General features: G+C 34.2%; 1 protein-coding gene across 3 annotated transcripts; it reads right to left on the bottom strand.

The window, feature by feature from the left end:
- Positions 1–44,814: 44,814 nt before the first annotated feature.
- On the bottom strand, positions 44,815–69,847 carry LOC128202752 (eukaryotic translation initiation factor 4 gamma 3-like). 3 transcript variants are annotated; one of them, XM_052903866.1, is made up of 18 exons: positions 68,899–69,847; positions 61,657–61,842; positions 60,910–61,095; positions 60,131–60,334; positions 59,179–59,361; positions 58,355–58,492; positions 57,450–57,509; positions 56,755–56,901; positions 54,663–54,730; positions 54,175–54,331; positions 53,768–53,872; positions 53,095–53,230; positions 52,221–52,354; positions 52,007–52,086; positions 49,382–49,520; positions 47,849–48,071; positions 45,994–46,140; positions 44,815–45,759 (listed from the first exon to the last, which is right to left on the bottom strand). In XM_052903866.1, exons 1-18 carry the CDS (start codon positions 69,433–69,435, stop codon positions 45,611–45,613), a joined length of 2,979 nt encoding a protein of 992 aa, XP_052759826.1. In that variant the 5' UTR covers positions 69,436–69,847; the 3' UTR covers positions 44,815–45,610. The 3 variants fall into 3 exon arrangements, with proteins under 3 accessions (XP_052759826.1, XP_052759827.1, XP_052759828.1); XM_052903867.1 differs by having other exon boundaries at positions 49,394–49,520; XM_052903868.1 differs by lacking the exon at positions 58,355–58,492.
- Between the last annotated feature and the right edge of the window lie 2,242 nt (positions 69,848–72,089).

Here is a 72,089-nt window from a genome sequence, read left to right as displayed (position 1 = left end):
TTCTTAAATAGAAAATAAGAATCACTCTCAATATTTCTTGTTTTTAAAAAGGATACTGAAAAAAATCAGGCTTACTGAAATAAAATTAATCCATGTGTTCCCATAACCACCGTATCAGAAATGTTTTTCCCTACATCTAACCGTTCGAAAGTACAAAAATAGTTTACTGTAACCTACCCCGGCTCTACAAGTATCCAGTTCCTTCCCTATAGTGGTAAGTAGCTTACACAAACACTCTAAACTCTCAGGGTCCTCAGGTTCTAATAATTCGGACACACAATTATGCATTATGTTTTCAGTCAACATTTTTAACTTGAATAATTCTCCTATGAATCTGAAATATACGCAAGGAAAGCAGTTTTAAAAACAGGGGTATAATTAGTTATAAAATACCATGTAAAACCTTCATAAACCAGAAATATGAAATGATGAGAGACTGACTTCAACGGTCTCTCGCAGTAGTAGTCTAATACGCTCAGACAGACAACAACGCACTCCTTGACCCCACTATATTTAATGTAAATCCGCCATCTTGGACGGAGTAGAAAATGAGGGAATTTTCAGAGGCGCTCGGGCGTAACATTATTGATCCTGCGGCTCCGACGTGACGCTTCTGGGCCCAACCGGTCGGTTGCGGTCAGCTTAGCAGACGACTTTAAACCGCCAGAGTCCATATGTTTGTTTTACATAACCCGCATCGTTTAAACGAGTCAATCAGTTTGATTCATTTTCACTGATCCGTCATACCGGTAGCAGACGACAGTGTTTAAATCCGCCATTATCATATAGCGGGATAACAGTTCGTTGTAAAAACTGGTTAGCAGACGGCCTTGTTTAAACCCGAAATGTGAAAGATTTACATTTTGTAACTCGTATAGCAGTTAACCTGCTTAGTATAATCATAAACCTCAATATTTAACTATTTTGTTTTAAGTATCAAACTGATACATACATTAGAATTGTTAGATGTAGAGGTATTTTATATCTTACCTAATGTTTCCTAGAGAACTCCGTTGTGCCTCTGCTTCTTCATTATATAATTCTCGTTTTAATCGTTTCTTTTTACTTTCCTGTAATGGTGAAAAGTATTTAAAAGAACTAAGCCATACCAGAGTGAAGCGAATCGAGCAGCAACGCTTTATGTTTTTTCATGATGTTTTCTCAGTCGAAGTTTTTTTTTTACAACGCCGAGTAAACTAGAAATTACTCTTTATCAATTTGTCTCGTTTGGACGAAGCTACGCGAGATTGTTGTCTTGTGTTGTCAGGTAAAACGGTGGAAACAATTTGTCCGGTATCATTACAATAAACCAAGTTTTTTAGTTATAATAATTCTACGATGAAAAGGTTTTGACAATACATTCACACATTTTCTCCAAAAAAGAAACAAAATATATATACCAATTTCAAATTATTTTCTTCGCCTCTCGGAAGACAAACATAACATCATATCTCTAAAGAAGCGCATTTTGTCCATTGCTTGATTCTTCTCCGTTTATTTTAGTTTGAATGCAACAGCGAATTTTTTCCATTTATAGTCTCGACACAAATACTGTATTATGACTCCTAAATTGGCATTTGATTACTTATCCGTGTAAATAACATGTGGCTCAAGAATATCGCCATAGAGCGTCCAACGTTACTTACATCTTCACATTTAGCGAATTCCTCACGTTTGGTAGCAAAGCCGGGATTTGATGGTTTGCCAAATTCACGTTGACATCGCGTCAACAACACTGCTCGGAAGTTAACCATCTCCCCTAGTTTTGAGTTGGACTTGACTTTAAACTAAAATCGGATTTTTATTATTAAGACTTATTTGTTGAAATATCTTTTTTCTCTCTTTTAAATGAAATGCTTTGTAAAGGCTGAGAGTTGTCTAGTCGTGCTATGTGTACGCCTTTCACTGCAGATGTAGTGGGCTTGATTCCTGCCAGATTAACATTATATTTGCCTTTAAAAAAGGATTCCCCACTGGTTTCTTCCAAGGAAATAAACTCAAGAGTGATTCATATCAGCTTGTATATGTTTTCACAATCGAGTTAAATAAGTGTATACCGCACATTTAAGGTAGGAAAGTTCACGGAAAGATTTTCAGGTATACATAATTATTAACGAGAAACATAATCATACTTGTTTACACAATTAATTGAATACTTTATTGGAATCAATGAAAACCACTAATATCAAAATAACTAAATTTATGTGACATAAATTGTCTCATTATGTGTGGAAAACTGTGTTTCGGTTTACACATAGTACATAGAGTTGTGAGTCAGTTTATGATCGTGTTTCCATAACATCCATGCATACTTTAGATAATATAGAGTGCATTCATGCTTACCATTGAAAGACATCTACACATGTTGGCGTAGGCTACACATAAGATAGGTTCACTTATGGCCTGAAAATTAAACTATACAAGTTTATTTTCATACGATTAAAAAGGTTGCATTTACTCACCTTCTAAAATTATAATACAAACAAGAAAAAATCGAAACTTCTTACAACATTTTAATTGGCTTGTGTATGTTGAATAGTCTGCCATTGAATAATTGCTTAACTTCATTGTCACTTTCCTAGTTGCAAAAGTTTTGTTGTAAACTGTTCTACATGGCACTACAATTTTAAAAATATACTATAATACGATTATTATTTTGCAGAAAGAACGGAAAAAAAAGTTTTTCTATCATTCAATAAAAATAGGTTTCTTGGTCTGAATCTAGACTCTGAGATGAGACTGTTCTGTATCTAAGGCCCAACGTCTCAAGTCTTAGACTCAGACTCAGACATGGGTTTTGTATATGTTCCAATGTATCCTAAATCACTAATTATACATAAGCTAATCGTATATACCTTTATATCTCATCTGATATAATATATATAATATAATTTAAAGTCATAAATGAAACTAATATCTGTACAAAACATAGAAATTGCGATCAATAGCTGACCAAACTTTTGCTTTCACATTCATGATGGGTAGTTTTATTTTAAAATTATTTCGAATATTGTGAAACAAACGAACCTTCTCAAAAACAAGATCAATGACTCCTTTCAGTTTATCCTCTGTGTCAATCTTCAATTTCTGCATCTGTGATACGAGTACCTGGAACATTTGCGGTGTCAGCTTGTTTAGAATGCTTCGTGTCTTCTTGTACAGGTCCTAAAATGAACGAGTATTTATTAATATTGATGTGTTACATCAAGCATTTTACAATGTCTGCCTAATTAGTTTGTTTCGAAAAGGTTTGTGTGTATTTGAAAAAAGGGCCAAAAACTGTGAAATATTATGAGACCCAACCCTGCCGACGGTATGCGCCAGAGGGCATGATATTTATCACTCCAACGACGTTTCATCGAGATCCATCTTTGGCGTTTTATGATGAAGTTCGCTCAGTTATCTAATTGAAAACTGTCCTGTAGAGAAAATATCAACGGGTCATATTTGTAACAACAATAGTCCAAGTGAACCAAAGTAGAACCGTTAAAGAGTCAGCCTAGCACTGTCTTCTTTAAAAAGGTGTGTATGTATTCGAAACAAAAACGGCCATAACTATGTTAACAAACCGATTCTAACCCTTCAATGGTAGGTATCACTAGGCTTGATATCTATCACTCCTGTGACGTTTCATCCTGATCCGGCCAGGTCTTTTATCGATTAACCATAAGCAAGAATTACTATGCAAACATTATTGTAAAAAACAAGGAACCTTAACTGTTTAAAAAAAGTGTGTCTGGGTGAACCCATTTAAAAGTGTTGATGGCTTGATGGCAATCACTCAAGTGAATATTCAGTCAGACTCGACCTGGACATTTGAAGATGAAGCGCGCACAAGAATCTCTGTATGCACTATATTGTAAACAAACAAAGGGCCATTACTTTGTGGTAAATATTTCTGGCAATACCTCACCATAGCATGCACCACTTTCTTTGCACCTTACATTTGTATGAAGTTTAATTTATATCTGGCCAAGGGTTTCTGGGATGAAGCGCACATTATGTCTTCAGACAGACGGACGGACAGGTATTCGGAACGGAAATAGAGTATATATGAAATGAATTGGCTAAATAACTTTATCCAAACTAATTTTACTTGACAACTTTCATTTCAAGCTAAATTCGATGACATGTATTACCTCTGTGGCAGCGTCGTTTTCCTCCACTTCCTGCTGGCTGGTACCAGGCTTTAGCCGTCTTGGTTTCCAGGGCTCATCCGCTTTGTGTAGCTCATTTTCGGTCACTCTAAACGGCTGGTTGATTTGGCAGGACAGCGGTCCAGACTTGTTACTTCGACTCAGCTGGTAATGTATGCCCCGGGACTGGAGAACAATACAACAAACATGGACCGAAATGTAATCCAATTTAAGTCTTAACAAGAAAGACATTATGCTTCTCTGTAAAGAAACTCCTTATATTTAATTTTAATTTATTATACACGTTAATATACGACTTGTATTGAAATATATACTTTTGAAACGGAAATTGAAATAATTACAACCATATAAGTATTTTTAAGGTAGCATATGCCTTAAGAAACTCTTCAATTTTAAGGCTTTAGTCTATGTTGTTAAGCATAGGACTACAACTATTTTGAGGGCATCATGGGAAGCATTTTTTTTTCTTTTCTTTTTATATAACCTAACATTTTTTTAACAAAGTGTATACCGTATTTTCATTAAAAAGTAATTAATTTTACTTCTACAAATAGATATTTGCTTCGTTGAATATTTTCGTTCTTGCACGGCTGAAATAGGTGTTTGGAAATTTGAAACGCGTATTTGTTTTGCATAATGTCTAAATGAAGGTTAAGGCTTATTATAAGTAAGTTAAAGGTCATAAATGTTTCAAGAACTTGTTAATTTTGCCTATAAACGTCAAAGTTCAACTTTCTATGCGTCAAAACTGTGTGTTAAAATTGTAATTACTTATGGCTATTTCAGTACAGTTTGGTTATATTTGTTGATGATGTGATCAATCGTGTATTATTTCTGAAAAATATTTTGGTACTCTGATACCAAAGTATTACCAAAATGTTACCAAAAAAAAAAGAAATAAAGTATTTTTCTTGTCTAGGGTGATGTCGTTTTAACAAAAACTCTAAAATAGGGGCAGGGTAATTTAAATTTAAATAAAATTGTTATTTGATGGTATCTTTTTTTAATTTTATTTTTTTGAAAGAAGGCAATGATACACATTAATAAGTATTCATTGACAAGCTGATCATATTTTAAAAAGATGCCTTTCAGGGGTTGCGACCTAAATAAGAACATACACATTGCAGTAACATCACTTCTTTGGCATGATTTTGAATTTTCTTTATGTCCTAAATTGTCTAAATTTCAAAAGGCGCAGGTAGTGGAAAAAATGGAATACAAAAGAGTGTATACTTATGTGTTATGTTTAAACCGATTTAGAAATTATCTATACTGTGTGTTTTACCTGCAACAGCTCGTTATTGCGTTCTTCATGTACATGTATTGTGTGTGTTATCTCATCACTTCCGGTGGTAATATCTTCCACAATGCCTAAAACATCTTCCGTTGAATTCATATTTTGAATGATATCTCTTTTCTGAAACTCGTACATTGGAACCCTAGCCTTTCTTGAAGCTTTATTTAGAGTTTGTTTAAGCGAAACTATTTCTGGTTCTAAGTTCTCAGTTGCTACATAAAGAGTACTCTTTAGATGTTTCTGTACTATGGAATCAATTTGTTGCTGTTTTATTAACGCTGTTTCTTTTACCTGCAAGCATGTTTTAAGTTGTGCCGTTAATATGCCATTATTTTTCGAATGGCATTGTGTTATCTCATTTTCTACTTTTCTTTGTAATTTATCAAAATAATCGTCAATGTCTTTTCTGAAGTCCCGAACAGCTTTGAAATTCTCTTCTTTGGCTGAATTGTTATTATCTCTGCTGACACTTAGATCCTTTTCTAGATTTTGTGCGTCCATCAATACATTCTTTAGCCCATGCACAACTTCATTCAAACGGTGTGTATTCGGATAGGAAACCTCAACGAGATCTACTAATTGCTTTTCACAACTCAGGTGATATTTCTTTAAGCATTGTCCACAAATGACCGCCACGTGCTTTCTGCAAAATAACGACGTTTTCTCGTTCTTGTGGTGTTCGCAGATCTGTTCGTGAATGTCTAAATTTCCAATCGATGCCACGTCTGCATCGGCACTTTTTTTCGCAGTGACACCTTTTTCTGTAGCGTGGTGTTTGAATGCCTTTGCTTTTGTATGAATTCGATAACATGTTTCACATAAATATCCTTTACAATCATAACAAAATCCAACGATGTTACTCCTTTCTGATTCGGAAATACAAAAATCACAATGTTGAGTGCTGCCCATAATTTCTTTATTTCAATTGTTATATTACTATGTCACAAAATATGAATGGGTTCATTTCTTTTACACACATTTCAATTTGTGAATTATTTATAGATATTGCTGATAACGCTAGTTGTTATCATGCTCATGTATTGATAAAACTTGAAACTAGACCATAAGCCCCTTAAACAGGGTTATCAATGATAAAGACGGTTAAGTGATCTCCACGAAGCTCGCAGTGGTATTTTGCAAAAATATAGATAATGTACATTTTGTCAAAACTATTATATGTAAATGATAATTGAGTAACTTCATTTAAGTGAAAACAAAAATTGAGAAAATGTTTAAAAAATCATACATATTTAGCAAAATACATCAAATTCAAAACTTGACATGAAAGATAAAGTTGACGAATTGAACTTTAATGTCTGGCTAGATAAGAGTTCAAAATTATGTATTATTTAAGGTATAAGGGAACGAAAACGAGTATAGTTTATTTTTAACGACATTTCTTTTCATTCATTAAAACATGTACACACAACACGCACACATTATACTTTTATTATGTTTTTACTGATATCATGAGATGATCGCAAATATAATTATATGTATCACACGCTTAACTGAACATTTTATGTGAAGTGACTGAATCTGTAACCAATGTAAATTGAACTTTCATTCGCAGGCAGTCACCTTTTCGTGAGAATATATTGGAGTCAAATCATGCAGATACCAATACGCGAAAAGAAAAGCATGCGTACATGCGGTCATACTACTCATGTCGGAAAATAAAATTGTAAACCACTTATGTTATAAAATAATATTTTTGAACGTTAAAGAAATGAGTTTATGGTGAAAACTTAACGTAAATTATAATATATGATGACACTTAATGATATCAGAAATAAAAAATACATCGTTCTTTAATTCTGAACATGTTATTTTGGACTTAGCTTCATCGGGTAAATGCTTTCTTTCAGTTGTCATTCGGTGCCATAGGAAGACGAAAATATTGATAAACATTGACTTTAAACAGATAAGTTATGCTGGTCAGCATGTTTGTACTATATTTTCTTTGCTACATATATCATTGTAACACGATACAGTAATAATCGATACGACTATCATGTTATAAACACTCAAACCCAATACTTTTTATTTCCTGCAGAAGTGCTGTTTGCAAACATGGTAAACAAACGCTTTTAAAAGGTCAGAATTTATGGGTAAAGACGTGTCGAATGGAAAACGTATAGTGACCTATTGTTTCATGTACTGTATCCATTACAAATATAAACATTTAAGCCGGTAGACGGAAGATCTCAATAATCATCAAATGATCGCTTCACAGAAGAAGTACTAAAAGAGAGGTCAAGCCCATTGGGTGGAAGGAATTGCTTAGTACCGTCGGAATTCCTCTGATGCATCAAGCTATGTTTTCTGGTTTAGAAAATATGATTAGAATATGGTGGTTTAGGAAATGCACGAAAACTGTAATATGTGATGGGGGATGGTCTTGAGAAAAACTGTGAAAGCAAAGTAAGACTGAAAAGCCCTCATACAATGAACTCAGATCATCAGATACAGGGACAACTAAACATCCTTGAGAAAGGTTGGTATGCTGTCTTGGAGGACAAACTCCTATGATATGTTTAGTGAAAGAACACATCGTCATGTTGACTACGGAATGCTACGGTTTCTTAATTGGAAGCAATCTACCCCTTTCCAAAATATGAGACTTCTACAAGCATCCGCAACTCTTGTTCACCATTGGTGAGCGTTGTATACAATTTTAGTTGTGAATTTATAATGTTTAACATATAATATATAAATATATATTTTAAAATATGTTAACATTCAAGCAACAAAAACTATAATTCCGTTGGTTTTACACTGGTCTATGAAGATTGACTGTTAACTGCATTGTTTGACAAAATTACAATGTTGCGTTTTTGAATATTTCAAGTAAGAAAATTTGCTATTAAAATGCTGACCTTTCATAAAAAGTTAATTGTTGAGGTTGTCTTACCCAAAAAAGAAACAAGCAATACAGCATTTACAGAATACGTCGAGCACATGGATAGGTTATATTTGATCCAAACCACTACATAACTACTAAATGTTCATGTATACTTTTACTCGGAAAAGAAATCCTATGTTTCCTCATCACTAAACCTAAACAAGTTATAAGTTTTCAGTTGAAAAAACATTTGAGCGGAAAGATACCTTTGGTAGAAGGTCAAAAAAGTGTGACAAGGTATGTTGTTTAAGGTAAAAGTTGTTAAGGAATAGATAAACAGGTTTCAGGTACTTAAATTATCCAAAACTGTTACAGCAATCCGAAGTTCCAAGGAACAGTACGTACCAGTACCAACACCAGCCTCCAGACAAATGAGTCCAGATAACAAGATAACGGAATTGTAAAGGAAACAAATTCACCAACTCATAATAACGCCGCAGGTATATTATATCTTTGTTGTACTTCATTTTCAAATTATCCAAGAATTTTATGTATAAGGAATGCTGAAATAATTTAAAACAACTTCATATTATTAATTCGTATTAATTCGTATTGACACCATGTAATGCGTGTGGGATATTTTTATTGACAGAAATAGGAGACCAACCCAAAAAAAAAATAAAAAATAAAAAAACAAGTCCTCTCTTCCACCCGGCATATTACAAACCGAACTTTTATGCTGGCAGGTCTTATATTGAGCCCGGTATGTTTTTAAGATAAGTTAAAAAGATATTTCATTTAGTATAGTTTCTGTTTTACTAGTGTAGCCTTTTCTGTTTTTGGGCCTGAGTTACACGTTTTATCTAAAAGCAAAGACGAAAGCCTTACACCATGTTTTCTATCAATCATGTACAATAAGACAATGTTCATAACGTATTCATGAATATTATGAAAGATAATTGGGATATGTCATATTGTATAAGTTCAATCTATTGTAATTTTGTTAAGAATGATTTGTTTGATTTGTTGTATTAATTTCATTGAAACTAAAACAGTTATTTTGTTTTTCATTATTTTAAGTTGTTTTTTTATAAGAACATGTATAACTGTTGTATTATTGCTTTTTGTGTAAGCAATATTTTGGAAACATAACTATAAATTGTCTTTTTTAAATGGCCTTGCTGTGTATATTGATGACTATTTCCTAAATGCATTTAAATAAAATAGGTAAACAATCAATATTCAATCAATATTCATTTCAATTCCAGGTTCACCGAACATCTAGAAGGACTAGGAGGGTGCCTTCCAAACTGTTGGATTAAACATTGTTTTGGTAAAATTTATGTCATACTTCATATAGTCATGAAATGTTTTTCTGTCGTGTCACTGATATTTAAATCCAAACTGTAAATCATCAAATTAAGATTGTCCTTACTTTGTAAGGGCTTGAATGTTTGAATAACACAGACAAAAGGAAATATTTGTTTTAATCTAAATATATGTTTCTGTTTATCATGTTAGTAAGTACTGCTACCATAGTGTTGATTGTATTAAGGCCATTGTTGTTGTCTTGTTTTTTTTGTTTCTGTTGTCTAAAAAACACCGAGAAATGAATATAAAAGAGGGCACAGCAATGAACACTGACGCTTATGGGGCAGATTCTTTGTTAAAAAAACACTATATTATGTAATAATATATAAATATTGCATGGCTTCCAGTGTGACAGTACATATTGTCAACATGAGGGAAATACTGTTACCCAAACACAGTTACATTTATATATATATATATATATATATATATATATATATATATATATATATATATTAATAAAAAAACATCATAACATAACTTTCAAGTTTAATCATTTTTATTCTGTAATAGTTTCTGTAACAATAAATCTGAAAATGTAACAAAATACACAATATGTATTGATAATAACAGAATGTACAACAAATCAGCATATCCACTGACATAATTTTTAAAACAAAATATCATTTAAACATTAACCAAATTTAATAAGAAAAGTTAAAGCTGCACTCTCACAGATTGACTGTTTTGACAATTATTTTGTCTTTGAATGAGCCAATTTATGCGTAAATGAATTGAAACCAATGATATAAGATTGCTGATGAAAGCTCAGATTAAAGTTTTTCATATTTTCAAAATTGATGTTTTATGGCTAAAAGTTCTACTGAAGCTTTAAGAAAAATGTAATTTTAGACGGTTTTCCAAACAACTGAGGTTTCATCTATTGTTGGTTATCTTATATCACTGCATTGAAGGCATTACTACATGTACCAAAACAGCTGATTCTACAAAAAGGTCAAAACTGTCACTTTGTGAGAGTGCAGTTTTAATTCCTGTTTTCACAGAGTATATGGTATTTATGTGAACTTAGTGATTTAATAATACACAACAGTCAACAGTGGAAACACCAAACCACAAAAATTTGTCCGTTTTGACTGGAAACTAGTTGAAACTGTTTCAAGTTCCCATTGAAATAATTAGGTCAACACTGACAGGCTTATCTTCCATGGAAATGAAAATGAACATTGCAGTTGCTCATTTGAGGCGTTACATTATAGTATGCCTGTTCACCACCCATATAAGGGATGTTTATTATCTGAGGCGATCCAGGAATGATATGTGCAACATTCGTGCTGTGGTCGACACTTACATTAGTGGTTACAAATGATTGATCCAGAACACCACGGGTTGTCATGTCAGCTTCTGATGTAGGAATGGGTCGGCTTACTTCTGAAAAGTCATTTTCAGCTGAAAATATTTGATCAAGATCATGCGCTGACAATTCGGGAATAATATCTGACGTCATGGGAGCATTTTGTTCTGCGCCAAGAAATGCATTGCTTAGCGCATCCGACATCTCGCGCTTTGTACCCTCAGTCAGCCTGGATGCATAGCTTTTGATAGATGTTTCTAATTTGTGGCCGATTGCTCTGATTATCTGCCGTGTCTCGAATCCTGCCTTATCAAGTGCGGAAATGGATGTCGCCCTTATACAGTGGTTTGCGACATAGCTGCAGTTGTCGATATCTGACTCATCATATTACCAAGTAAGTTCCTCTCCAGCGGACTTTTACAAAACCAACAGTCATCGGTTGTGTTGAAACTGTCACGTGGCCGCTGCCATAGGTCATCGAGGTCTGGATGAAGTCTACTCATATACCGTTTGAAGTTCTTCACTGGACACATATCATCACAATCATGGTCGGGCATACATTCTTGCCTCACCGATTGTGTCATCAGGTGTTGAATCAATACTGAAAATTCAAACACATATTGTCAGACGAAAACATGTGTAAGGCCTCACGAATACCATTTTACTTTGACAAAATGTAATATATATATTTCAGTGACGTCATGGCTTAATGAGTTACTGAAGTTGACGACATTTCGTCAACTTTGTCTTTAATACTTGAACATTTATATCGAACAAATTGTTCATTTCATTTACAGATTCTAATTTGATTTATAAATAAAAATAGTTATTTTCTCACCCAAGGTTTTTGTCAGCCTCGTCCATAATCTAGCGAACATATTCTCGTCCGGAAGAATCCACCTCCACCGCAAATGTAGTCTTCTTCATCTCCCTGAGGTTTTCCTGTCCTCGTCGACAAAGATGATACATGATGTCAAACCAAACCTAGCATATAAAATAAATATTGTACTGTCAGGGCAAGTTTTTAATAAATGTTCCAGAACAGGGCTATAGGAAAAAAGTTCTGAAGTGAATACGCTGCCCGAAAAGCTTCGTTCTGCAGTTAACGAACCAGCAATGACATGACTTGCAAGTAGGAAATTACAGGTTTGATTCCCATGCTTGGTATTATTCGGCTAACTTATAGCTCAAACAACAACTTTCCTTTTCAATACAAAGTTTTGAAAAAAGTCATAGGGTATTTGACAACCATTTTACTTGATCCTACCTTATTTTGTAACCCGCATGGTGTGTTAACATTGAAGGCAACATTGGCAGGGTCCATTAGCTTCTTCATATCATGGTGTGCAATCTTGGGTTTGTGAACTACCGACCCTTTTCCTTTCTTCTGAAGATCTGTTAATTTCGCCTTGAAGGTTTTAATTGCTGTCACAAAGTCGTTGTCCGTCGAAATATCGATACGTCATTTCTCTTTCAGGTACTTTGATAGGCTATACTTCACAGAGTACATAGTTGATTTCTTCAACTCTTCGCCTTTTACTGTACGAATAGATGCAAAGAACATCCGTAGATGATTATTGAGAGCGTATTTCGGCATCTCTTCGAAGTTGGCGTTTTCTGCCCCCAAATAAGTCCTGAACAATTTGACACTTCTGTTAACAATCCGCTTTGTATTGCTAGAGTCCTTAGCATCGTTTAGAGTACACAAATCCTCTGCAGAAACTGACACAAACTGTTTGTTTACACTAGCTGACATTATTCTGCAAATGTCGTTTGGAAATATTGCAAACACTGGAAGGTACCAGATTTACAACACATTTTAATAAGCGCTTACCACCTCAGACTTGGGAAACCCCACATGCCTATTTTTAGACGCGCGTGCTATGTGACAGTAATAATGTCAACCGGTCAAAACGGTACTGTCAGTGTGACAGTAAGAAATTGCCCATGATGGGTATATGAGAAATTAACATGGGCAGGTCACGTGAGGTATAATAACAATCTTTATTAGTTGGTGTTGAAGAAATATGTGCATTGATTTTTAAGCATGTCTCTTTTGTTTCAAAATTATTATTGGTAAATAATTTCAAGAGTTGGTATGCATATATTTAAATAATATTGGATTTCAATGATTTTTTTATGGTGAAATTTGATTCATTTTTTGTACTTTCACATTGATTCGTAGAGGGCCGCTATGCGACATATATGCAGAACAATCTGTTAGATTTTTGATTGTGGTTTGGAGGGCATTCATATCCATCAGGAATACGTAAGTTGCCAGGAGGTGGAGAATACCACCAGTGTTTCTAAGCAGCTTTCAGTGTCACTAAGGTCTTAATGTTTGCCTGGAACGTTTGACTACCAATATCTGTCAACCGTAGAGGAGTTTCTGGAAGAATGTTAGCACACATTTTACAATGAATATGCAATATTAAGTGATTACATAATTAGTGATTTTGCAACGTTTAAATGTGGGGCACCTGAGAAATGACCATTATTTCTTTCGTTTGTATAGGTTTAGTGATGAAAAACATAGGGTAATACTTCTATAGATGTTTAATGACATGTCAGTGTCATTCAAAACTATTGAGCGTACACATAATTGCATTGTATAGTTACTAAAATAGCAGATTAAATTAGATTAGTTCACTTAATTTCATAAAAAAACACAACTTCAATTATTGAAGCATAATCTGTAAATCCAAGCAGTTTTGTTTTCTCCTCAAATGTTGATTGTCATAGACAAATGAATCCTTTATATAAAGCATTTGTTTGCTTGTTTATAGACATACTTTTAATTATATTTATAGTACTCAAAATGAAAAAGAAAACCATTACACAAAAAGATGAAGGGTAGTGTTTAACCCTTTTTTAATTTAAATGCAAAATATTGCATACCAATGTATCAAAATAATTTGCATACTTTATTGTACAATTGTTTACTCTTACTCAGTACTGTAATAAGTGTGATGTTTAGTAAAGACTGATAAACAAGGAAACTAAAAATATAACATTTTACTTTTGAATAATCCCCTAGTTTAAAAATTACTGTACATTCAGACCTGAAGCAGCTTTTGCTTTAGTTCTTGCTGTGTTTTTCTTTTTCACAGACTAAAATGTATGTTCTGAATTAAATTCATTGATATCACAAAATTCTTTTGCGGTTCATATTGTCAGTTAGAATAATTTCAAGTGTTATATTTGTCATTATTTTATTGTTGATTAATGCAAGTACAATATTTGATGTATATTTCTTACCTGTACTTCAGGAACCATTTTTACATTAAATTATTAAAATTATTACAATCACAAGTAAAATGAAAACGATTGTTGTTTGATACGTGTATCATGTTTAGACATTTCAGGATTAAAATACAACATCAGATAGCATTGAACAAATATACGGACGCAACCAATACTGAAAATTAAGAACACAAAATAACCTTAAATTTAATAATGATACAAAAAAACACACTAAGCCATGAAGGTCAAAAAAACATTTCGAAACCAATTTCATCGCAGATTATCTGTTTTATGGTGCCAAGATAACATTAACCTCGGCAAAGACATCATTTATCACAATACAAGCCTAGAATGATCAATACTTGCTAGTATTACATCAATTGACATATTAAAAAGATTATATTTTCGGTGTTTCAGCTAATCCAGATAATCCAATTTAAATATACTACATAATGGTTTCTCAGTTAAAAGTGTGTATATTCAGCATGGGAAAGTCACCCTGAATAATATACATTCATATAACGACGCCTTTTCAAAATTAACTGGGATTTACCTGGTAGACTAACCCAGTACATTTCGTATTGGAAAACTACGCGAAAACTGCGATATATACATGTGTCGTAAGCGATGTGATACACAAGTAAGTAGAATTCAATGCGTTGTACCAACTTTATGTAAGTGTTTGACAATTTTCTTTATTTCTTGCAAACCAATCATCTGGTGTCTAGTCCCTTTAATTTTATCTTACAACATTGAAATTAAGGGCAGATCGAGTTCTTGTGTATGCGCCTGTGTTGATATATTTTTCGTTGTTTTTCACAAGAAGCATTTACAAAAAAAATATTATGGGACATAATTGGTACGTTTTATGCATACTCATAAATGAGAACAAAAAATACACAACCTAAATACCATGTCCAGTTATTATTTTAAAAAAATAAGCAAAATAACATCGTTCCGAATTATATGAAATTAAAACTTACTTTTATAATCATGAAGCTTTAATATTTAACACATTTTCCTTACATTATACAGAGATTTTGTACTACACACAGTCGCAATATATTGTTTCGGCCTGATTTAAAACTCTTACTAATTTTGTTATGAACGAAAACATGCCGTAAAGACACTAATATTTAGTTTAATCAACATTGCAAATTTCTTACTCAGTTATTTTTTTCTCAATCTATAAAGGATACACAAAACACAATTATTTACACCAATATCACAATTAGTTTTTAAATAACTTTTTAGAATAAAGTACTTTAAGTTTCCAACTTCTGTTGATTATACTGTCTAACATCATATTAAACAACTATTATTTGCGATACCTTTCGAAGCATTATGACAAAGAGGGCTTGTGGCGAGGAAAACTCTTTTTTATATTGAGTAATCTCCAGCAATCAGCCCATGACGGTAGTTACAGGCCTCAGTCCCAACCCGCGCTAGAAAGGTGCCATATATTCTTTCAACGTTTCGAGCCAAGACCTTTTGCTTAGAATGTGCAAAACTAGTTTTCAACCTATCGTTTGACCTCATTTAGTACCAATACCTTTTCTAGGCTTTTCTCATTGCTAGTCCCACTGGAGGAAAACATAGAAGAACTGCGGGAAACAAACATCTGACTTTATGCTCACACGTGTCAAATGCATTAGTTAGTTGAAACAATTTTGCATTAAGCCTCTCAGTTTAGAAATATTCATCCACAGGACTGACATTAACTGCATACTATAATAAACCAATCATCTTACCATTGCGAAGCAACAACAATCAATTAACAACAGCAAATGTGTTAAATGTTTTGCAGAGGCATTGTAAAACTACTGATCATATATAACATCTAAACAATTATATTTAGCAGAAATACACAATATCCACATTTCAACAACATAGTGCTAAAAAAGCATGTGGAAATAGATTTTACAAGTGTACAAAACACTTATTATGCAATTAAATTAGGTATATTCATTCAATTAAGTCACCTGTCGAGTATAAATCTTACTTCCAGTATTACATGTACATATTAAAATTATATCGATGAATGAAGAATCATTCGCAGTTTTCTATTACATCGTGGTAGAATATCTTATTGTCCCCCATCCAGGTACATAACATGTACTTGTCATACCAGCGCGATTCCCAAAAGTCCTCTACATGCAGCAAGAAGTGGATAATGAATATATTAATAGTTCAAGCAAATTCATCATGATGTACTATATCCTTCTAAATTACAATCTAGTAATTTTACATTTCAACATGTCTTAGTGATTAATCAAGTCAAATCATATACCATGACAATTATTTAGCTTTTTGTAAGTATGTTAATCACGCACCGTATCTTGAATTTACCCGATATATTTTCTTTAAATGAATATTTGAATCAACAAAACTAAGCTCAATCTCTTGATGTATAATCATGCCGGTGAAAATATTCACTGTTTGTTCTTATCCTTAGCTTTGAGCAACCCTCAACTTTCTTCTTCGGTCTCTTTAAGCCATTGGAAAAACTGTACATCTTGTTTAAGGGCCGTCCTATTTCCCTCCGGTTCGTCATCGCTCTCTTCCCACTCAATGAAAGCATCCTCGTTAATTATATCCTCGTCATAAAGGACGTCGAAGAAACACTGGAGTACCCCATGATATAATAGAAAATAATATGCTTGAATATCGTATGATGAAACATGGAAGACAACATCACTCATTGCTTAATGCTCAAGAGGTTGTTGGGACTGAAAAACAGTCTGAGAAACTTGAAGAGTAAGAGGAAGGAAAATTTAAGAGGAGGCTTTAATAGTACGTGGCAGTGTATGATAGCAAGACAATCATGTGGAACGAGCTTTATTTATAGCTCTTTTGTATCCAGCTTTAACTATAGGAGTTTAATGGACCATGTTCATACCCTGTGGGTGTTCAAGCTTGGCAACAAGCAACTGCAGAGCAAAGAGTGCCTGGAGTTCGAACACCGGCTTGTGGTCGAGGTACTTCTGCAGCAGGTCGTTACGTATGATGATATCCTTTGGTTCTAGTTTCTCCTTGCCCTTTTCACCTAGAAAAGAGATTCATGTTAATAATTGAAAATGCCCTAAAACCGGTGTATGTCAGCCCCGATTTATTGTTTTTAAGGTTAATTTGCAAGTTTGTTAAACCAATGTATCTTTTCAATCAAAGTTTAGGTGCGTTTGTCTATCAATTGCTATAACAGTAAAGAACATTCAAAATTTACGCGATGTAGGGATGTTCGTAAAAAAGATACAGTGATATGGGCAAGCTGTCAACTACCAATCTGTCGTGTCTGCCCATATATGTTTGCTCATGAAGAGTGATTATACCACAAACTATACAATGTTTATATACTCATGTGTTCGATCACAATAATTATCTTATGTGTACTGTAGGTTTGTTAATAAGATAAAAATGAACAACAGTCTGCTGATTCAGATTTGTTTTTACTGCTCCCCTTTAAGACAATGTAATAAACATGCTCGCTACAACATTTTCAATACGGTATTACCTCAATGTTTTTGTTATATAAATCCTATAAAATGTAGGTTTGTTGGTACAAGATGTTGACCAAAGTATATGCCAGCCTCTAGCTTCCGATTGGGGGTGGAGAGGGGGATGTTCCGTCCACCATTCTCTGTATGTTGACATTAAATGGTTTTCTTTTTTATCCAGTGGTAAAATTATTGTAGTGTACATGAAAGGTAGGCTACATATTCATAAACAGCGCCATTATAATGGCAACAGCTATACCAAGTTTAATTTCAGTATCTCAAACGGTTTTAGCGCTGTTGCAAATGCAAAGTAGTCTTTGTACATTACCCAGACATGTTTTCATGGAAAAACAGACAATCTTAAAATGGGTTAATATTAGCTGTTCACTCTCTTAAAATCTTGAATTGCATTTAATATATTTCTGTTTTACGCTTATATTTAAATATTGATGGTAGGCAAGTTATGCCATTAATCTTAAATATTGTGTTTTTCATAATGTATAAAGAATTACAGTCAACCTTTTATGGCACTTTGACACACAGCAGTCATAAGCATCCGTATAAACTGGGACTTTGTAGTGGTCAACTCATCAACATTAGACTCGATCCAGTTGTAAATTGTCTCATTATCCTCCCGCCGCACAACGATTAGATCGTGGAGTCGGTCTGCGATTTCTGTCATTGGAATATCAGGGGTAGGTGTGCTGTGTCCATCTTTCGTGATATCAAAATCCTACAGATGAGAGTAATTGCTATTAGTATTGATCACACAAATAAAGAGTCTAAGAGGTAAGGTTACTCCGTAAAAATCATCATTTGTTAATTATTCGTATTATGTGTATTTTTATGTACATTTTTATCAGTATGCGGTGGATACTCTTACATCTTACACTTATTTTATGAAACAACTTTTATTGAGGTGTAACACATAGACAAATTTTATCAACAAAACACGTTTGGTGAGAGAGGCTTTCAGAACCGATATGATTGCAAAACATGAAAATGATCATATCCATACAGCCACAACGACAGAGCATTACCTTAAAACTGGTAAAAACTTCTCGAAATGTCAAAAGTGTTACAGAAAATACACATAAATATTTCACTTTGTGAAATTTCGGATTTTCGTCCAAAGTGTTATTTTATTAAGTTTTATTTATATTTGTTTAATTTCAATGGGAATTGATGTTTATTAAGTGTTGAAGGAACAGCCCAGAAAATGTCAAACAAATAGGGTTACATCTGGAAAATGTGTGATCGTAAAACGTAAAACAGAATATATGTTAGACTTTACATACATTACCATGTATCTGCACGGAGATTACAATTTGAATGTCTTTAATTCCTACTTGGCCTGACGGAATTTCCCATTCAAGTTGTATGTATAACACAAAAAATCATAATTCGTCTATATGATTTTGTATCTTAAAAGATATCAACTGCTTGCATATGTATGCATGGAATAACTGGTCTCATGGAATAAATTCGATTTATATGCATTCAATCATCAAATTAGTATATATAATTTAAGATAATACAAATGGTTTAAGTGGAATGGAAGCACCATATATCATATTCAGATGAATGAATTATTTTCCTAAAAAGTGACAATAATGTCAAATGACCTAAAATAAAAAATAACGTTATTTTAGAATATCGTCATTTTATATTTCTTATATATAAAAATAAATGTAACTTTTGAAAGATTATAAATGAGAGTTTCGGGTGTTTCGTACTATAAATAATCTAATTAAAAAAATGAACAGAATATCACTTTTGACACAATTAGTACGTCATTTCAAAAACATGTTTACCAAGTTTAATAAAGAAAACTCGCGCCAAGTTAAGTTTCTATCAATTCAGAAATTTCGGTTTGAATGATCACTCATGTTATAACCTCATTTAACGTTTCCTGCGAGAGTCTGGTTCTGAGTCTTGGTGGTCTCCCAAACCCTCCCCTGTCATGTCCTTCTCCAATCATGGGGCTTTTGCGCGGGATTCGCCGACCAAAGTATTCCTCGGACCTACCCAATATTGACAAACGGTGAATACAGTGGAAAAGCTTTAAGAGTAGATTTTGCAAAGGGCTTGAAAGGGCTACGAATAAAAGAATTAATCGACTTACATAATCCACATTCGCGGTTTCTTGAACAAATATTTTATACTTTCTTGCGTTATGTCAATATCCGGTTTATTTGTGCTCTTTTCACTCTTTCTGCTGTCAACGCAACAAAATTAATGCCTTACCCTATATCCATATAAGTTTCATTAATTAAACTGCATAGCAAATTTGTTCTCGAACGGAGTGACAAACGACGTTTAGGGTAAAGAAAACATTAAATGGTGTACATATTTCACGAACATGACTTATAATGTATATCATGTGTTTCCGGTCGTGATAGAAAATTTTGGCCAGAGGGCATGCGCGTAAGTCGGTGATGAGGCTTGCCGAGTTACCGGTCAAGCAGTGTGCAAGACGGTCGATTTGTTTTATCCCGACAGGAATCACATGATTGATATATTTACATGCATACCATACTTCTGAATTTATTTTAATCTTATTTAAAAAAAAATACTATAAAAGCGCGTGCGACGTTTATTACAGACAATATTTACGCGTAGTAATTGCTGTTCACGTAAACTTTGTCCTCTACAAATCGCGTTTATGACGATAATTATTTTATTTTATTTAAAAGTCTTGTATACTTATATATTTACTCGCGTTTTATACAAATAAAAAAGTACTTTAGAATAACCATACAATTGTTGCGCATGACTCATCTTGCATGGATTTGCCAGGTGAAAGTTCAAAGCATGGCTAATTACACCGGAAATGCTTTTCCGGTGTGCAAAAAAAAGTTAATCCTATGTATCGTCCCACAAAAGTGGTTAGTGAAATATTGTCCCTCGACTTAGTGTTAAGGAATACAAAAGCACCCAACCATAGTGATTTGGAAATAAATTGGCTACCATCCAAAGTGGTTGGGTAAGAACGTAGCACCCCTCCATAGTTGTTAGGGTATAAAAAACACTACCATAGTTGTTGAGTTATAAAAAATACCAACCCACCATAGTTGTTGATAAAAAATAGCACTCTACCGTGGTTGTTGAGGTAAAAAATGTACCCCCCCCCACAGTTGTTGATGTATAGAAATAGCACCCAGCAATTTTTGTTGATGTTTAAAAGTAGCACCCTTCCATAGTACTGTTTAGGTATTAAAATAGCACCCTTCCATAGTAGTTAAGGTATAAAAAAGCACACTTCCATAGTAGTTGAGGTATAAAAATAGCACACTTCCATAGTAGTTGAGGTATAAAAATAGCACACTTCCATAGTAGTTGAGGTATAAAATTAGCACCTACAATAGTTGTTGAGGTATTAAAATAGCACTCTACCACAGTAGTTGGGATATAAACATGGCACTCATAATAATGGTTGAGGTATAAAAATAGCACCTTACTAAAGTTGTTGCGGTATAAAAATAGGAACACACCATAGTTGTTGAGGTGTAAAAATAGCTCCCTACCATAGTTGTTGAAGTATAAAAATATCACCCAATATTGTTGTTGAGGTATACAAATACCACCCCTTTATAGCTATTTGGTATTTTAATAACAGCCATTACCATAGTGAGGCTGTAATAATTAACAATCCTAAAAGTGAAGCCTTACTGGGTGGAATTTTCAGCCTTCAAGCGTTCTTGTTTCTGTGAGAGCTGGGCGTTGAAGTTTGGGGGTCTCCCAAAATCGCCACTGCCACTGCCACGCCCAACCCCACCCCTTCCACGCCTTTTAATCCATGCGGGTTGCTTGCACGGGTTTTGCCTATCAATGTGTTCCCCAGATGCTGAGAACCTGAGAGTTAAGTGGAAAATCTTGTAATAAATTATCATTTAGGCTAGAATATACAAAATATTGACATGCAAAAACCAGCTGTTTAACACTTTGAGATGATGTACATTGTTCGATCTTGACTCGTTTGCATATTTCAATTTCATTGTTTTTGTTTATAATGTGTGCATAAGGGTTTCACCAACACACTCTGCCGGTACACCGGATACCGGACTATTTGGGGCGGTATTCCGGATACCGAGAATATGTACGCCGTATTCATTAAATGTCGCGAATTAATACGATTCTACACGAAAGCGAGCAAACATACTGGCAGTAGTATAAGGACTTGACTATTAAATCATAAATACGGCAACATGCATACGGCATTTATTGGAGGCTGAGTCCCCGAACCCACCACATTTATGTATGTGATCATCTTTGATGTTACCATACTTTTATGTAACCTTGTTTTTAATGTATGATGCAAATCTGAAAACGACAAGGCTGAGCTTAAAGTGCATAATGAAGAACTAAACAATATATATTAGTTAGGCTGTGATCTATTTAGACGTTCTGTGGCATTTTCATATTGACTCACTTGCTTCGCTCGTTTGCCAATTATAGACATTACACATTCTATTCATATTATTGCTGATTAAAAGTAACATTATGTAATATAGGTTATATTTTGCAACGGATTATTGTAAAACGTGGGAATGCAATACCAGAAAATATGATAGTCTGTTTGATTGGACACCTATCACTTTCATCGATTTTTGTATCAAAAGGCGAAAATCATTAGAGGACTTGCATTGTACTCTGTCCACTAACATACTCCATGTTTCTCAAAAGCATATTTTTAATTGTTTGCATTATGCAAAATCTAGTTCAACTGTGGTTTTTTCACGCGGCCATGTAAACCTCTTTTTCCGACGAAAAATATTAAAACACTTGTATTAACTTATGGATGCTCTTCATTTTACATATGCAGTTTGGAATACTATTGAACAATCAATAATCATTTTGGTGTTTGACTTACCCAAAGTATTTAAGTATAAACAAGTGACTGTAGCATTTTGTCAATGGTTGATATACAAACAACCATTTGATAATTCATAAAATATTAAGGAAACAAGTTCAAATTGTTTTTTCTAACCTTTCAGCTGGAGCACGGGATTTTCCAATCTTCATTCTGGCCCTGATAGAGTTGCCCATCATTGAATTCTTACCCGTGCCAGCAAATCTGCCTGCCTTATACCCGTTTTCCTGTAAAATAGCAATCGTTCCATAAAAGGATGTTTTTTTATGATTTGTTTTTGAAAAAAGTAACCATTTTAAGGAATAACATTTCCTGTTCTTTCTAATTATGTTTCTCTCATATAAACGAGCAGAAAACCTCAAAAGTATTTTTGCCCTTCATTATATGGTTGAAGTCCCTGGATGTGTACCTTAGAAATGTTGATGCGTGGTGGGTCTCTAGACAGGTCTACTGAGCTGAGCGCTGTTTGTTTGCCAACCATGTTCAAACCATGTACCTGACTACTCCCACCGACAGCTATCTGACCAAAGGTTGGACTGGAACGATCTTAAAATAGGTTTGATATCCATAATAACGAAGGGTTATCGCTGAAAGGTCGTACCCTATTGCAGATCGGGAAAAATCCAGTGAACTATTGTTCGATGACAAGTCTTCCTATCCCGAGCTCATAACAAAAGCTTTTGACTTTTGACCGGCAAGCCATTCAACGCCTACCGAACTAATCACTGGTCATATCGCTAAAACTATTGATCACTGGTATTTATATGCATGTATATACATGAAGTCAAATTCTTATTTATTAATGTTGTACAGTATTTGCTGATTCTGTTCTCGACAACTATTTCTAAATGGACCGACACATTATGACCTATTCGGTTTAAATTTCGAGATTGAAAAGGCAACTCTTTATAATATGATCACGCCCAGCTCCATCGTGTAAGCTCTGAAGTACAACGTATATATATATATATGTATGTATGTATATAACAAACAGCATCATCAACAGATTAATACAATACGTAACTCGGGTCACACCCATATAAACCTCGTAATTGATATTGCCATCTAAAGAATGCAATATCATTACATGCTTATCAACCGACATACCTCCCTTCTGAAACTTCAATTGTTCTTTGAATTGTTGAGTTGGAAGGGCCTGCTCCTGTCTCTCCTGTATGACTTCCCTGTGAATCTGGTCAATGATAGTGATGTTGATGTTTGACCGTCGCGGTATCCACTTGTTCTGTTGTGTCAAGCATGAGCAAGGGTAATCATGGAATTTGGTGAATTGGGTCGTGTAATAATGCCAGCAACGGGCTTCGAGTAAAACATAAAAACAATTTTAGCAATTACAACACGTTTATTGTAACGGGATCATATATTTCTTATAATGCAATCTTATGTGGATTTTGTTTAGCGCCATTGGTCGTCAGTAACAAGGAATCAATATGTCCTCACTGTATGTCACACAGGGATAACAATTATCATATATGGATTAACTAACAAAAGCTATAAATTATCTCTAGAGTCTGACAAATTATTACAAAAAGAGGCACAAATGGATGTCGACGCATGTCTTGGAGATATTCTCAGTCAAACTTTATATCTATTTCCGTTCAGAGCCCAACATGTTTTTCACAAACAATGTTTCATGATGACTACGCAATGTATATTTCAGAGAGGTTATAGACATTAAAATACACAAAAGATGCTATACTTACTAATCTAATATTTATCATATCCTGAAGCATAAATCTAACTCTTGCAGAGGTAGTTTTTTCGTTAGCTAGTTTGGCTATCTGTTTGAAATACTGATCCATAAGGGGCTGTATAAAATGAAATTATGCGTTGATCTATGTTACGTAAAAGCGTTCACAAAAATACAAGGGCATCATCGGAAAGCTTTATTTATGATTTTAATATTCAATGTCGTTAGATTTGTATATACCAAATATATAGAAACGATGTCAACAAAACTAAACACTTATATTCTAAATGATGACAATAATTAATTTATTGCAAGGCCGTCCCAAAATACAATAATTTTGTCTACTGCAACCTACCTTGGCCTTGTCTGTATCAAGTTCTTTTCCTATAGTGGTTAATAACCCACACACACACGCTAAACTCTCAGGGTCCTTAGCCCGAAGTAATGTGAACACACAATCATGAATTATTCTTTCATTCAACATTTTAACCTTAAATAATTCCCCCATGAACCTTAAATGAAAACGGAAGCTGTTTTAAAAAAGATTTATTACTATTATACATGGCGTACTATGTACCTGTGTTAATAAGCTTTAATATGGAAATCAGCTTCCTTTAATACATGTAATTTGTGTTCGAAATCACATGGATAGCCCTTTATAATTTTTTCGGTTAATTTGAAAAATATGAGATTTAAGTACATTGTTCATTCTGTCCACATTGTTTTGTACATAAATATGTCCACATTTGAATATGTCACATTCTTAAACTTAAAGTGTGTTTAATTTAAACGTGATACATTCAGTTCACTCGTAGTAGAGAAGAGATCCCTTGAAATGCGTATTTTAACACTTTCCTACTATCTTACCTAATATTTCCTAGAGATCTTTGTTTGGTTTTGGCCTCTTCGTAACGGAGTTCTTTTTTTAATTCTTTTATTGTTCTTTTCTGTAATTGAGCAAATTATCACAATAAAAATAACAAGCACGGCTGAAGGTTTATGGTTATTCATTTTCTTTATACAATGACAATGTTTACATGTAACTTGGCGAACAAGATCGCACTGGAGCGCACATCAACGCCATCTTATTGTGTTGTTTTCGGTAGAACAAGAGAAAATCTCGACAGTTATTAAAACAATGATGCGCCTTGCTTATTTGACATTGGTCACTCTTCGTGACCACGAGTTAAAGCCAAGTGGTTTGAGCGCTGACGACGACAACGCTGGTAAAGCTTTGGCAAACACCTCATTACATTTACCTCTTGGTAATAGAAAAGCTTAAAATAAAAATAAACACATTTTAAAATACAATTCTTTACATTATGGCAGACATAAATTATATCCTGTCCTAAAAACAAAAACAATTTCACTTGTTTTGATAATGAAACTGTCGTATTACACTTTTTATAACACAGGTATATGACAGTGATAGTGAGAAAACGAATTGTTTATTTTAGAGTTCAGCTCAATTAAATGGAAATGCAACAGTGACCTTTTTCCGTTCACATTTTTTTCTGACAAAAAAACTGCGAACTGACTTTTACATTGGCATAACGTTACTGATCAGTGTAAATTAGATGTGACAAAATGTGCTAGATCATCCCATTGAACTAATATTTTCGTGTTTGGAGATTTCATTGTGTTTGGTGACAAAGGCGGGATTTGACGAATTGTTCATTTCGAATTCACGTTGACATCGCGTCAACAACACGGCTCTAAAGTTAATAACCTTCCCTTGTTTGGACTGGACTTGAATCTGAAATTTCAAATTCATATAAATATGTCTCAATTGATGATACTGCTTCCCTAATTTGAAATTGCCCGCTTTATTACAGATGAGAGTGGTCTAGTGGTTAAGATATTTATCTCAAAGCGCAGAGGAAATAGGGTTGCTCCTCGCAAGAATAACATGCTCTTCGTCTTTCAAAAGCATACAGTAATGGTTACTAAGGAAACAGATACAGGAGTCATTCTTCACAGTGGAGTTAATGTGTAGACCGCATGGCCTTATTAGGCAAAAAACTTCTTGGAATGTTTTCAATTTATACAAACTTATAACATAAAAATCATACATTTAAAGGAAATATCAACACAGCTATATTATTTTTTTATTGTATTGAGGAAAAATAACTTATATATTCAAACTAATTCAATTTATGTTTTTGAAACCGTGTTTCCTTGTAACAAAGATGCACATATCAATAGATTATAAACGAATCTAGCTTTTGATAACATGTGACGTAGTCCAGCCTACCATTGATAGACATTTACACATGTAGGCGTAGGCCACACTGATGTTAGGTTCACTCATGGCCTGAAAGTAGAAACTACAATTTATTAAAACATTTGCCTTCACCCACCTACAAAGCTTATGAAAACAGATGCACATGTTAACTATGAATTTTGCGAATAATAACGAACCTTCTCATAGACAAGATCAACGACCACCTTCATTTTATCTTCCGTGTCAATCTTTAGGGCCTTCATCTGTGACTCGAATTCCTGAAACTGCTCCGCTGTCAGCCTGTCAAGAAGACATTCTGTCTCCTGGTATAGGTCCTAAAATGAGAGAAGCTAGTGATTATGTAGAGTGATGTGTACATCCTGCGTTTAACAATGTCACTGTTGATCGAGAAATCTTGCAATGACTTCACTACCTTGATATTGAGTCAGCCTGGTATGATTACCCTAAAAATGTTTTTGCTTTGAAAATGGGCCATAACTATGTGAAATATATTTAATTCCAAACATGCTTACGGCAGGCATAACAAGGCTTAAAGAGTATCACCGTTGTGGCATTATAGCAAGATCGGGCCTGAGTTCTTGGAGATGGAATGCACAAGCAGATATGTGACTCACTGTATACTTTCTAGTAAACAAACAAAGGGCCACAAATATGTAGGAAATAATCCCATCAAAATCTCTCACCATGACAGGCACTTTTCTTTATACGAAGTTTCATTTGAATCAGGCAATGGATTTCGGAGATGAAGCGCACACATCATCTTTTCTACAGACAGACGGACGGTAGGACGGACAGTAAGACGGAACGGAATAAAGTAAATAGAAAACATGATTAAGCGAAATGTATATTATTCAAACTGTACCTGAACTTGACAGATATTTACTCTGGACTTAGCATTCAGGGATAATGGCTAACGAGATCAAAATTTATTCTATGGCTTTTGTTACCTCTGCTGCATCGTCGTTTCCCGCCACTTCCTTTTTGCTGGTACCGCGTTTAAAACGTCTTGGTTTCCAGGGCTCCTTAGCTTTGTGTAGTTTTACTTCGGTCGCTCGAGTGGGCTGATTGATTTGACCAGACGGCTGTCCGGACTTGTTTTTTTGGCTCGGCTGGCTGGGCATGCCTCGGGACTAGAAATCATTACAACAACTAAATGCGCATGTTATATCTTCATTATTCATTACACGAACTTTTTTGAGTACTGAATATGCATTGATTTACGACTAAGATTTAAAGGGAAAGGTAAAAAAGGTTATTATTCAAGTAGAGTATATCCCGCGCTTACATCATAGAGAAACTAAAATGGGGGTTTCCCTTCTCAGAATTAACGTTGTTCTTTAATTGATAAATATAAATTAATATTTAATGATTTTTATTTTATTTCGCCATTGCTTTAGTTCAACAATTGAATAGAAATGACCCTAATTGACAATGTATGAGTGGGTTTTTTTAATTTGTTTTTAAGATTTGTAATCGGAAATGAAAATTATAATGTTGTTGTTGTTGTTGTTGTTGTTTGTAGCAGTAGTTGTTGTTGTTGTTGCTGAGGATGATGTTGTTGTGTGTGATGACATGTTTGTTATGAATGCTGCTGGTGTTGTTGTTGAGGGAATATTCATAAAACACTATTAAAGGTTTATATATTTTTGGCATTTACAAAAAAAGACCTGTCAAAGAAGTGATGACTTACCAAACACAGCGCTTGAAAAACTGACTGAGGCAAAATTGAGAAACACATAATAATAAATATTTCAAGATTATGTAAACCCAAGTATATTTGCCACAATATCAATCTCAAATCGTCAGGTATAGCTAAAGTATAAATTTAAAATTGAAGAGCACATTCCAAATTCATACGTGATCGTGTGGTAATGTGTTTTACGAGACTGATTTATATTGTTAAAACTGTAGGACAAGTTATCTCTAGTATATCCTAGCATCAACCAAAACTTCGAAAAATTAAGATGATGATGTTGATTGTAAAGTGTACAATTGTCATGGTGTAGCTTCTTAATCTGTTAGAGAAGTTCGTTCCGCAAACTCCAATATAAATCTAAGACTACATGGCCCGAGTCAGGCTTTAGAACATAGCATGTTTGCAATGTAACGATAGAGTAATTCCCCTGAAACTATAAGAGCTCCACCAACAGACCACCAGCCTTTTCAATGGCAAATAACATAGACCGAAATGGTTTTCGGGCAAGAAAATTACGCAAGGCACAACAACCCTGCGTGTTGGTAATGTGTTATAAATATAAGAGTGTTACATAAAAAATTGTTGGAATAGTTTCTGAAACAAACCGCATACCTAAACAACATACACATCGACAGGCTGACCGTACTGTAATTCCAAATTACCTCCTTTAAACTTTGATTGCCGTGTATACAAACTAGAGCTTTCATGTGAGGGGTTATTATCCACACATGCCGCCTTGATGAAGGAAGGTTTTAAATGACTCTGACACAAATATAAAAACGCCAATCGAATTGTGTGATAATTTTAACGAAATCAATTAGTATATGCCGTAGGATCAATGCGAAACATTACTTTAACACCAGTGGGCCTTTTCGCTTCTTAAACTGTGATAGTGTACTGAAACAGTTGAATAATTAGGTACAAGAAAATATCACTCAATAATGCTTTGGCTGGTGTGAAATGTGTGTGACAGGTACTTCTCTGCCTCATGCTGATGTAACAAAGTGAAACCTTTAAGTCTTTGCAAGTTATTCGTTCCTCAAATAAAAGAGATTAAACTGATGCTCGATGTTTATGATTATTTCAACAAATGCAACACTTATTTGCCAGAAATTCAAAGCAAAACATAAATCTCAGAAGAGTGGGCTTGTTCACTGCTAAACACGTAACATTGAACTGCCACAGTTAATAGAAAATAAGCAAAAAGAAACATCACTCAATAACGTTTTGGCAAGCGGGAACTGGGTTTGAAATGTATTATATCCCTCATGCTGATACTGTGAACGAAGTATCAGAGTTGAACCTCTAAATATTTGAATATTGCGTTCGTTCCACAAACTGCAATAAAGATGAAAGTGAATAATTAATACGCAAGAGCGCATATCTTTAAAACGAGTACGGCCAGGATCATATGAAAAAGAAACCTTACCATCTCTTCTACATATCATGGTTATAGTATATACGTGTGATAACGTAACAAATTTTGATGCAGTTTGCACCACCAACTCACGGACAGCAAATTGTGTAGAATCAATTTCAAGATTTGGGGTAGCCATTGGTCAACACAATACGTCAGAAACTACTACCAACAATCGTAATAGAAGCCTACATCAATTAAATGAATGTTAGAGGATTATTCCAACTCAACCAATATAGCCCAACACGTATGAATCATGGTCAATAAACACTTGAAAGGCAACATTGTGCTTGTAGTAGTTTTACACATGAATGCAATAAGGTGTGATAAACTTTTTCAGAAAGTTATCTCTAAGCTCGGAGAAAAGTCCACGGAAACAGCTTACTCTAAGATGAATAGGTCGTTGCTAACTAAACATTTGCCAACCACTAGAATAATAAAAGTGACAATCCATTATTGTTAGCTTCAGAAAAATCAACATAGCTATTTAGAAGATCAAGTTCAAGCGCGAAAAACTGTTACACGACCTGACGTAACTGGCGAAGAATGGTTAAGACACGAGTAAACTTGTACACATCATTCTTATACCGTGTACACATGATCCCTATTAATTGTCGAAGAAGTTCGCTCCACAACACCCATATAATCCCTTAATATAGCAATAACGGTAATATTAGAGGTATTGAGATTATTGAAGCATTTTACTGTTACTGATAATGTGTACTTCATGGTGGTCATGTGTTCGAAATATCAGATAAATCCCGCTGGAACTGTGCAAGAAGTTTTCTATGCAAATCCTATTATGACAAAGCAGAACTTATTTATTCAAATGGGTCTACAGTTTGAACGAATTAGTTGTAAGGAAAGTGTTAGGCGCTAGTAAATTTTATGGTGATCTTGTGTGTCTCGTCTCAAAACAATACGTCAAAAACTCATAATATACTTCTGCACAAACATTTTGATACGGACCAACCAAGAGACCAACCTTATTTTGACTTCAATACAACCCTCAATAATTGTTTGCGGGGTTATTACAAGAAACCAGCCAAAAATATTCAATTTCCTCGTCAGAATAGACTTAATAAATTATTACAATTGTAGTAAAATGCACCTTACTTTTTTGCACCTTATTGTAGGCTGTATTTGTGTAACTAGATATGGCTTAATGCTTTATTTCTGGTAGGATATGATAAAAATCAGTCGCTAATGTTTGGTACCACATTAAAATTGTTCGTTTTTCTATTTCTATGTATGCATTAATATCAATATCGGAAAAAAATCAGGGAGTATCGGAATGCGAATACATTCTGTATGTGAAAAACTACAGAACCAAGCTCAGTAGCAAAAAGTTCAAACGTAAACCCGGTTTAATGGCACGAGTTAAACGCCAAATAAATAGAACATAAAAACAAATAATCACAAACAAGAAACATGGAAGAACAGCACAAAACTCCACAAACAGCACATACATACATACTATATATAAAAAAACTAGGTATGTTTATAATTGATTGATATTAATTGAGGTACCGCCTTGGAACGGTCAGTAAAATGTAAATTTACTGGGGGTTCAAACCAAGTTATGTGCACAACCTTACTACGCTATTCCGATATATGCACCTTATTAATTGCACGGTAACTTGCTAATGTAATACGGAACAGTCCCTGCATTCGTTGCCCTTGTATTGATATAATACAAAACTAGCGATTCGCAGTAACTACAGCAAGTTATGTTGTTTAACTTACTAACAAATGATATGTTGCTGCATATAAGGAATCTAGCAGCTTAATGTTCATTTTATGTTGCTTAGTGAGAGTGGACATGTTTAACGAGGACAATTAATAAAGTGTAATTAATGAAAGAATGCACAGCGCCCTTTATTTCTTGTATTTGAAAATTCTACTTTGACATATGTTGGGCTTATTTCTTGTTTGTGATTTTATGTTGTATGTCTTTGGCGTTTACCCAGTGCCACTAAACCGGGTCTTTGTTAAAACTTTTGCTACTGAGCTTGTTACTGTAGCTTTTTGCATAAATATTAAAATTATGAATAATTTGTGAAACTTAAAGTATGTTGCTGTCTTCAGCATTATATCTCTTTGATAATTTGCTTTGAGACATTGATATTACTCACATAAGTCTAAGGTATTTCATTTTTTCCGAATCATTTATTATATAAAAACACAATTTGTTGTTTGTTTATAGTATTCATTATCAATTATATATTTCCTGAATGCAGCAATAATAATTTTACTCATGTTGACGATATAGAAAGCTATGAGTTAATTTTACAAATTGAGTTTGAAAATGATACATTTACCGGAAAAAAAGAATTAACTGCTTAACATGAATTCTACACAAGTGTAGTGGGGAGGGGGTGCGTGCGAGTGTATGTGTGTGTTCAGGTGCTCGTGCGTGTGTGCGTGAGTGTTTTATTACAACATCTATATTTGCAATTAATAATATATTATTTCTTTTGCATGATTAAATTCCGCAGGTCTTAAAATGTTCGGTAGTTCGGAAGGCGCTAGCAGAAGAGGGAAATCGATAGTGTATGACTTATTACTAATATGAGTGATTCCGCATAAGAAAATATTTTTATGAATATGACTTACCTGCAAAGACTCTTGGTTACTTGCGACATGTACATGAATAGTTGGCGTAAGCTCATCGCTTCCGGTGTGAATATATTCCACTGAGCCTAATACATTTTCCGTTGATATAAGGCTTTTAATGATTTCACTTTTTTGGAATTCGTACAATGGACCCCTGGTCTTTCTTGAAGCTTTATTTAGAGCATGTTTGAGCATATCTACTTCTGTTCCAAAATTCTCACTTGTTTCATGAAGTGTTGACTTTTCCTGTTCTATGGAATCAATTTGCTGTTGTTTTATCAGCGCTGTTTCTTTAACCTCCAAACATGTCTGGAGCTGTGCCGTAAGAATGGCTTCATTTTGCGAATGACATTTAGATATTTCATTTTCTACTTTTCTTTGTAACCTGTCAAAATAATCGTTAATGCATTTTCTGAAATCAGATACAGCTTTGAAATTCTTCTCTTTTGCTGAATTGTTATCCCCTCTGCTGACAATTACATCCTTTTCTAGACATTGTGCGTCATTTAGTAAATCCTCTAACCCATTCATAACTTCGTTTAAACGTTCAGTATTCGGATAGGACAGCTCCATTATTTTTCTTTAACCAATATCCACATAATACCGTAATGTGCTTTTTGTTTAAAAACGAAGCTTCTTATTATTGTGTCATTACATATCTGTTTATGAATGTCTTACTTTCCAAACGATGCCACATCAATATCAGCACACTTTTTGCAATTAAACCTTTATCTATAGCTTGGTCCATTAATGCCTTTGTTTTTGTATGAGTTTGATAACATGTTGCATATATAAATCCTTTACAATCACTTCAGTATCCAAATATTTTGGCTGGCAATATAATATATAAATATATGTTCATTCTTTCCATTACTATGTGTTAACAACAATTAAAGGGCACACACATTTTGAACGTCATGACTTGAAAGTGTATTACTGATATATATTGTTGATAACGCTAACCCTGTTTGCAATATTTGAGCATTAAAATTTGTACTATTAATAATCATATTGTGATAAAGCTAGCTGTTATCATGTCCATGTTATCAAACTACATGTACTTTCAACTTCAACATGAAGGAGTAAAACCTGGCTATCGATGATAAAATAGTTTAAGGGTTCATATAAAAATTGTCTTATGTATAATTGTATATGATTCATATCTCCTAAATGTACACTGATCGATACCATAGAATATCATACAAACAGCAAATGATACGAATATATATATATATATATATATATATATATATATATATATATATATATATATATATATATATATATATATATATATATATATAGTTGTATATGCTACATTTCCAATAAATGAAACATGATGATACCATATAAAATAACACCTACTGCAAAAATGAGGCAGTCGCATAAGTATGTGCACTCAAATGATTATGTCTGTATTCTATCCGACCGCAATAAGCATTAATTTAAAAACCGAAAATTAAACTGACTTTCGAAATGCTTACCGTATTGAATTTAAAGCGATGTTACTTTAAATAGGTAACACACAGTAGCCATTTTATTCTTATCCAATGAACGTTTACAACTAAGTTGTAAACCAACCAATGAAATATTTGTCTGGTTCGAAGTTTATTCATTTTTAATTTTTATTGTCATCATAACATACAATAAAAATAAATATTGTCATTCTGAATAGTGACAATACCACAACACACTAAGCATAGAGTAACATTAATAACATACAGGCATGGGCATAATTTATACCAAGAAAAAGGCTGGAATTTAAGTTGTTGATTTTACACCCTGTCAACCATGGCAAACAGGTCAAAACATCAACATTTAGTTCGCAGCAAATAAATAAAAACACAATTTGTTGAGGAAGGGAAATGTGAAAACCATAATACGTCCCGCTTTTTAAAACGTATACAAGACGAGAGGTTCAAAACGAAAGCCACTGACATGACAACATACAGAGAAGCTTTCTTTGTTTGGAATGTTGGGCTGTTGCCAAGGTTAAAGTTTTTCACAACGACACGTGGGCTATGGCTATATATATAAAAAACAAATTATAAACAGACAAGCTCAAAGGGAATATATTTTTTTTTGTATTCTTCTAATTTTAATTGCACCAAATATGTTTGTAGCTACCTTTATTTAAATGTTGGAAGGTATCTTATGCTATCAAACGCACGCTTTGAAACGTTATCTTCCCGTCGAACAACGACTTGATCGTGAAGGCGGTCTGCGATTTTTGTCATTTGATGACCAGTGACGAGTGTGGTTGGAGTGCTGTTTGGTGTTCGCCAGACCCAAATAATTGCCATTAATATTGATCGCTCAAATTAAGGCTCTAACAGGTTAATTGACTGCATATTTAACATCGTAAGTAAATCATTGTATTTTAACTATTGCCGTACTTCAAACCTTTTCAACAAATAATTGAACAACCTTTTTGAAAACCTGAAATTAACGATTCAATAATGGTAAGATTGCATCAATATGAATAAATAGGAGTTAGATGCATACTTCTGTCAAAAAGTGGGATTATTTTTATATGTAACAAGTATGCAAGTAGGTCATAAGTCTGTGACCTTGAAATCGGGAGAAAATAGCGGGTTAGATTGATAGAATGTATAGAATAGTAGGCAAAACTGAAATATTCCACTTATTGCCTTAGACCATCCACACTCGGGCACCGAAACTACCCTCATGCAACTGATAGTACGACCCTTTGATTCGACATAATTAGGTAAGATACCATTCTTAGGTTTTGGGGCTTGTAATATTCGTATGTGCTCCTTTTTAAATACGTTTAAATGATATGAGTTTTAAGGGCAAAAGTGGGTAGGGAGGCCAAAAATTAAAACGTACTACAATGGCACTGTTATGTTTACAATTTGTTCAATCCTGCAGTAATGGTTGGAAGTATATAAGCATGCAAACATATGTAAACAACTCCTAATTAAGGTGTTACACAGAGGAATATAATTCAAACGAAATATGTTTGTTGTGAAATCTCATAACACGATATCATTACAATATCTCACCTCCTACAAGAATGACGCTATCTGATTGGCCTAGAGCGGTCACGTGCACGACATGTATAATCCATACCCCCCCCCCCCCCCCCCCCCCCCCTGTAATTTCCAGTATGTTTCATACTACCCCAGTAACTTTCATACTCCGCAAAAGACATAACAAAATGGCGGCCGAAACTTCTCTCTCGGCTTATCTTTCCACTTTTCACTGAAGGGTAGCTAACTTATGCACGTTTTTGAATATCCATTGTATTCAAGCAATCTGTTGTGTGTAAGCGACTGTTTAATTGGGTCAATGGTTACAAAATACTGACTAAAAACGGTTTACAAGCACAACATGTGACGAGTTACTCAAAATAGGTTAAAATTAAATTCAGAAGAGACGCTTCGATGCAACAAGAAATCTGCAAATCTGCTGAGGAGTTACCTTCAAGAAATTGTTAAAACATAAGTGTTAAAAACAGTTAACTCTTGTTGTATTTTTTATTACTACATGTATTGACTGTGATACATCTTTCTTGTACAGTTATAATTTCATGTAACCTTACTAAGAAAATATATATGCTGTCAAACAATGTCATTACTATGTTTACATTGTTATTGTATTTATTCCAAATTAACTTGATTACATAAACTTTTTGTATTTCTTAAAATGTAATTTTGAGACAATATTTAAGCGTCACTGAATATTTTCATAGCAATACATTATATCTTAATATAATCTTATTATTAAAGGTACTCGTTGAGATATATTCGTTACACTGTTAGTAGCTAGTGGGGAGGTTATGTGTTATCACATACCCCCCCCCCTCCAGCTAATACCAGTGTAACTAATAATACATGCAAATGATAATATCCATACACCTACAACGTCGTGAGCACTTAGTCAAAATAAACCCATATTTTTTAAAAGATTTATTGATATGGGACGCTACGAGAGCTCCAGGTCATTTGACAAAATGATATTACCCAAATTGTAAGAAAAAAATATAATAGCGTAAAATATTTATTTTTATTTAATGTGCAAAATCAAATTAGAAAATGTCTTTCTAACAACGTGATATCTGGAAACGATATAAACGATATAAACATATAGCATTGTAATTTTAATGTCTTGAGTTCATATTGCGTTCGATGGTGTTTCCCCAGATTATATATTTTAAACACAATGACAACATAGGTCTACATGAATGATTAATACGCATTCAATCATCAACTTGTTGTATCTTATTGATGACAAAATGGTTAAGGTATAACGTTAAATAAATAAAACACATGGGTTGTTCCGTTTAATTGATCCTTTATCGAGTAAATTTATTCTAAAATAACGATTTCGTCAATAACCTCTAGATTACGTGTCTCGAACCAATCAGAATAATATATAACGTCAATTAATATAGTTGATAGATAGTAAGTCTAATACTTTCGATTTAACGTCACTTATAAATGTGTTATTAAGCTAGCAGCAATATGTAAGGTGGCTTTCAGTAGTTCTCGCATGACAACATCAACTTATCATTTTGAATAAATAGAACATCACATTCGTGGTCAATTCAGATGGAAAAAAAACTCGCCAAAGATCGCTTAAATCAATTCTGATTGAAATTTTTCGTAACCATTAACCACCCATTTAACAACCTCTTTGATTTGTTCCTGTGGATTTCTGGTTCCGGGGTTCAGAAATATCCCAAACCTTCCTCTGTCACGCCTTTCTCGGCCTACGGGGATTGTTTCGAGGATTCGCCGAAAACAGCTGAAAAACAGAATCGACATTAAGGACACACACCTGGTTATCTGTAATTGAATACCACGAGACCAGCGCTGTCCAAGCCTCAAAAGGCACGAGGGTGTAGTTAAGGTCATCTATCAAGTGCTTTTTAAGAGTCTTAGTGTCCACTGAAAAAGCAAAACATGGTTGAGCAAAATAACGAGAATACAGAAGTGAACAGTAATAAAGCCAATTGAATACATTTGCCCTTAAATCTGCCTCAGATTAAATAATCAGGTTCATCAAGCGTCTATAAAATGACATTGTCCAGAACCAATTATGTCTTTATCTCCAGCTTTACTCCGGTTTATTCAATGCAATTTTAAACATATGTACATCAACAAGATAAGATAATAACATACTTTGAGAGAAGGTTCTATACGACTTTGTGTAGCGATAAAACATTTCTAAACAGTCTCTATTCACTGACCTCATTCTTTGGTGTATTTGTGCATTAAAAGGATTTCTCCTTGAGAATGTACTATGATATTATGGTGATTCTAATTTGCCTATAGTAAAGTCTTCAGAAACATTGCCAATATTTGTAAATGGTATAAACACTGCAAAGTGAAATCCGACCCTAAATTAATAGCCTAGGTCAAATATTCATAAACCAAGATCAAACATAACATGAGGGCATAAGGCAAATTCAGACTGTACTTTTAAGCAAGGGCGAGTTGTCAATAGGTCCAGGGTTGGCACTTTCATCTCCAGCATTGTAGTTTTCCCAGCTGTCATAGCCCACATAGCTCTTCCATTGCTTAAACCACTTCGTAGCTAGAACGTACCTGTATATACATTTAACATTTATTTGATGTGCAACATGACATAATTTAAACATCAAGTAAACGGAAAACAATTATAAAAATGGCAATTCAAAAATCCATTATATTACTTATTTATGTAATTGTAAACTGTTTAAAAGATCAAGCTGGCGTGCTTCAGTACGAAAACAAGGTTTTCAAGTTTGCCAATCTGAATATTTGGCAAAGCAACAGAATGGTTTCTTTTATGTGCAATAAAGTAGGATTGACTTCATTCACAAATGTCATGAACTATAATCGTTCTATATGTCGCGAATGAAAATGGTTCGTCTCTCAGGGCGACTGGAATTATCCAAATACACTTTTATAAAGAAATGAAACAATCAAGTTTCCAAATTTATCCAACGATGTTTACTTCTCCATCGACAAAATATGAGTGCCAATACATCAAATTACACAAAAGACAAATTCACACAATGCCAACATGTATATTATAGTAATAAATCATACCTGGAATTATCTAAATACACTTTTATAAAGAAATGAAACAATAAAGTTTCCAAATTTATCCAACGATGTTTACGTCTCCATCGACAAAATATGAGTGCGCTGTGCACGAGGAAAATACCGCCACCAGCTGTGCACGAGGCGAACTACTTTAATAAATATAGAAAGTGAAAGCGAAAATGAAAGTGAAATTAGTATATGAATTAGTGAATGAGAGGAATGACTCAAAGGAATGGAAGAATAGGAAAATGGATTATCACAAGAAAGATGGACTTGGAAAGTACGTGTACTGGATAAACATACATGTAGACATATGAGACTAACACAAACATATAGAGCAGGGCAAATTTACTTGATTCACAAATGTCATGAACTATAATCGTTCTATAGATAAGAATATGTTTCTATTAAGTCAAATAAAACTATGGATAAGGTTTATTTTCATTCACATTATACTAAGTGAGCCGAAAAGCAATGCAAACATTCGTCTCAATACGTTGTATTTGCATTATGTTTTGCACTTATAACAAACGCTAAGGTCATCCCAGTGAGCAAACCGGAAATTGCCCGGTACAGGCATATGTCGTACATGTGGCATATCGGCAAACCACTGCAGGACCAGCATAAGGTATTCAAACATGGCGTTGAAAAGCATGGCAGTTCGCTGTACTTTAACTTTCAACAAAGAAAACACAATTATATATATTACATGTTTTGAAAAGTATGTAAACAAGTTGTTACTTCTATAAATTATATATCTATTTGCCAGTGGGCTGATGTCGTACCGATATTATTCAAGGGATACTAGTGTTGAACCATTGGCAAACAATGTGTATGTTTTACTATATTTTATCCCTTTTACACAATATTTAAAAATTCGAGGAACTTACATGATGTATATGTAACCCATATTATATTTAAATGTTTATCACTACTTTATGACATTATGTTGTTGTAGTATTGTTTAATATGTTTAGAAAATAAATTATGTATTATGTAAGTGTGTATTATAATATTTAAATCCTCGCACCGATGCATTATGACTATTACTTTGTTTTAACACTAAAACATGAAAGCTTTTCATAATTTGTCCTTATTTATCGAAATGATCGCACACTTATAACATGAAATTATACTGACAATTATATCGTACGAGAAAGCGACGATAGCCCCTTGATTTACAAGAAATTGGACAATACTTGGCCATTAAGGGAAATTGTTTGACATCGTCCTGCCGGTACAGGCCAGGTAATTAGCCGAAATCGGGCCGGCACATTGAGCCAGCATGGGACCGATTATCAACCAGGTGCCTGCAACCAGTACCAGACCGATTGTGTGTACGATATTGGGCCGGTACAGGGTCATTGTCCTAGCGATTACTTGGATAACGCTTTTGAAATTATTAGTTAGGACTACCTGACCAAAACATACTCAAAATTGGTTTATTATTAACAAACGATTTAAATCTTTTTCTTCGTACGTAATACTTTGATATTTGAAACATTGTTGCAAATTTTCTATCCCTAATCAATTTTTGAGGAAAACTACAGGAACAAATAATCGAATGTTAAAGGATCAACACCTTTTACAGGAACAAAGCAGGGGCTCGAATGAAACAACATATACAATAACAAAGACCACATACAAGTCACACGCGTCAAGTTGTTAAAGGTAAAGAAAACTTTAATACAATCCAGCCGCTCGGCAATCCGTTTTCTATCAAAAAAGCTGCAAAATAAATTTTTAGCCGAAATACTAATTTATTATTACCAAGTTTCTCCTTTAATAAGCAGCTTTTGCATTTTTCTACTGATGAATGATTTTTGGTCTACGACTTGAGGCAAAGTGTCGGATTGAGGCACAGTGTTTCCCGCGCGTCCACCATACGTCATCAAATGCTGCTTGTCCTATATAACAAATGATATTTTTAATTATACTGCAAAGCCATTAGGACACGATCTAATTTATGACCATTTAATATTTGAAATTTGATAAACATTGGAGTGATATGTAGCAAACATGTGTCCTATCTATCCACTCTCGTTTGAATGTACAATGTAGTGATTTTAATGTTTAATGTGTGAATGTGGTCAAATATGATAAGTGTGATAAACTAATCGTTATGTACTGATAATTTACGGTATCCGAAACACAAATATTTTTATTTTGGATGTATATTTTCTTAACTTTCTAAATGGGCTTTACATCAACGTTAAATATAATTGCTCCTTAAGCCTGATTTTGTATATTTGCTTCGTTTACTCAGTTTAGATATCATAACTACGAAACCAAAAACATGTTAATGAAAAGTTCAAATTGTGATATGTCTTTCTCTTCAAATCCATAGTTTATTTAAATGAGTGACAATTTGACAATAACTGTAAACGTAATGTATGTACTTGAAAATCTTCTACTACTGTTTCATCAGCGCTGTTTCCTTTATATACAAGCATGTCCTAAGTTGTGCCGTTAATATGCTTTCATTATTTGCATGACTTTGTGTTATCTCATTTTCTATATGACTTTGTAACTTGTCCAAATAATGTTCTATGTCCTTTCGGAAGTTCCGTACAGTTTTGAAATTCTCTTCTTTCGCTGAAGTGTTATTTTCTTTGCTGACATTAACCTTATTTTCAAGGCTTTGTGCGTCACTCAGTATATCCTCCAGCTCATGTATGACTTTGTTCAATTGGTCTTTGCTCGGATGGGAAACATCAATTAGATCAACAAACTGTTTTTCACAGTATATGTGTTTTTGCATTAAACATCGTCCACATATCACCGCAATGTGTTTTCTGCAAAACAAGGAAGTCTTCTCATTATTGTGCTGTTTGCAGATCTGTTCGTGAATGTCTAAATTTCCAACCGTTGCCACCTCTTTATCGGTACTCTGTTTTGCAGTGGCACCTTTATCTATAGCGTGATGTATGAATGCCTTTGCTTTTGTATGAGTTTGATAACATGTTTCACATCTATATCCTTTACAATCATTGCAGTATCCAATTATTTTATTCCCCTCTGATTTTGAAACACACAAATCACAATTTTGATGGCTAGCCATAATGGTTATATTTAATCCTGCCTTAAACCATGTGAAACTAAGCAATTATGGGTGCATTTTCATTTTAACCTTATACTTTTGTGTGTATTACTGATAAAAAGTGGTGATAACGCTAGCCCTGTTTCCTACATTTTGAACTTTAGAAACTATCATTAAATTTATGTTGATAAAGCTAGCTGTTAAAATGACCGTGTATTAGTATAACTTGAACATTAACATGTATAACGTGGCTTTCAATTATACGATTGGTTTAGGGTTATATATATTGTCCAATATATCTTCGTTTATGATTCATGTCCATCAAATTTACACTGTACGGTTCCATATAAGACAACACCTACGGCAAAAGATACTGCAGTTATATATAGATATATTTGTTCATGTTACATGCTACATTTTCACTAGATAAAAACTGATCATACCATATACGATAATATCTAAAGCAAATAATTAGGTCGTCGCATACATGTGTCTACTCGCATGGTTATGTCTGTATTCTATTATATCCGACCTAAATAAATATTAATTTCAAACTGCTCAAACATACCTATTTTGATTTTGAAGAGATGTTACTTCAAATAGGTCAACTCACTGAAGAAACCTTATCCTAAAACAATGAACCTTAACAGTTCTATAGAACTATTTTCCTAATTATTGATTATACAAAAATAAGCTAGTCGATCTTGATAATTTTAGAAATGACTTCCTGAAGTCGTTTAACGTTGCATTTAACACACTTTATAGCAAATTTTCTTTTTTTATTATTTTAAGGGACACAAGATCAAGCGAGTTCAATGGAGCCATGTGCATTTTCTGAAAGACTGCGAGAAAGTGCTCCTGGTGGAGCTCGAAAGACAAGTAACCGTTCAAGGGCGTATAGCGACAAAGGACATTTACGGGCTAATCGATGGCTCATCAGTACTGGCATCTATTGTACAGTATTAGACTTCAAACGAAACATAGGGTAAATAACAACTTTTAATATGGTTTTTGGCACATCATAACTAGAAGCTTATGAACTGTACTTGGCCAAAAGTTGAGATCTTTCACATTGCATGTTTGGCACATTTCAGACCCAACCCTCAGTCTGTTTTCAAATGGCACTGTGCCGTAAGGTTCTGAATCAAATCATGAATATAAAATTGCTAAAACAAAAGATATCACAGGATTGATAAATACCACAAGGAAAAGCCTTGACACAGTTAGGTTACATTTTGGACAATCGTGTATAAATTAAAGTATTCATTTCAATTCAATTGAAAATGAAACATTACTCTAGACACAGGCATATCTCCTCAAAATGTTTGGTTATTTGTTATCTAAAGTAATCCAGACTGATTCCGAATTTCATCTAGGGTTTTAACTCCAAAAATAATGTGGAGCGAGTTGAACGTATACTCTTGAATCTGACATTCTCTCATGTGTGAATTGATATCAACCCTCACCCATCTCTGTTCAGATTTTTTATTAATACAAATCATATCATGAAATGGTATAACTCATGACATAGCTAGGTTACGTCGGCGCTTTTGCGAAATTAACTGTATGGTATAAACATATGTGTGAAGTTTAATACACGTTCGACAATCCTGAAGTCAGATATTTAACAATAAAAAATGTGAGTGTTTATCTAGTATAAACAAGGGGTATACCTCGGGAAACAGTTAACCTGGAGTAAATATTTGACCTAGAGATCTCTTGTTAATAATAGGTCATCGACCGAAAACAAATTTGGTTACACAACTCCAATGGTTGCATGCAAAATGCGTTTTCTGTAATATCCTGCTTTTTTGGTTCTTTCTATTATTATTCTTTTAACTTGTGACCTACTTTTTGACCCATCATGCCCGAGTTTGTTTAGTATAATATTGTCATACATTTTAACCACGTATCTAAAAGATAAAGTTGGGCAATAACATGCAACAGTTTTCAAATTATTTACAAGATGAATTAAAAAGCATTTAGCACCATTCGCTGCAAACAAATACTTACATGCTCTTTTAAAGGGGTTTGTTCTAAAATTGGTACTACTTTCAATATGTTTACGTTCACATAGTTTGATAAATAATGCAGTTTCTATGTTTATTTGATATAATTATAATGGCTTTGATAATCTAGTAGGACATATCATTGGTATATGTTTTTAAATAAGGTCTTAGAGATGGTTTGTTTATGCTTTGCAATAAATATATACACTAGTGGCAAGATAAAAACATATTTTTTTGGATTAACTGGTGAACTGTGAAGGCAAATGCCAAAATGCAACACATTTTATACATTTTACGTAACAACTGCAATATATGATGGGACCCATACGCTATTAAGATAAGACAAGAACTGTTGTTTTCTGATTTGGCTTAATATTACCGCAAACCGTCTTAGTAAAGTAAATTGTACCACAATTGTGTTATATACGAATTGTATTAACTTCTAGAGGTTGTTTTAAGAAATGCCAGAATATATTTTAGACAGAGCAAATAAGGCAGTTTTCTAAACATACATGAAATAATCTTCAAAGCTGTGTTAGCCTATCAACTGAGCATTATTTACATGTAAAGCTGGTCAAATTCGTAGGATGTGGGGTTTGGGATGTCCTCATTATAACGATGTAGAACCAATACATACTATAATTACTTTGATTTGTAATAATATACTCGGGGTTAAACTTCCACACAAAATTATTTATATACTGAAAACCTGTAGGTAAAATACGTGTATTATATGCGTTTAACATTTATTTTTTTTAAATATTAGACCATGATACATTTTTGTAGTAAAATAACATATACACACATTATCTCCAGAAATCTGTTAAACGAAATTGAAAATAACTAACGAAACAAAACGGCAGTTATGAAATAGTGGGCAGTAATTATCATAGTTAATTAATATATGTAATGTAATTATGTTTTTTAAACAGATTCGATATGGATTTAAAAACACCTTTAAGCATGAAATATTCAGAAGTATAAGGTAGCATCTAACAACAAAACTAATAATAATCACACCGGCTTTTTTTTTTGGAATAACATAACAAGAGAAGAATGATTTTGTATAACATATTATAAGTTAGAAGATGAATACCACTTCGCTGTCCCTTGTATAAACCTTGTTTCCTTTTTAATCTAACTATCACGTATTTTCTGTATTACGCATGTGTAATATAGCATTACTCTATTTCTATCTCTATTAATTATGTACTACATAGCTTGTTCAATGAATAAATAATAAATGCCGCTAACCCACTGCCTGTTCAAGAAAAGTCCACATGCGCACTGAATTCAAAGACGCGTTCCTTCAGCACTGTACTTAGTATTATTTTAAACAACATTGACATCATCTTAAGAATTGAGCGAAGCCTTAGAAAACGCAAATAAGCGAAACAAACAAATGTCAATAGATATAACTTAAAAATGAAAACTATTCACAACTATATATTTAATAAATCAATGATTGAAAAAAATGTAATATCAGTAACATTCAAATACATTATAAAACAAATTCATCGTATATTATATTTTATCATTACACCTTAAAACATTTTAATTTAATGTAGATCAATGGCATGTGTGCATGCTAGTGTTTTGTAGAGTAGAACATATTTACTCAGTTAACATAATGAAAAACAGACATGCATGTTATACATCATCATAAGAAAGTAAATGACAATTACTGATCATATAAATATAATAATAAATTCAAAGGAGTAGCAATAATCGGAGATGCTCTTGTCTTAAATGTACATATACAGTTTAGTGTGTAACATGCACATGGGAACATCTTTTCCAAAAGAAATGTATCACACATTATTCTTGCATTTATGCACATCACGACTTCAAATAGTCACAATATTTGCCTCGGCCTGATTTAGTATGCTTAATGATGCCGTTAAGTAAACAAATATTTAGGTTTTTAACATTGCAAAACAATAACGAGCCAGAGTGATATGAACAAGTTATCATTCACCAATATGTTTCATTCTTACACCGATATACATGAAATAAATTCGAATACTAAGCGACTGTCGAAAATCGAACTTGTATTTTAACTTGTAAATTCAGAAACACATAGTCTATCATTTCCAGTCTATTTGTTTCAAACTTTATTGCGATACAACACATAATAAAAATATGTTTGTTTATAAGACGGCATACTTATTCATGCATGTATATAAGTAATAACCCGTCGCAATTAGAAATACTCAATTGTCCTCTTCAAACTATGTAAGCCATTCAAAGAACTTAACAACATGTTCAAGGGTCGTATTCTTCCCATCCGGCTCGTCCTCACTTCTCTTCCACTCAACAAAAGCGTCCTCGGAAATAATATCCTCGTCGTAAAGAATGTGGAATAAACTCTTGAGAAGACCTGGAATGTAACACAAAATCACACATTTCTCAAAACTCCTGGACGTCCCTTGAGTTGGATCAGTAACACAGTATAAAAGATTTTAATTGTTTGCGTGATGGAAATTTAAGAGGACGCTTTAAAAATGTGTAGGAAACTGTCTGATTTCAAAGGGTACTCGATTGGTAGCGACGCTTATTGATGGCATATGTTTATGCAGTTAATTTATATGTTTACAGTGAACCAAATTCATACCCTGTGGGTATTCAAGTCTGGCCACAAGCACCTGCAGAGCAAACAGTGCCTGGAGTTCGAACATAGGCTTGTGACCGAGGTACTTTTGTAGCAGGTTTCTACGTTTGCTGATATCGCTCGGTACTACTTCCTCCTTGCCCTTCTCACCTTGAAACAGAATTTCCATGTAAATCATTTGAAAATGTCCTTCAAGCGGAGTATAGCAGCCCTAAGTCATACTTTTTCAGGATAAATGACGAATAGTTTTGTTCACAATTCATTTGACAACCATAAACACTATCAATGAAGTGAGTGCAATCTTAGTTTCTTAGTTATGTTATAAGATGAAAGTTAATTGGTAAAAGAAATCGTTTATTGGTAAAAAATGATGATCCGAATATAGGCAAGCCTCTAGCCTCCGATCTTGGTTTTTGTTTGTATTCCCACTATGCTCTGTATGATAAGCACTTGGTTTCCTTTTTCCTTTAACATAAGTAGAAGCCCACAAGCCTCAATGTTATAATACCTACAGTGCACATGCAAAATATGCTCCGAAAATTACTTCCAAACAAACAATAGCGCAAACATACATAAAACATCATTTTTGATTACCATTCGTTACTCATCGGCCATTTTTATCGAAAACAACCACGGATGTATACGGTGTACATACTAAGAAATCAGTATGCTTAAGTACGCTGCAAGTGGGTCGCGGAGTAATTTAATTTAGCAGTTAAACTTAATGACTTAACTCTTGGGATGATGTTTGTAATAATACATTTCACTGGCAATCAATTTAAATTTAGATCAATAAATACAAGCTATAACACAATATTTAATTACCGATATTATTAAAAAATTTACGAACTACTTCTCAGATGTACCGGGTCGGTTTTCGATAAAATGACCGAGGAAATCTGAATGAGTTGATTTTACGTGGTTGTACGTTAAGTCACCAAGTCGATATGGATGGTTATCGAGCTTGACCAAGATATCCTGCTCATATACATTCTGACAACATTTGGTTATGGTGGGACAAAGGCTTCTAAAGTTATTGACCGGACATGACCAATTTTAAGTTATTACTCTTGAGTAACTCAAGCGATAAAGCTGGTTGATAAACTAATCCAAGATACAGTCTCAAAACCCATTCTCACCACAATTGTTTCATTGACAAAAGATTACAGAATTATTGATCGGACAGGTAATTTTATAATTAAAGACCGAATACTCTTGAGTGACAAGATCGATATGGCTGGTAAACAAACTTGAGATATAATGTCAATGCACATTCTGACCGAGTTTGGTGATTCTTCGGATATTGATCGGGCATGACCGATTTGATGTTATTTTTATAAATAAAGGGTAATTGTTAGTGAGTGACTAAAGCTTTATGGCTGTTGAACGAACTTGTTCAGGACATTATGCAAAAAAACATTCACCAAATTCGGTGATTATTGGACAAATCGTTTTAAAGTGATTGAGCGGACAACATACCGGACACTTCCCGAAAGCAAACACGCCCATCCGCTCGTACGCCGCAGGTTAAACTATAATACATCCCGTTGTTTTAAACGGGCGTATAAATACGCTATATGTTTAAAACAAGAGCTGCCAACATGCCAACATAGATACGAAGCTTATGTTTTCGCACAAGGACACGTTGGTTATGGCTATGTATATTATCTAGACGTAATTTTTGTCTAAACAACAGACAAGCTCGAAGGGAATAATATGAGCTTTCACATTCTTCAAATTTTAATTGCACAAATTACATTTTGTGGTTTATGCCTAAACGTACCTTTATTTAAATGTTGGTAGGTACCTTATGCCATTTAACGAACACATTGTGTTATTGATAAAAAAACATGCCGACCTTTAATGGAACTCTGACACACTGCTGTCATTAGCTCCCGTATAAACTGGGTGTTTGCCTTGGCCCCATCGTCAATGTTAGACTCGATCCAGTTGAATAGCGTCTCGTTATCTTCCCGCCGAACAACGACAAGATCGTGCAAGCGGTCTGCGATTTCTGTCATTGGAAGGCCAGTTGAAGGTGTAGTAAGAGTGCTCCCTCCACGTTTGGTGTTCACCAGACCCTAAAGATGAGAGGAATTGTCATTAATAGTATCGTTCAAGTGAAGGCTTTAACAGGTAAGTTGACTGCGTATATAACATCATAATGTTATCATTGCTATAGTACTGATATCATCGCCATACTTTAAGCCTTTTCGAACACTAATTAAGCAACCTTCTTGTGACCCTTAAATTAACAATGCAACAAGGGTTAGGTTGCATCAATAGGACCAAATAGAAGTTAAATGCATACTATTGTCAAACGGTGGGATAATATGTTTGTTCTGACAAGGATTCTTAAGCCTGTGATCTTCTCTGAAATAGTGAGTAAATAGGGGTAAGATTAATAATATGTAACGAATAACCGAAAAAAAACTTTTTAGTAGGACCAATCGCACCCGGGCGCAGAAACTGCCCACATGCAAGTGACCTTATGACCCTTTGAATAAACATAAATAGGTTGGATATCATACGTAGGTGTTGGAGCTTCTAACAAGCGCATGTGCTCCTTTATAAATAAGTGTACATGATGTGAGTCTTTAGGGCTTTTCACAGCGCAAAAGTGAGTGGGGAAGGCCAAATATTAAAACGTGGTTCAATGGTTATGCTTATCCTGTAGTAACGGTTGGTATTATATACGCATATAAAAATATGTAAACATTCATCTAATTTAGTTGTTACACAGAGAAATATATTACAATTAAATATGTTTGGTGTGAGAACTCATAACACGATATGATTGAAATACATGCACATGATAATATCCATACACCTACAACGTCGTGATCACTACGTCAAAATAGATCCACATTTCTCGAAACAGATTGAATAATATAGGAGAGTTTCGGGTCATCAGACAAACTGTTGTGTCCCCTATTGTAAAATATATAAAAAAGTTCGTAAAATATTTATCACTATTAAATTTTCAAAAATCAAATTAGAAAATGTCTAACAGAAAAATATCTGGAAACGACATGAGCATATAAGCATGGTTATTAACGAATGATAAATAAGCATTCATTCATCGTTCTGATGTATCTAATTGATGATATAAAATGGTTGAGGAATGAAGTTGAAATGGTCAAACACATTGGATGTTTCGTTAAATTGATCCTTAATCGATTTAACTTATTTTCAACCTAACAGTTATGGCAAATGCTTCAAGATCACGTGCATCGAACCAATCAGAATACATTTTATGAATAGAACATCACATACGTGGTCAATTCAGACGAAACTTTAAAAACGTGTTTACAGGTTAATAATAGAAAAGAAAAAAACTCGCCAATGATCGTTTATATAAATTTTGAAAACTTCCGTAATCTATAACTACCCATTTAATAACCTCTTTGATGTGTTCCTGTGGTATTCTGGTTCTGAGGTTTAGAGGTGTCCAAAACCCTCCTCTGCAACGCCTTTCTCTACTTCCGGGACATGTGTCTGGGATTATTCGACTAATGTCTTCCTCCGACCTACCGAATGATGGGAAACTTTGAAACAGTGGAAAAGCTTACAGATAAAATCTATATTAGGGTCAAATTTGGCAAAGGACGAAGAAAGGCTGACAGTCGTTTAAAAACAATTACTTACCCTGATGTCAGTGTCTTTAAGGAACAAAGCATAGAATGTCTACGTTAAAGTAAAAATATCACAGATACTCACACGCTGTCTGGACATAAAAATAGTACAATGTCAGTCGGCAACGACGAACAAAATTAATTATCTTGCATTATCCACATCCGAAGTTTCATTAACTTAATTGTTGCGTTATGCCAATATCCAGTAAAATCTTCACTTTTGCCGTTGCCATAGCAACAACATTTTAGCTGTCCAAATACTACATAATTTTATTTAATTAAGTTTCATTCCAAATTAGTCCCGAAACAGACAGGGTTAAAAGCATTACATAAATGATATGCATATCGCCTTTATTACCATCCAACAACGTAGTATGTCTCATAAAATTAACTTGTACACTTCTTGAGATATCTCTCGATCAAGTTAAGCGTTGCATTTTAATAAAAAATAATAAGAATAATAATATGGTTAACAGGAACAATGAAAATTACATTGGATTATACGCGGCTTGTTACTAATATTGCCTTTATGGAACACTAGAAAATATGTTAGTATTTGTCATCACATTGGATTATACGCGACCTGTAACTAATATTGCTTCTATGGAATACCAGAAAATATGTTAGTATTTGCCTTAATATTTCCAGAAAACGAAGTAAACGCATCTTTTGATATAAATATAACAGGATGGTAATCCGGGGATATAAGTACCAACTTAAGTCAGGTTCTGAAGACTTGTAATCAATATGTGGTATTGAAAACTTCAGTACGCCTCCCCTCACTCACAGTGATTGAAACGGTTAGTTAGTCTCTTGAAACAAACCTCAAAAAGACTCGCAAGGATTTTAAAAGTTACTTAAACTAAGACTGCAGAAAATCGTGGGAAACAGTGAGCGAAATATCCACGAACCAATCATAAGAAAGGTTACATAAACCTTTGACCAATCCGATTCCTTGAAAGTAAACCATGCTGAACTGATGATTAAAACAGAAGTATTCCAAATGATATCAATAAGTAAAATCGGCAATGCACAGTCCGGTCAGATAATCATCGGTCTGGTCACATAAATATTTCCGGACCACTACCGTCAACGGCCTACACATGTATAAACGTACGCCACGCAGGCGTTGTTTCAGATTTTGTAAGAAATGATATTGATATTGGGACGTTTTTTTTAATATTCATACTATATAGAACTCCGAAATATTGTCCAAATTTGAGCGGTATACCGGATGTTATTCCAAATGTTAACAGCAAGCCGGAGTCCATGGGGTGACACCCTCATTTATATTTCATTTTATTAATCATCAATTACGTATTTGACGAGATACAGAGGCAATGCGATACCAATATAAGACAATTGAAGACAATATATGCCAGTACTCGCTGAATATCAACCAAACTCGGCCAATATCAACAAAACTCGGCTAATATGAGTTTCCTCCGTTTTAATTGGCTACAAAACTCGCCTAATACAGAATTTGAGAAATGGGCCATTTTCATTGGCTGTCGAAACTCGCCTAATATCAGAAATATGCTTGAATTTGTGTGCTTCGTATAAACCTATTTGGAATACTTTAACCTGGGTTTTGAATAATTGAACCACTTTATACTGTTAGATATTACAGGTGTATTTAACCCGTTGGTGGCTTTTACGAATATTATTATGTTTTACACCAAAATGGACGACGAAGGTGAAACATTTGGCGTTTTTGTAAACGATTTACAAAATTAAGACGAAAAGACATGCTTCCTTACAATGTACAGAGCTTTATTTATAAGTATGTGCAATGTCACTTTAAGGGTGCATGTCAGAATCAGCCAAGTTATGTCTAGAAAAGCAGACACCATGAATTAATAAGGGATTAATGTGAACTTAAGGTAAGTGATAGGAATGTTTTTAACCAAAATGGTAATAGTTAATTCATAAAATACTTATTAATTAGGTGATTTCATATTGGCCGAGTTATTTGTTCGAGGTTAGCTGTATTTGCAGGAGCCCGAAAGGGCAAATATGAAATCACCTTATTAATAACATTATAGTACAGATGTTCGGGATGTGCTCGAAATTATAATATAGATTTGAAAAAAAATAGAGGGTCTTTCTTAACATTACAAACAGAAATATTGTTTTTAATTGTGTAAAGAACATTTAATAGCACTACACAAATCCAAATTCAATTAGAGCACAGGCTTTTAGCACAGGCTAAAGCTTCTGAATGCCGACGACAGCAACGCTAAGACTATCACAATACCTCGACTTATTTTCTTCGAAAATCAGATGAGCTTACAACAACTTTATACCCCGAGCAAGTTAAAAAAAACTTTTTGGCACAGTTTTATCCTTACTGCAGTTTTCCTGCAATGTTTTCTTAATACCTGTTAGCTGGAGCGCTGGATGTTTTCCTGTCCATTGAGGTCTTATCAGAGCCTAACTTGATTTCCTCGTCCACGTTTTGCTGTAACAAAGCAATCTGTATTTTGGATAGAAGCAACATAACCATTAACATTAAGACATTTTTTTTAAAAAAGAGAATATTTCCTTTTCTTCCTTAAGATGATATTTTTAAGGTTAACATCCCTCGATGTGTACCTTGGAGATTTGTGTTTGGTCTTTAGACCGGTCCACTAATGCCAGTTGTGGTTGTTTTCCTTCCATACTCCAACCGTCGGCTCCCCGTCCAGCACAACCACCATCTATCTGACCGCTGGTTGGATCGCGTCGATCTTTAAATAGTTTTGACATGCATAAATATACACTTATTGAATGACCTATCGCTCAATAGTAAAACTTTATTTGTCAGAGGACGGAAAAGACCATTGAAATATTAATCGATATGCCGACTTTACTTGGCCCTTTTCCGGACTGAGTTCAAATGATTTTGAATATCGACCGTCAAGCCGTTTAGTAAGCGTTTTAAAACTTGGCTATAATAACAATAATATCCGATCAAAAATTGCAATGGTGACGCTAAAAGTGTATCGGGCATACAAGTACTATTGTACATCTTATTTCCGAGTTCCGTCTCTTGTTGGTAGGCAAATTACAAAGAAACACGACCCCCCCCCAAAAAAAAAAAAAATAATAAAATAAATAAAAATAAAATACATACCGCGTAATTTTTAAGCATAGCTCGAAAGGAAACTGGAACTTTTAATCTAAGTTGTTCTAATTATCTGATTAAGTAATGTTGTGTTTGGTCTATACAACCATGTCCAAATCGACCGACACAAGCATTGCATATTTGGATTACTGTCCGAGCTTTTCATGAATAGTTCTAAAACCATGAACAGCACCATCATTCGGGCAAATATATTTCGGCATTTAAATTTCCAGCCAAAAAGTAATATTAATCAACACATCAGTACGATACGTAAATGTAGCCCCCTTTATATAGACCTTGTAAATGGTAATGCCCTTAAGAGGAGGCGTTATCAATGACAATGCCCTAAGATGAGCTACAAACCTCCCTTATGTAACTTTTGTAGTTCCTTGACTTCTTGAGATAAACGGGCCTTCACCTGCCTTTCTTGTGCGACTTCCATGTGGATCTGGTCGATGGTCTTGGGGTTGTTGTCTGAACATCTAGGTACCCACTTGTTCTGTTGGGTCAAATATTAGCATGGATAATCAAGGTTTTCTTCAATCTTATGTTCAATAACGGCAAGTAACGACTAGAGAGAGCTTGGGAACAAACACATTTGGCAATGTGAACAAGGACGTGTTACAAAATGTCAGCTACGTGCTTCGAGTTATAACACGATGTAAAAAGGAATTTCGAAGAAAAACCCAAATCATAATGTATAACGTAAACACATAGTCCTTATAACACAGATATATTTCATATCATTTTAACCATCAGTTGTTAGTAACATAAAATAAACACTATACAACAGACAGAGATAACAATTATCATATACGGATTGATCAACACTAACTTTAATTTATCCTTCATGTCTGATAATTCTTTACAAAATAAAAGCGTCACAAGCTTTATTTATATTTCCTTTCAAAACCTTATATTTTTCATCAACATTAGTTTATAATGACAGATAATGAGAAGGAAAAACACAATTTCGATTTCAGACAGCTCATAGGCATGGGAATACACTATAAATATCCTCAGATGCCATACTTACTAATCTAACAGATATAATATCTTGAAGCATAAATCTAACTCTTGTAGAGCTCTTTTTATCGTTAGCTATTTTGGTCATCTGTTCGAAATACTGATCCATACGGGGCTGTAAAATTGAAAACTAAGCAATAATAATATGCGTGATAATAATAATTAGTTAAATGAGAATGAATAAGTAAATGACAATAAATATGTTAATAACACCACACACTGTTTAAAACCATAATAGCAACTCCTCTTTAATCGACGACCGTTTTCTTTACAGCGGGTACCACAATCACATTTAAATCAGATTCACTGGAATGAAACAAATTCATGTTTTGTCCATATAGCCGCATTTCTTGTTAAACATCTGAATTACTAACTAAGCCATCCGAAACTTAAATATTCTAGTGTACTATAACCTACCTTGTCCTTGTCAGTATCAAGTTCTTTTCCTATAGTGGTAAGTAACCTACACACACATGCTAAGCTCTCAGGATCCTTAGCCCGTAGTAATTTGAACACACAGTCATGCATAATTCTTAGAGAAATCATCTTCAACTTGAATAATTCCCCGATGAATCTGAAATAGATACGGAAGCTGTTTTAAGCATGAAGTTTTATTATACATTAAATAATACGTGAAACCGTTCTTAAGAGACTTAAAAACGCTTGGAAAATCAGCTTCCTTTAATACCTGTGAAATTGGTTTTCAATTATCTCCCTTCATGTATTTTTCTATTACTTTGAGTAAATTAATGTTTTGTTTCTTTTTTTTCTTATTTAAGCATTTCACATGCTTCAGATTAAAACTTACAAGGATATAATTTCCAACATTACGACATAACTTGACTGCTAGTAGAGTATAATATCTTGGAAAAACCTAAATTTTACTCGTTCATATCTAATCGTACCTCATATTTCCTAGCGATCTTTGTTTTATTTCGGCTTCTCCATAAGTTAATTCTTCTTTTCTGTTTTCCTGTAATTGATCTAGTGTTGGGAATCGGACAGAAAAAATACTATCGATAATCGGTTTATGAAACCGATCAATGATCGATTATTAATCGATTTAATCATTATCTAATTATATTTGGTCATCATATTAAGGCATACAGATACAGTACATGATCCATCTTAAGCACCAATGCTCCCTCACAATACTGTTTGTACATTTCCTTGTATAAATTACATTCTTTATTCAGAACGTGACTATCCTTTAATGTTTACAAGTTACTATTACAGAACATAAAAAACATTTACATTTAGTATTGTATACATGTGTAAAATAAACACAAAGAACAATATCAATTTCGTTTAAATAATCAGTCAGTAACAATTACAACAAGCAGCTGGATTGTCTTACAAGAACAATTTCTTTCAGTAAATTGAGAAAACTAATGTTTATATGATAAGAAGTAAACGGTGACATGTTTCAAAAATCTCTTTTAAACCACAAACATGAGAAATAGAGAACCAATCCTTTAGCAGTTAAATAACAAAGAACAATGTGTCATAATGTACTTTTCATGCAAAAAGAGTAGTCTTACTTGATAACTTAAGTACGATGGATGGTTGAGATTCCTTGTATAAATATTTATATGAAAAATACAGAAACAAGTACAGTAGTCGAAATTTTAAACATAAACCCGGTTTAATGGCACAGGGTCAATGCCAAAGACATAGAACACAAAAACAAACAATCACAAATCAGAAACGTGGAACAACAGCACAAAACTCCACCAAAACACACAACCTATATAATATATAAAAAAACTAGGGGTGTTTGTAAAGGATTGTATAAAGGTACCGCCTTGGAACGGTCAGTACAATGTAAATTTACTGGGGGTTTGAATAAGTTTGTGTGCACAAACTCACTCTTATCCCAACAATTAATTCCCGAATAAAGTAGGAGGGTAAATGGTAAATCATATCAAAGTATGCATTAACTTGAGGAATCTCAATAATAAAACAAATAATAATAAACTAATAGGTAAACCCAAAATAATTATATGATTAGGGACCCCAACTCCATTTTTTCTATGCAATACATGAAGTAGTTGCTGAGACTTTAATTAAAATAAGGTCACAAACAAACCTTTAACCATAATTTATAACTCAAATGATACAGGACTAAAATTTGCATTATTATCTTATTCATATCCAAAATAGATAAATCTTTTTGACTATTTAAGTTTCAAAATGTTTGATCATTTTGTTCCGTTGTATAAAGTTTTTGCTAAGATAATATGCAGTAGTGTTATCTTACTTGATTATGGAGCACAAGACTCATTTTTAAACGCTGTATTTTATATTTTTGCTGAAATATTGACTTAAATGAAGTAACATACAAAATATTACTCATAATTTCTATGTCGAATAATAAAGGGCCATGATTAGCAGTATATGCACTATAGACTTATTTTACTTAGTTATTGAAGTAGGCTAGATGGGTGATTACCGTTGTATAAAGAATGTAATATATCAAGTTATTGCTGAGATTCAAACCTATCTTTGCTTACATGCAAAACCTTAGCAATATTTTCTAAGTCTTATAATAAAGGCCCATAATTTACATTATATTCAAAATAATGTTATTTAACTTTTGATAGTTGTAACCACATATCTAAGGTGTCAATTAAATACATGTACATGATATATTTGCTGTGATATCGACTGCAAGGTGCTTGCAGAACCTTAACCAAGTTGTGACGCCGGCGCAGACGAAGACGCCGACGCCGATGCGACACCAGGGTGAGTAGTATAATAGTATAATAGTATAATTGTCCTTCGAATAGTCGGGATAAAAACTAACGCATTCAAGATATTTGGATAAGTTGATTATTTTAGAAAATAATTAATATTTCAGATAAACTAAGTATGAATGCCACGCCATAATTTTCTATAATAAATCATAGATTTTACCAAAAATAATTGTGATATGACTGATACATTATAACATCATTGACTTAAGCTCAACTTCTACGGTCATCCAACGTTACTCACATCTTTACAATTAGGCGAATTCCTCACGTTTGGTGGCAAAACCGGGATTTGACGGTATTTGGTTTTGAATTCACGTTGACATCGCGCTAACAACACAACTCGAAATATAACCATCTTACCTGGTTTTGAGTCGGACTTGACTTTTAACTGAAATTGAATAATCACATTTAACCTTATTTTTTTATTTTTTTTTTATTTTTTAAATGAATAGCTTTATAAAATTTGGAAAGGCCGTGTGAAATCCGCTTCTCACCATAGACTTATTAAAGCAAGGGCAACACTCCATTTGCCTCTTAAGAAAACAACAAAATACTGGTTTCTGCCCAGAAAAACAGATTCTATAGTGATTCAGATCAGTCTTCAAAATGGGGCTGAAATAGATTGATATAGATAACCTGTAACGAAAAAATACATGGAACCTTTCCAGTGTATACATACTTATGAAATAGAATATTATTACACTGTAAAAGGTATGGACACAATTCTATTGAATACAATATCTACAATATAGACAATCTATATCTAATTAGATCAATTCAGATCCCTTATGTTAAAGCACCGAAATTTACTTCCCAGCAAGTCTCTCGTAATGAATCGAAACAGTGTTTTCTTTTGGTAAAGGGGTATAATTACATTCATTTTTTTCCAAATCTTCAAAACGAAAGTTGAATAACATGAAATAATTTTATTCTTACCTTTGAAAGACATTTACACATGTTGGCATAAACTTCACTATAATCAGGTTCACTGATGGTCTGGAAGTAGAACAACACAATTGTAATTAACTGGCATTAAAATGAATGTGCTTAACTACTTTTCATGCTAACTTTTTTATTAGAGATATGAATCACAAAATTTGAATTGTCCTGCGTATAATGGAGGTATTAACGTAATACAGGAAAAACATTCATAAACTTATCTAAATAAACCAACTCTTAAGACCATGTTGACGCAGACATAAACTTTCATAATTTCATTACTATGTCACATTTTGCTGATAAGGCTTTGATAGTAAACTATTTTGAATGGCTCCTCCTCTGTAAATCGTCTCAATACGGTGAACATTGGTGTTGAGATATTTCAAATCCTTAAAGAAGTTCAAGATATATGGAGTGTACAGGCAATGTGTTCTGTGAACTTGACCTTCAACCGAGCTGGTTATTACATACGCTCTGCACCCCGTCACAGTATGGTGAACATTTGTGTCGAGTTCTTTCAAAATCCTTCAAGCCGTTCATACGATATGAAGCAGACATTAAATGTCTTCATATAATAGCCTTATGACCTTTGACCTCTAAGTGTGTCCTTGACCTTGAACCGAGTAGTTTATAACATGCGCTCTGCACATTGCTTAAATATGGTGAATATTTGTTGCGATTGTTTTAAAATACATCGATTGGTTCATGGGAATTTGATCGAACGGACGGACAGACACCTCTAGCAAAAACAGTATGTGTCTCCATTTATTGGGGAGACATAATTTAACATATGCCCGGGAAACGTCATTGAGATCAACTGATCAGATTGACCAAATTGCACTACCATTAGAGTAGGGACAGTTTTCAGTGAAAAAATATTTAAAATTGCGAAACAAATGAACCTTCTCAAAGACAAGATCAACGATTCCGTTCAGTTTATCTTCCGTGTCAATCTTAAGAGCCTGCATCTGTGACACAAGAACCTGGAAATTCTGCGGTGTCAGCTTGTTCAAGATGATTTGTGTCTTCTTGCATAGGTCCTAAAATGGGGGAGGAAATAGTGTTTCTTATAAAAAGAATTGTGTGTTTAGCAATCATGTTAAAGTTGATCCATAAGGCTTGCGGTTATTTTATACATTGTGTGCGTGTGTGCGTGTGTGCGTGTGTGGTGTGCGTGTGTGTGTGTGTGTGTGTGTGTGTGTGTGTGCGTGCGTGCGTGTGTGTGTTCGTGTGTGCGTGTGTGTTAAAACACGGACCTAACTCGGTGAACAATGATCCAACCAAACATGCATTTACCACTAACCTTGATAAAATCATTTTATCTGAGTCTGACCAAGGGTTTTAGTTAAACGTGCACACGAATATCATATACACTGTATTGTATAAAAACAAAGTGTTATAACTCTACAAAAAGAGCCGTGCCGATGGTATGCACGACGAGGCTTGATACCAAATACTCATGTGAAGTTTCATCTATATTGGGCTGGGTATTTGGAAATTAAGCCTGCACTATAATCAGTTTGTATACTATTTTGTCAAAACATAAAGGGTCATACCTCTGCGAAAAATACTTCGAGCAATACTTAACATTGCAATGTAACAATTTGCATGATACCAACACTTTCTGTCAAGATCCATTCCAATCTGGCAGTGTTTCAACTTAACATGTTTAAACTATTGCTTGTCAATTCAAAGCTTGTGGCTAACTTGTGATGGCTTTAGTTACCTCTATGGCATCGTCGTTTTCCTCCACTTCCTTCTCGCTGTCTGCGGTTTCCAGACGTCTTGGTTTCCAGGGCTTCTTTGCTTTGTGAAGCTCCACTTCGGTCGTTCTTATTGACTGGTTTGTTTGGCAAGGTGGCGGTTCAGACTTGTTCGTGTGACCCGGTTGAATAGACTTGCCTCGGGACTGGAAAACAATATAACACTTACAAGTACGTTCCCAAGTGATATCTCGATTAGTCATTACAATAATGATATCTGTTACTTTGTTAAGCTTCTCTGTTGCCTTCGTCTTAGTTTATTAAATGCGTTTATAGACGTTAATATTTTAAAAGTAATTGAAATAAATGTAACTATTTAAGTGGAGTTACTTAGTGGAAATACGCAGAGCAATACTCTACTCACTATGCACCACTTACTCTCGTACCTAAAATTCCTGTAAAATTTCATTTCAAATCCAGCCAAGGAATTTGAAGATGAAGCGCTTACAATGTTTTGTCTACAGACAGACGGACGGACAGACAAACAGAAAGACGGGACGGAATCCAGTATTAAATAATTTCATTAGCTACATGTTTCGTTTCCAAACCGTATTTTATTTTGAAATATAAGAGTGAGGTTTGTGCACGTAAACTGGTTTAAACCCCCAGTAAATTTACATTTTACTGACCGTTCCAATGCGGTACCTAACAATCCTTGATAAACATACCTTGTTTTTTATACAGCATATATGCACTGTGTTGTTTGTGTAGTTTTGTGCTGTTGTTCCATGTTTCTTGTTTGTATTTTTTTGTTTGTTTTTGTGTTCTGTTTTTGGCGTTAACCATATGCCATTAAACGGGGTTTATGTTTAAACGTTTGGCTACTGAGCTTGTTTCTGTAGTTATTCACAAGTATATAGAAATAAAGAAATGGAATGTTGATGCAATGATTATGGCTAACTATTCGAAACTTACTTTGATGGGCTGTGTTTCCTTTATGACAGCGTCGTTCTCCTCCACTTCTTTCTTGTTGGTGCCGGAATTCAGACGTCCTTGTTTACAGGGCTTCTTTGCTTTGTGTACCTGCACCTCTGTCGTTCTAATGATTTTGGTCAATTCGCAAGGCGAAGGACCAGACTTGTTATCTTGTATGCTCAGCTGGCTAGGCAAACCTCGGGACTGGAAACCAATACAACAATCACGTTTCATAGTGTTATTTAGATTTATCAATAAAAGAATAATGTGTGTTTCTCTGTTAAGTTTTTCCGTTGTCTAAGTATGTTACATGAGAACATGCACGATGGTTTGCGAAAATAAGTTGAAATAAGTATTTTTAAAATAGAATAAGTCACACACTCATTTCTTGAGAAAATTAAGTAAGCCCATATTCACTCTAATCCAACCTATCGGCATTCGCTATTTCGTTGCTTCATTTCTCAAAAACACGTTTCCTTTTATCATCGGAAGTATCAAAGCACTACTTATACAGGGATTTCATTGACAAATTGATCAGTTTTGGTGAACAGCCAAAAACGAAACTGCTTAAATATTCCAAGAAAAAATAGTATGTAGTTTCTGAGGACCATACGTTTATAAACGAAGTAGGAATAGCCTAACTTATTTTAAGGTCTTATTATGATAATTTACGACGTGTTCTGTAAATACTATTCAACACTGGAACAATAACTGAAATGTGATTTAAATGCCAAAATTATGGCTTACTTATCGAAACTTATTTCGATGGCTATTATTACCTCTATGACACCGTCGTTCTGCTCTTCTTTCTTCGTGTTAGTGCCGGATTTTTGACGTCTTTGTTTCCAAGGCTTCTTTGCTTTGTGTAGCTGCACCTCTGTCGTTCTAATGGACTGGTTCATTTCGCAAGGAAAAAGACCAGGCTTGTTCTTTTGCATGTTCGGCTGGCAAGGCAAGCCTTGGGACTGAAAAACCATACAACAATCATTTTTTTAGAATGTTGTTTTAGTATAGAACATGCGATCATGCAAGATGGTTTTTGCAAAGAAATTGAAATGAAAGTAATCCTTAAAGTAGAATAAATCCCACACTCACTATTTGAGAGACTTTAGTAAGCCCACTCTCACTCTAATCCAACCAATCAGCATTGGCTATTTCTTTGATTCATTTTTCACTTTCACCTTGTCTATTATCATCAAAAGTATCAACACAACACCTAAAACATGATTTCCTCAAGAAAATTAACTTTTTGATTATTTAACAGCCAACAGGAAACTGTTTTAATAGGCCAAGAAAAATAATATTAGTTCCTCAGGACCATATGTTTTATAAAGGCAGGAGGGATTGCAAAACTTATTTCAAGGTCTAAAAATGATACTTTGTGATACTTTCAAAAACGTGTTTTTGTTGAACAAATGTTATACAAACTATGAAAAATATTTTACACTGAAGCAAAAAATAAAATTGAATGTAAATGCCGAGATCATGGCTAACTTATCGAAACTTATTTCGATTGCTTGAATTACCTCTACGACAACGTCATTCTCCTCCACTTCCTTCCTGCTGGTGCCTGAATTTAAACGTCTTTGTTTCCAGGGCTTCTTCGCTTTGTGTAGCTGCACCTCTGTCGTTGTAATGGGCTTGGTCATTTCGCAAGGCAACGAACCAGACTTGTTCTTTAGTCTGTTCGGCTGGCTTGGCAAGCCTTGGGTCTGGAAAACAATACAACACTCTCGTTTTTAGATTTATTAAGATTAGTCATTAAAGGAATTAAATGTGTTTTTCTGTAAAGCCTTTCCGTTGATTACGTCTATGTATATTATATGAGATCATGCACGATGGTTATTTAAAAGAAATTGAAATAAAAAAGTATTTAAAGTAGAATAAATTCCACACTCATTCCTCAAGAAACTTAGGTAGGCCTATGCTCACTCTAATCAAACCAATCGGCATTCGCTATTTCTTTGCTCATTTTCTCAATTGCACTTTATCTTTAATCAACAAAAGTATCAATACAACTCTTAAAACATGATTTCCTCGAGAAAAACTGATACTTTTTGGTGCAAGCCAAACACGAAACTGTTTTAATAGATCAAGAAAAATCATACTTAGTTTCTCTTAGACTATATATTTTTAAACGAATCAGATATTGCCGAACTTATTTCAGGGTCTAATTATGATAATTTAATATTCTTTGAAAAAAAAGTTTAAGTTACGCAGTTGGGGTGGTTAAAGTGTGTGGAGTCCGAAGGAGATAATGACATCAATACCGCAATTCATTACTTATATTTATATCAATCGTCGATTATTTGATTCAAGAATTTTTGAAAATACTTCTTTTCATTTAAGAAAACCTTTCAGTAATCCCTTCTCACCCATTCTGTTAATAAAACGACCCGACCGTTACCGGAAACACCTTATCAAATGACGCCACAATAACGCGGGAAAAGATCAACCACTTGAAATCTCTTTTAAACGTAGTGTAGCGTAACCGCATATTTGCACGATTACCGCCCTTTGTTATAAATTTACCATTTGAATTAACAAAGTTAAATGTCTCGCGGTGTTTTAAAGATTAGTTTTACATTTTAGACTTATTTATTCCATACAACTATTTTATTAGCGACAATAATAATTAAAGAAATCATGTTAAACATTATTAATTAACCGGGAGTTGTTTTCATAAAGAGTATAAGTAAAAATAAAGCTGTCTCCCTTTATGTTTTCGCAAAGTGGAATATACCCGTTTTACCCATCTTAATAATGAACTCGTCCGCCCGGTGAGTATATAAGCGCGTCGCTTAGCTAAAAGATTCATTCTGTGTTTGACCGCCGTCGAGGTAATATCAAACAGTAAACCGGAAATAGTCTTTTGAAGGCAAATAATTAGAGTCTTGACTTTCTGGCTGTTTATTATTGAACACAGAGCATTGCGATCTGTGGGATAAAAAGGCACCAGGAACTTGACATCTACAGGGTTATCTAGCGTTCCAGTTCAAGTAGCCAGATACATAGAGCATTGCGATCTAGTCTGGTGAACGGAGCTGGTGGCTAGAAACTCTAATAAGCCTCATACCTGACAACTGCGTTGGCCACAGAGCATTGCGATCTGCGCGCTGACAAAGGTTAAGGTATTTTGCATCGCCAATAAACAAGCTCCCGTAAGAGAAAGCCATTCATCATTAAAGTGACTGAAATTTATATAAACCAATGCATAATCTTTGAACCCTGATTATTTGGTTGATTATGTTTTAACTCACCAATCATTTTTCGAATCATTTGTTTTAATCATAAGGCAAAGTAGCCTGAGGAAAATTTATATAAGAGCGATCCATATAGGCTCTACGACACCGATTGAACATACAGCCGGCACGTTACAAAATTTGGCGCCCAACGTGGGGCTACATTAAATATGGATCGAACGTCATCACAGCCAGACCTATATGAAGAGTTAGAGATGATGGCCAGAGAAATCGAACATTTAAAGCGGGAGGTGCACATTCTACAACTAGAGAAAGAAATAGCGATGGCACAACGGGACTTGGATTTGTCCTGTAGCAGGCTTGTAACTTATATGCCTAAGCCAGGGGTTCACACGCGATGTGATGTAGGCATACAGACACCTGCTAGGACCGATTTTGTCACAGAGAGGCGACGGTTAAAAAGTGAGCCTGGGACCGACGAAGCTGGGGTCGGTACTGTTTGTGGTGGTCTGAAACCACAAGCAATTGAGACTTGTCAGGGCCAGACAAGTAAGCCATTAAGGGCTGGAGGCTCAGCAGATAGTGACAAACGAACCGTCATGAAGCCGGCTACGTTTGATGGAAATGGTGCCTGGGCTGATTATAAGGCACATTTTGAAGCTTGTGCTATGTTAAATGACTGGGATGATACCAAAAAGGGTCCTTATTTGTCAGTGTCATTGCGAGGACAGGCACAAGGTGTTTATGGCAATTTGGCCACGAAAACAACTAATTACACGGAATTAGTTCAAGCCCTTGAGGAGAGGTTCGCTCCTCCGAACCAGACTGAATTATACAGAGTTCAGTTAAAGGACAGGCGACAGAGAGCTACAGAGCCGATTACTGAGCTAGGGCAAGATATTCGTCGCCTGACGAACCTTGCATATCCAAGCGCACCCGTAGACGTGCGCGAGACATTGGTAAAAGAGCAGTTTGTGGATGCTTTGGTGAATTCGGATATGCGATTGAAGATAAAACAGGCTAGGCCTGTGAATTTAAATGACGCAGTGTGTCATGCTGTAGAGCTGGATGCTTTCTACAGAGCGGAAAGAAAGAGCAAGGGAATGGTGTGCTTTGCCGCAAACGAAAGTCCGACGATAGCGTATGAGGTAAAGGAACTTATGAAGAAAGTGCAGGAAATGCAATGCACTATTGATAAGTTATCAAAGGAAATGTGTAGTCCGTCACATTCACAGATGAATTACGGCTGGAGTGGAAACGTCCGTAACCGTAAATGGGGTCTTAACAGGGACAACGGAAAAAGATGTTTTGAATGTGGGTCAAAGTACCATTTGAGAAGGAATTGTTCCAAACTAAAAGCTTCTCAATCCCATGCGAATACGGGTGAGCGTACATGTAAGAGAAAAGAGCCTTTATGGACAAACGATTATGTTCTGTCGATATTCAGTTGGACAACGGCGAAAACAATGACAACTGAGAAAAGGGATAAGGACATGGGGTGGATAAAAAGGACCGGAAGAACCTGTGAGAGTTGTACAAAAGTGTTCAAGAGAAGAGCATACATGCTAAAACATGTGCGAAAAGTACATCGTGGGAAGGATAGTGAAGTTCAATGGGAAACAGATCGGTCGCTAGAAAGTAAACCAAATGTGTTCATGGAGGACGAAAAAGAGCCAAAGAGCACACTGGAAGAGACAGCAGTCGCTATTGAGAAGCAGAAAACAAGTGTGCCTACAGCGGAAAATAATAAAGGCATTGGAATGTTGAAGTTTGTAGCGAAGAAAGGGAAGTCGAACATTCAGAAGATAGAGAAGACCAACATTATCTTCAAGGGCAAAATCTTCGGGAAACCAACATTCCAGCCAGTGTTCGCTTCCAAGAGGAAGTGCAACGACGTACCTTCCAACTCTACGCCAAAGAAGTTTTGTTTTCAGTCGAGAACGTCTGTGACTGAAGTACAGACAGATCTGGTAATGATCAAGAAAGAATCAAGGGATCAGCAGATGCAGACGGAAATTGATGAGCCAGACGAACACATATATCAGAATAAGCAATTTGTTTGCAAACATTGTGGCATACAGTATAGGGACTACGTCATGTAGTGTGCTCATGTTGGTTTTAACAATATGAATGCACCTTTGAGATGCAACATTTGTGGGCAGGATCAGAAGGACAGCCAATCATTCTATGTTCATTTGACTTGGGGACACAAGTAGAAACTGAACCAGAATAACATTTGTTTAAATGAGATAGTTAAGTTGTGAAAATGTTTGTATCTTTTGAGTGTTGAAATTACTGTGAATTTGTGGCATTAACATTTACGAAACATTTTTTTTACGAAATTGTTGAACTGTATTGGCATTTTTGAAATTGCATATTGTTGTTTGTGGTTACAAACTTGTTTTATTAAAAATTGCATTTTTTGGTCATTTTTTTATAAGTCATGCAGGGACGCATGAACTTGGAGGCGTGGGTAATGTAGCGTAACCGCATATTTGCACGATTACCGCCCTTTGTTATAAATTTACCATTTGAATTAACAAAGTTAAATGTCTCGCGGTGTTTTAAAGATTAGTTTTACATTTTAGACTTATTTATTCCATACAACTATTTTATTAGCGACAATAATAATTAAAGAAATCATGTTAAACATTATTAATTAACCGGGAGTTGTTTTCATAAAGAGTATAAGTAAAAATAAAGCTGTCTCCCTTTATGTTTTCGCAAAGTGGAATATACCCGTTTTACCCATCTTAATAATGTACTCGTCCGCCCGGTGAGTATATAAGCGCGTCGCTTAGCTAAAAGATTCATTCTGTGTTTGACCGCCGTCGAGGTAATATCAAACAGTAAACCGGAAATAGTCTTTTGAAGGCAAATAATTAGAGTCTTGACTTTCTGGCTGTTTATTATTGAACACAGAGCATTGCGATCTGTGGGATAAAAAGGCACCAGGAACTTGACATCTACAGGGTTATCTAGCGTTCCAGTTCAAGTAGCCAGATACATAGAGCATTGCGATCTAGTCTGGTGAACGGAGCTGGTGGCTAGAAACTCTAATAAGCCTCATACCTGACAACTGCGTTGGCCACAGAGCATTGCGATCTGCGCGCTGACAAAGGTTAAGGTATTTTGCATCGCCAATAAACAAGCTCCCGTAAGAGAAAGCCATTCATCATTAAAGTGACTGAAATTTATATAAACCAATGCATAATCTTTGAACCCTGATTATTTGGTTGATTATGTTTTAACTCACCAATCATTTTTCGAATCATTTGTTTTAATCATAAGGCAAAGTAGCCTGAGGAAAATTTATATAAGAGCGATCCATATAGGCTCTACGACACCGATTGAACATACAGCCGGCACGTTACAGTAGCATTGAAACACTAATGATAACACTACAATTGGCTTATCATAAATTAACACTTTCTAAAATGTTGATTTTCTTTTATGGGACTTGCTGACACAGTACAACTAAAAACAAGATAACAATTTCCATGCGTTATGTAATGCGGTGATTCTGAGCATATCCGAAGATGTTGCGTTCATCGGATGATAACCGCAATTGCCGAAAGGCAGTTCATTTAAGAAAAGGAAGTTGAGGGGTAAATAGTTAAGTTTTGTCCGCTTGGTGCTTAGCTACTTATGCAAAATAATAAATGAAATGCATGCTTTCAGAAATTTATCAAGCTTTATGGATTGACTGTTTATCAGTTGTTATATTTTTGTCACTGTAGCCTTTTTTCGTGAGCTAAGCAACGTGTATACATATGTGATATAAAGAACATAACAAAAGCGACCCAAGCCGGTTGCAGTACAATTAATTTGATTGTGGTGAATAACCTTCATAACAAGCCTATCATAGAGACCACATATCTCCACGTTTCAACCTTAAAGTTTAAGAATTGCAAAATGTTGGTAAAACATGCATGTGCCACTTTAGAATAAGATAAAATGCAAAACCTTAACCATAATTTTTGAATAAAATAATAAAGGGTCAAACGTTGCGTTGTATGCAAGATAGAGTGAAACTACCTTAGTAGTAGGTTGGATGGTTGGGAGCCCTTGTATATAGTTTCAATGCAATACTAAAATTATTTGATGAGGTATTGACATATGAACGCTTATGTGTAAAACCTTAATCAGAATTTCAAATTCGAATTATAAAGAGCCATAATTGACATAACATGTATAAAAGAGTTATCTAAATTTATTGCTTAAATGGGTTGGATACTTGGAAACACTTTTCAAAACATGTGTGTACATGGTTAAAAAAATAGTTGAATATCTAATGTTCTTAAGTCATTTTAAACATAAATGCAGTTTAAGTATAAGGTACCTGGTTTGTTGTGCAGCTTTTTCGTGACTATGTTTGACAAGAATTAACTTAGCACAATATCATATTACTAGTAGAATGTAAAAATTATTAGTAGTAATTTGTACCATATTGGAAAGGGTGTTTTTGTCTTGTTGTTTTCACTTATGTCTGAACATTTATATCAGAACGGTAAAAGTAGTACCACGCAATAAGTAGCATGAAAATGAATAACTACGCTATTCTAATAATTGTCAACCTACTAATTGAACGATAAGCTTGCTAATATGGTAAAAACCAGTCACTGCCCCTACTACCTTCGAAACTGAAATTAAACATGACTCGCGCCAATTTTTCGCAGGTAGTTCAGGCCATGTTTTGTTACTCTTATAATATACTGTTATAATAATGAGAAGTTTTTCAAATCATAATTTCTACTCAAGGAATAAACTCAGCATATTGATCTCTAAAATGATTGAGCATATGCATTAAAGAAACTGATGAAAAATGCATGCATAGAGTTCATTTGTCTGGTAATGTGTATTAATACAAGCATGTGTTGAAATTGTCAAGAATGACAAATAATAGCTTATTTTGTCCTTGCTCCTTCAGAATTCAGTTTTCAAACAGAAGTAGAGCGAAGGAAGGAATGCAGCGTACTCATTTATCTGTTTTAATTGATATCCTTTTTAGGTGGTGAATAAGTTATGATACGTACTGGTAGTTAGTTGAAAGTTATAGAATGATACCGCTGTTGCTGAAAGCCTTTGAGAAATGGATATTAATTGACATTATTCCAATCTGTTTTAGCTAATACCGACTTAATGAATACATGTTGTTGTTTTTATTTCATAATATTCATGTTCAATACATTTCTTTTCCATGTCAAATGTACACCAGTTGCTTGATGCTACTCGAACCACTTAATTATAGATGGGGATATCGAAAGATAATTTTGCAAGTTGTACATTAAAATGTTACATTGACTTTTAACAAGAAAACTGAATCTAGATATTTTCTTTAAGAAAGGAAATATTATTTCAACAAATACATTTGTGTGCTTTAAATAAGAACATCTATATTTGCGACTTTATCGTGTATTTGACATGAGTTTGATTTCTCCCTAGTCATAAAATGCGTCAAACTCTGGAAAGCGCAGGCAGTTGCAAAAAAACACAAAAAAACACTGTATTTTTAAGCGTTATGATTGATGCAAATTTAGAAATTATCTTAATTATATGTTTTACCTGCATAAGTTTTTCGTTGCGTTCTACATGTTCAGGTAAAGTGTAAGTAAGCTCTTCGATTCCACTGCGGTTATCTTTTAATGTGCCTAATACACTTTCCGTCAATATCAGGCTTTGAACGACATCATTTTTCTGGAATTCGTACATTCCACACCTGGCCTGTCTTGAAGCTTCATTTAAGGTTTGTTTCAGGGTAGCTATTTCTGTTCGTAAGTTCTCAGGTCTTGCATATAGAGTGCACTTTAGATTTTTCTGTACTATTGAATTAATTTGCTTTTGTTTTATCAGCGCTTTTTCTTTTACTTCAAGGCATGTTTTAAGTTGTTCAGTTAACATGCCTTCATTTCTCGAATGACATTGTCTTATCTCTTGTTCTACTTTTATTTGTAACTTGTCAAAATAATCGTCAATGTCTTTTCTAAAATCACGTACAGCTTTCAAATTATCTTCTTTGGCTAAATTGTTTTTCTCTCTATTGACAGCGGCATCTTTTTCTACACGTTGTGCGTCATTCAATAAATCCTCTAACCCATGCATGATTACGTTTTATGACCTGTACTCGGATGAGAGACTTCAATGAGGTCAACCAGTTGTTTTTCGCAATTCGAATGATTTACTTTTTAACATTGTACACATGTCGACGCCATGTGCTTTCTGCAATACAACGAAATCTTCTTCGCAGATCTTTTCGTTAATGTCTTAATTTCCAAGACAATTTCCATGTCACATCTTTATCAACACGTCTTTTCGCAGTGGCACCTTTATTTATAACATCGTGTCTGAATGCTTATGCTTTGATATGAGATGTATACACATATTACATGAATATCCCTTACAACCCTTACAATATCCGATTAAATTACTCGTTTTTGATTTTTAATCGCCAAAACACAATGTTGATGGCTGGCCATAATGTTTATATTTCCTAGTTTCGATTTCACTGGGAAAACCAAAACTCAGTAGGCGTATTTAATTTAGCTAGATATGTGTAAAACCCGGTTATCAATGATAAAGTTCATAGCCTATGAGTTGAAACCATGTTTATCATAAAATTATCTGCATTATATTTACTAAATGTACATCCTTTAAGTGATATTGGAGATCATTACAAATATTTTTAATGCAAAATAATAACGAAACTATCTTAAGGAAGTAAGTGCTGTACTGTGATAAGTCCTTCATATTACGTGATTCTTTGATACTGTATATCCATTGATTATGTTTTTTCGTATATAGGACTAGGATGATATATTTTGTTTTGTTCATTGCATTATTTACTGTAGTGATTAAACTTTGATATTTGATACCATCAAACACTTTTTAATGAATATTTTCGTAATACAGTTAGCCACTAAATTGTATGTAACACTCAACATGAACCTTGTTGTTGCACTTTTTATCCGTAAATTAGTTTATATATATATATATATATATAAATACTTGGTGACCACAATTGACAACATTCTTGATATTTTCATACACCTTCTCATAATTTTTATGTTAAAAATATACATAAAATGTCACATGCCATGTTTTGTTTCTATACATATTGTATGCTTAAGCTTAAAAATGTTCTGTTCTGTTATGTTGTGAATTTATCAAGCTATGATTATGAGATAAAACGTTTGACATTATCAAATCTATGTACTTTTCGGTGAAGTCAAGATTAAAATATCGTAACCAGTTAAGTGGAACGAATGAATGTGTACTAGTCCTGAGACAGGGGGAATATTTATTGTTCTTTGTTCTCAATGTATTTTAATAATCTAGAGTCTATTTTCTGTGAAAATGGTGTAAATGGTATTGTTAAGATTCATTTAAACTTTTTCTTATTCCTTATGCTGATGAGTGTATCCCTTTTGAAAATAATGTTGTAGAAGTTCAAGAATTTCTAAATCTGTCATAAGAGTGTTGTTAACGTTGTAAATTGGTTGTGAATCTTGATTAAACAAAAGTTATTTCACTTAGGCAGGAGAAAACGACGTCCGGTTAATATTCATTTTTACTATAAACAAATAGAAACTTGTCGATATTGAGTAATTTCAGTAATTAATTAAAGAATGTTTCGAAATTTATATTAAAACAACACCAGTGTGTTGAGCTCCATCCTGTTTTGGGGTTTTCAGGTTGTACAAGAAACAAGGGTCATGTGTACTTTTTGTAATATATGAACGCTACGTGTTGTACAGTAAGCTTGCCAATATGGTGCAAATATGTCACTGCACCCACTACCCTCGTAATTAAAATTATATATAAGTCATGCGTTCTGCTTATTCATAATTTTAATTAATATCCATAAATTGATATCCAAATATAATGTCTTAAAAGTCTTAAACATTTATTGAATTATGAACTCTATTAATAGTTTGAGTTTCATTATAATATCTACAACTGCCATCATATCATTTATTAGGTATGATTTTGATTTTTCCTGAATTCTTAAATTTTCTGAATGCACTGGCAATGAAAAATCAATGGAATACTAATACGTTATAATTGATGCCGATTAAGAAATTATCCTAGCTATAGATATGTATAACCTGGAAGGGATCTTGGCATTGTGCCTCTTACTCATGTATGATTTCGTTCCAATAATCTATGCTCGGATTGGAAATCTGAGGTTTACCAACTGATATTCGCAGTTCAAGTGTTTTTTGTATTAAATGTCCACATATCATTGTCATGTGTTTTCTGCAAAACAACGAAGTCTTCTCATAATTGTGCTGCTCGCAGATCGGTTCGTGAATGTCTAAATATATAGGCGATGCCACATCTGTATCGACTCGTTTTTCGCAGTGGCACCTTTTTTGTAAAGCGGGATGCATTAATAATATTGCTTTTGTATAGGATGACAACATATATTTCTTAGATATCCTTTACAATCAGTAAAGTATCCAATTAATTTACTTATTTGTGATTCAGAAACACAAAAAAATCACAATGTGAAGCATTTATAGGCTAGTTTGTTTAACAACATTTTTAACTTAATTACTTTATTGTGTATTACTGATAAATAGTGTTCATAACGCTAGCTCTCTTTGCAACATATTGAACTTAAAAACGCCGCTGGTAGCTGATGGACGGTTCGGTGGGTTTCCAGCAGTGGCATTGAAGCCAATCCAAGAAATTACTAGTCGTCTTTCCTTCGAATGTTTAAATCTTCATCATTGCATCTCTGAGCCTGTTTTCTT

This window comes from Mya arenaria, chromosome 9 (genome assembly GCF_026914265.1).
Source record: "Mya arenaria isolate MELC-2E11 chromosome 9, ASM2691426v1".
NCBI classification, from domain to species: domain Eukaryota; kingdom Metazoa; phylum Mollusca; class Bivalvia; order Myida; family Myidae; genus Mya; species Mya arenaria.
Note: the sequence above shows the minus strand (reverse complement) of the source record. Positions and strands in the feature narration are given on the sequence as shown.

Excerpts from the sequence above, each read along its gene's own strand:
- LOC128202752 (XM_052903866.1), bottom strand. The coding sequence starts at position 69,435 with ATGCATGGGTTAGAGGATTTATTGAATGACGCACAACGTGTAGAAAAA. Across the intron at positions 56,902-57,449 it reads TGTGTAAATGTCTTTCAAAG|TTAAAAGTCAAGTCCGACTC; the intron begins GTAAGAATAAAA and ends ATTCAATTTCAG. Across the intron at positions 46,141-47,848 it reads GTGTCAGAGTTCCATTAAAG|GTGAGAAGGGCAAGGAGGAA; the intron begins GTCGGCATGTTT and ends TTCTGTTTCAAG.